The following is a 72,089-nucleotide window of genomic DNA, read 5'->3' on the forward strand; positions in this document are numbered from 1 at the left end:
TCCTATTGACGGCATCGCCTCAACAGACGGAAGACCCACACATGAGATACCTTTGTAAAACATGCATAGAACATGTAATTACTCCAGCATCATATAAGCATTCACCCTAGATCGGCGGTGTATCCGATCATGCTCTCACAACTCACACTTACCGAGGCATAGAGGCAATTGATCCATACACTACCACTCAAACAAGTGCCACTCATACAATAGCATGCTGTATGAGCGATGAAAGAGAAATATGATGCAAGAACCCCAAGTCAGTACTTAATTAAGCCACCTAAAGTCCTTAACTGGGCATAAAGGATATGACCACTGGCACACTTTATAGTTTGGAAATCACGTTTTTCAAATGCCTTTTTGTTTTAAATACACTTGTGAATAGTAACATGCTAAACCATGCTCTGATGCCAGCTGTAACAGAACCGACCAATTATACGAAATTAAGTAAAAAAATCATCCACTAGAGCAGACGATTTAGCAAACTTAAGCCCGTATAACCCGGTAGTCCGTGAAATCACGAAGGATTTCAAACCAACTTCCATTCCAGCCAAGATCGTAATAAGTTTAGCGGTCACCATCACATATTACATAAAAGTTTGCATCTCAGATACATCAGAGTTTAAACATAGTTATTACAAAACAAGTTCAAATAAAAGTAGCGGAAGCCATTTGTTCAAACCACACACACTCACACAGAGTTCAAATACAGTGCCAGCGAATGATCATCTCCAACAAAAGCATCAGACAAGACATAAGGAATGACCATGCCCATGGTCCTAAGCATCACCCATCACAGGATAAAGGCAGTTGATACAGTAGCAGTAATATATCTGCCCATCTGCAACAAGTGGGAATAAAACCCTGAGTACGAGAAGGTACTCAGCTAGACTTACCTGACATAACCAAAAATAAGTGACACCAAGGATTATGAAGACTTTATAGTAGGGTAGCTGACTCATTTGCAAAAAGAAGCATTTTTAGCATTTCAAGACCCTTTTTGAAAGCGTTATTGTCAAGTTAATTGTCATTAACCTGTCGACTAGATTTGCACCTATACTAGAGCAAACATGTGATTAAGCAGATAATGATAACCAATGATCATTAAACAACTTCCATAATGTCATATTCATTATAACTGTCCAAGTGTTCCATCAACATTACTACGATGAAGTAACTCAAGTCAAGTGCTCACTATCTAGGAGCGATGGCGATTCGAATCGATTCCTAACCAGCTGGTGATTTATTCCTTACACAAACCTCACTCACCTGCTAAAGTGAGATATTGATCACCGAGTCAACTATCCAGGAATCTCGAGTTTGCCAGGAACCACATGTACCCGAGGGCCGACCGACTGCACTTTGGGCTTATCATCTCGCCCCCGTGTCCTACCACTCCTGCTCCGGCATAGTGTGCTGCGAGCAATCTACTCGGCCCGAATAATCTCCCAGCTTCGCGGTCGGAAGGTACTTTATCCGGCCAGCTAAATGTAAGGCATGCGTTCAACATGACTCGAGGCCCAACAACGGTCGGTCCTTAATTGACACAGATGGAAAGCACTACAGTCCAAAACTCTATAAGTCTCCATCCGGTCTCAACTTCATTTAACACTTAGTTATACCATGACTTCACAGTCATCTAAGCAGATCCAGGTAACCACCTATAGCTCGCAGGTGACAGGAAATCACCCGACTTCTACCGGTCTAAGCCAGCTAAGCATTGACTCGACTGCGGATACCAGGGTAACAAGGATATAGTATAACAAAGGTAGACAAGGTATAATGCAGCAAGGGTTGTAAACAACTCCTGAACATAATGCATCAATTAAAGTAAAACATTTAATTAATAATTGCAAATCGAGAGAAAATGCTCTGGGGCTTGCCTCTCTCGAAGGAGCTCGAGCGGTGATCGGGGCACTCTAGAAGTTCCTCAACGTCCTCCTTGTCGGCTTCAGGCACTTCCTGCGGCTACACCTCGAGCTGCTCCTCGGGCTCCTCGGGTATGACGACTGGGTTCTCGGTTTGCGATCCTGTATGATGCAATGTGCGTAAGTGCTTATGCAATCGGTGCATCGAATGAGATGAATACAAGGGATATGCTTGAATGCAAGGTAGTCAACATCATCCAAGAACATATACTACAAGCACATGTCATCTACTGCATTCTCTTCTACTACTAATATGTTAAGTCAACACATCTTATTAAATGCTTCAAAGATACACCAAAACTTCACTAATTTCTTAATCACACATAAAGCAACACTTGATTAAACCCTAATTAATAATAGGTTTGAATAGCAACATCTATTTTTATTGCTTAGAAAAAATCTTAGAAAATTACCATAGCACAGTACTACCCTAAGTAGTCTACCATCAGATTTTCATGGTATTTGAATGAGTGGATTAGCCTACACAAAAATAACAAGCTATGGCATGATTATGAACATGAAAATACTTTGTACTGTGAAAAGTGTCAAACAACAGAGTTAGCATTTTCCTATGATCTTCATAGCATACAATCACTGTATAAAAATTATCACATGCATGTTTTATACAAACTTTGTTCTCTAGCAAAAATAACAAAAATCAGCCATTAATGGCACTTGAACTACACCTCAAAATTTTTCTTCAGCACATGCATGACACATATTTTTCCTAGGAAGTACATTATATAAGAAGATTAACAAACTTGGAAATCATATTTTTCTGAAGCTTATAGGTTTTTCTACACATTTTTCAAGTTATCAGCAATATCCATGATTAAATAAAGTTCTACAGAAAAGTATCTCAAAAATGACATGCAATAATTTTCCCAAGTAGATCTGGTGATAAGGAACCTAGCAAAATTTATTTCAACAGATTTGGAGCAATTTTGAGTATCCAAACATTTTCCAAATCATTTCTCTTTTTAAATAATAAAGAAAAACTGAAAATAAAACATCCTATTGCTACTGGGCCGGCCCATGGGAACCAGCTAGCCCACGGCCACACTTGGCCTGCGCGGTCCGAGCGAAGGGAAAGAGCGGCGGCCTGGCAGGGGCTTCGGCCCATGGCCACATGGCCCAGCTCGGCCGAGGCGAAGGCCATGCCGGCGCCGAGACGTCGCGGCGGCGCGGCTCAGCCAGCGGGGCCGGCGGCCATTGCCGACCGGGTCAGGGCAAGCAGGCGAGCGCCTGAGGTTCGCGAGGAGTTGGCGAATGCGGGCAGGCAGCTAGGCAGGGTGGAGAAGGGGAGGAAGGGGGAGTTCCACGGCGGTCGAGCACGGTGGCGCCATGGCCGACGTCGGTGAATCGCGAGAATGCGCTACCTGGGCTCAAAAGATGGCACAATCACGAGCACCAAGTGCCAAAGAGCGAGGCGGAGCTGCTGGTGCTTGATTGCTAGCCGTGGTAGAGGAGGGGGGGTGAATTCGCCCGGCGGGCTGCGGTGGCGCTCGGTGGCGAGCTAGCTGCGCGTGGGAGGAGGGGCGAGCACGGGAGAGCAAGAGAGCGGGCGGGATGGAGTGGAGAGGAGCGCAGCGTGGTTGGTAGGTGTAGGCGGGCGCGTGGGAGCGGACGTAGGCCGGCTGCGACACGCGGCGGCGTCGACGGCGCATGGCCGCCACGCGGCGGGCGTGCTCTGCCGTGGTCGGGACGCGGCGCGAGCGAACGTCGCGACGCAGCGCGGTCAGCAGGCCAGACACGCGCGGGGCTAGGCTGGGCCAAGGCGAGGCGCGCGGCGCTGCAGGAGGCTCGCTGGGCCGGCTTCGGCCGTGGGCCGAGAAGCGAGGCGGCGGCCCGCGAAATAAGAAAAGCCTTTTTCAAATTATGTTTTCAAGAGATTTTTAAATACCAGTTTTCAAATATCATTTTGAGCAAGAAAATGACATCTTTTGAAAATGTACCAAAAATGAAAGTTGATTAGAATTTAATTCTCTACAACTTTGCTTTTATAACCAAAGTCCAATTCTATCTAGATTTTGAATTATAAAATCAAAGTCAATTTTAACTCAAAACCCTAATTTTTGGGGAATTATTTTTAAGGCAAAATTTTTGCAATAATTTGAATACAAACTTTGCTCCAAAAATTATGCTAAATAATTCTAGACGATTTACAATCATTGCCAAACAAGTTCTACTAACCTAGCAAGCATAATCAGGGCAAAACAACTCTAACAAGTGTATGCATCATTTACGTTTCACAAGCATGTTTCGTATGTTTCGAAGCAGTGTTTCAGTTATTATTTACATGATTAGGCATGTATGATTAGGATGCTTGATGATGCATGGTATGCATGATTTGCAGTGCCTAAATGCTGGCATAACACCGGGGTGTTACAGGGGGGGGAAGGGGAAGCAGGGGAGTATCAACTATCGAGCGCTATTGGCGGCCATGGTTGCGGCTCTAAAGATCGAGAGCAGTTCGGTACAGACAAGGAGAGGAAGGGGCACGGCTTGGAAAAGGTGGAGGAGAGTCTATGGATGCTCACTGTCGAAGGAATCAGACAGCGCGGTGGTTAGGCGTCATGGATCGATGGGTGCGAACTCCTTCTGTGCTCGACAACAGAGGAGAAAGAAATCGGAGATGATGGACAGCAAGCAGCAGCTCGAGATGGCACGACGAGCTTAGTGTGGTGAAGGAGAGGGGAGAGGGGCAGCTCCATAGGCTGTGGGCCATGGCCGTGAACTGCAGTGCAGGCCGAACTGAACGCGAGCAGTGGCGTTGTCGACTGCTGATGGCCGTGGATTTGGTCATGGCAGCCTTCCTGTGAGTCCTGCGTTCTTTTTTCTTACGAGCAAGTTGAGCAAATCAACGGCAAGTTAACAGAAAATGGTTGAAATCAACAATGGAGCAACCTTTCAATGCTATTTCTCTAAAGTTGAATCTTTTGATGGTATTTCTCCAAAGTCAGGATCTTTTAATAGTATGCATCCAATTTTCCCCAAAATGATTGATGATTCATTTGAAACCCCTGGTACAAGAAATCTACTCAAGAATACTACTTGATCTACCTTTCCTTTGCACCACCAAATAAATATTTCGTGAAGGTGGTTCAAAAAACTGTCATGAAAATATATTTTTGGGACATTATATTCCATAAATAAACCTTCATAAAATTTATTAATTTTCGTGTATAGGTGTTGATGCTAAAAAATGATATCGTAGACATATTTGGGCTTAACAATTTTGTTTGGCTAAATACATGGAGTTGCAGCGGCTATAGAGCTTTTTTTTAGTTATTGTGAAGTATAACTGGGGCTGAGGGGCTGCGCGGGTGTTTGCCCGACGAGCAAGGCAGTGGCAGCTCTTTGCATGCGCACGCAGGGAGATGGCGAGGCGGTTGTGGGGCCTGGGACGACACAGGTGCGTGCGTGGCGCCGAAGGTGGGGCGGGGAGTAGGGGGGAGGGGCAGGACTAGGGCACCGGGGTGGCTGCGTGGGGGCCCGCCCACGTACGAGGGCGGCGGCACCTGCATCTCCCATCAGAGGAAGAAGGGGAGGGGACGGAGTTGTGGCTGACAGGCAGGTCGTGTAAGCGAGAGGGAGGGAAAGAGGTTTTTTTTGGAGGAGGGAGCTGGGCTGCGAATAAGAGAAAGAAAAAGATGGATGGTGGAGGAGGCTGGATTTTTGGCCCAACCAAAGTTTACAAAGTTCCAAACATTTTTCAAATTGATTATAGGTCACTTCCAGTGTTGGTAAATTCAATTCACATTTTGATTATGGTATAGAACTGAAGGTGAGGTCCTCATTTTCCCTTGAACAACACCCTACAATTTGTTGCTATGAAATATTATGGCCATGAGTAGAACCAATGACTGTTGTGTAGACAGATTACCACCAAAACATATCTGTAAATATTATTCCTACAGGATCAAAATTTCATTCGCTAAAATTTGAATGTTTCTGAAGAATTTTATGTCCTATGTATACATGTTGAACGAATGCTGAGTCCTGTGGAAACAAAACTTGATAACAATACCGATGTCCAACATATGATCCCCTTTGTAAGTTGGCTCAATAAAAACATCTAAATCTTGCATCACTTGTGCCTCAAACCGTATTTGTGTATTCGCTGATCCTGCTTCCCATGACATTATTTCAGTGCTTGCCAATTCAACTGTAGAGATCATGACACGGTTCGATGAATTTGGGGTGCTTGCGGCTCTTTATACAACCTAAGATGCAACTATTGCAGCGGAGCATTCCATGGCTTTGATGGAACAAATGTCTTCAGCACCACCGCCATGGCCGCATCTCTCGCGTAATTACGAATTTATGATAGCAGAAGGTGCTTCCGTGGTCACCTAGATCTAGGGAAATTGGTTGAGGAATCAATTAATCTTGTTATGGTGATATGAACTTTTATGTGCGTATGCACAAATGCACAATACTATAAATGCATACCTTGATGATTGCAAACCGTCAATGAGAATTTTAGCCATGCACAAAATTCAATTTGTAATATTGATATTCCAAACATTACGCTCGCATTATCATTTTTTTGTAACAATACAAAACATTCATGCTCAAATTATCAGGGCATTATTTGTTCCCGTTACAATGCACGGAAAGGTCTATACAGTAGAGTTGGTGAGCCTGCGACTCCACGCTTTCCGTGATTATGTTAATTTAACGAACTTTATTTTTTGATTAAATGTTACTTTCATGTTGGTATTTAATTTTGTAGTATTGTTATCTTATCGTGCGATTCGTGTGTTTTTAGTACAAAAGTTTAGTTATTCCGTAGCAACGCACGGGCACGCTACCTAGTCAATTAGAGGAATGAGTTGACACCACATTTGGAAATGTACAACCATGAACAGATTGTAGCTTAATCGCATATAAATAATAATAGAGACAGTAATATCAAACAAAGGAAATAAGAAAGGGACGCTCAAGGGATTACACTTGTAGTCTTGCAGGCAGCCACGAATCCCTCCTGTTGGGCACACACTATCGCATTGCCGAGCTGGTAGGCCAGCATTGTTGGCTTAGGCTCCAAACATCACCAGGCTTTATAATTAGGTTGACTATTTAGTCAAATTTGTCCACTAAACCATGGAAAAGCTACATTTTCTTTCTAAAGTAGGTACCAAATGGATTGGTTTTTAGCTGAAATCCTAATTTCTAACAATTTATTAAATTATATCACTTCATGGAACAATTTTCAGGTCATGGAGATGGCAGCAGCCCTCGTACTCCATTTTGTTTGGCTAGCTTTTCTCCATCTGTATGGAGGGCACTATTTATTATTCACAAACACTATTGGCATTGACTCACTTATATTGTCATAAATACCCCAGCAAAGTACAGTGCAGTGCTTGGGTTTTCTATGGTGACACCTAATGCATCCATGTAGACATTTTATTGAACACCTTGAGGGCCGTTCACTAAACATACGACTTGCAGATCAATGCATATCAGTTGGAATGAAATGCATTTAGCGCAGGAGGGGTGAATCACAGATGAAGAATCAATATTGTAATGAGTGGAAATACGCGCAAATAAGTGTACAAAATAATATTAAGGATCAATGGTGCAATTCTACTGTAATTGACATATTCAGCATATGAAACAGAGATCAAAGGGCGTATCCAGTGCAGAGAGCTCCCGCTCTGTGCGGGGTCTAGAGAAGGGTGTCAGTGGCAAGCCTTATCCTCGCCTGTGCAATGCGAGGAGACCGCGACTCGAACCCAGGACCTTCCGCAGCCTGTTCGTTTGGCTGTGGCTTATCGTAAACGATCGTAAATTTTCAGCCGGAACAATATTTTTCTCTCACACAAACCAGCCAGCAGTACTTCTTCACGAACCAGCCAACCGAATAGGTTGCCGGTCACAGACGGTAAGACTCTACCGCTTGCATCAGGCCCGCCCTTCGTATGAAACAGAGATCAACTCAGAAATTATCTAGCTGCATCTCTAATGAGCCAAATCCACCTTGTGAATCTGGAATACTTATCAAACCTTCTTATCCACCCATGATAGACGCAATAAGGGACTCCACATAAGAGATAGAATCTCTGCCAATTTTGTTAACCTACATTTGAAACAAGAAAAGATTCACTAATTAATATGCCAAACACGGAAGAGAAATACAACCCTATAGAGGAAGAATCTGAGTAACAAACTGAGGACATATTGTTATGTCATAATTAGAGTTGGACTGTGGGAGCATATAGGATTATTATGTCAGTGGCAGTTCAGAGGCTTCACATCCCAAGTCATAGGCAGCTGGCTTCTTGCTCGACAGATCAAGCATAGCAAATGTCCATCTTGCCAAGCATAAATTAATAGTATATGTGTCGCCTTATAATATTTTACTAATCCTCGTGTTGTAAAGAACTTCTTGAGGATGTTGTAAGCATCAAAATAATGCTGAAACTGAAATCATATAGTGAATTCAAATATACACTTGTTTAGGAATAATTGCATAGGCACATTCTGGAAAACTGGAAGCAACTCCAAGTGAAGTACAACAATGTTGTGGACAACCTTCCAGGCCGAACATTGTATTTCTGAAGATCTGTGGGTCTCAGGAAAAAAATGACTTATTATCAGCGTAAAAGTCTAGGTACTTAGAAAAGTTTTAAAGGACTATGAGAATCACAAAGCAGTATAAACTTACTGTGGTAAGATGCTGATGATAAAAGTAGAGTTTTTTTAAGGCTTCCATGTTTGGAGAGTTGGCTCTTAAGTTCACCCACACATCTGCAGAACATGTTAACTCTAGTCAGATTGAAATGATTCTTAAAAGAATTTTGATTCAAATTCAAGTATTTGAGTTCTTGCCAAAAGCACAATAACAGAGAACAAGAGCTATGCAGATGGATGCACGATAAACAACTACTTTAGTTACTCTACTTTACCAACTGTATTTGTAGCAGTGTAAAATATAGGGATAAGGGACATGCAACTAATGGCACGAAGATGGTATGAAACAAGGTGTAGTTTTAGGAGCATCAAATAGGATTATTTATTTATGTTGGACCAATTATGCTATTAACATTTATATCTTCAAATATATTTATCACAAAATTAGATTCAATGATATGTTTAATGATATTAATTATGTACTGTAGATATTAATATTTTTTTGTATATATTTAATTAAAGTTAAAATTATTTTATTCATCGGGAATCGGGAACGACACTTATTTTGAGATCGAGCGAGTATAATCTATAGCTATAGGCTACAGGAGCGTAGGAGACTAGGACACACAGAGCATTCACAGCTGCCACCCAGCAATCTCCGATTAGCCTATCATCACCAATAAATTAGCATGTTCGCTTGTTGGTTTCAGCCAACAGTGTTTTTCTCTCCGATTAGCCTATCATCACCAACAGTGTTTTCCTCTCACAACAAACCAGCACCAGCTAGACTTATCAGTCCAGAAAACAAACAACGAACATGCCGAATGAAAGAGAATCCTCTGCCCAAGATTTCAACATCCCTACATGGCTACAAAAACCCATCCAAAGTTTGCAGGCAAAGCGGCAGCACACCAACCTGGCACTAGCAGTAGCAGCAGTGCAGTGCAGCACACGCACCCTCCCAACAAGCAACGATGGCGGCGAGGCTTGTCTCCGTCTCCGTTCCCCTCCTCCTGCTGCTCTTCGTTGTCCTGGCCGGCTCCCGCGCGGCGCTGGCCTCCAAGACCGTGGAGCAGACCTGCGCCAAGGCCACGTCGGGCGCGCGGCGCAAGGAGCAGCTGGCGCCCTTCTGCGTGTCGTCGCTCCAGGCGGCGCCCGGCAGCGAGGGCGCCGACGCGCGCGGCCTGGCCGCCATCGCCACCAACCTGACGCTGGTCAACTACACGGCCGCCGTGGCCACCATCAAGGCGCTGGAGCGGCGCGGGGGCTGGTCCGAGCTGTCGCGGCGCGCGCTGGCCACGTGCCGTCAGCGGTACATCGAGGCGCTCAACGTCGTGCACAGCGCCGTCCACGCGCTGGCCACGGGGAAGCTCCGGGACTACGTGTCCGACATGGGGGTCGTCCGGAAGGCGGCGACCGACTGCGAGGACGCGTTTGGCGGCGCCGGCGGGAACGGCAAGTCGCCGCTGCGGAAGGTGGACGCGGACGCCGACAACCTCACCGTGGTGGCGATGCTCATCGTCAGATCCCTCCAGTAATCAAGGGCGGAGGCCATTGGTGACGGTGTCCTTGCAATTGTAGGCAAATAATCAAAGTGTGCTCTTGAGTTCTTGTGTGACGTGCCAATCAAATGCGAATATGGACGAGATAATACTTCACTGACACTAGTACTTGTCTGATGTTCGTCACGCCTGATTGGATATTTCGTCCATTTTTCTTGAAAGAATATTTCGTCCATTTTTAGCTGCTTGCTTTCGAGGCTGACATGAAATACGGTGTCGCGTACGAGAATAGAAATTCTGATGGCAAACAAATTCCATGAGAGATGCACATGCACATCTATCTGCATTGGACATGGAACGCAAGCGCACGCAAGTAGGAGTAGGCAACACAAGCGCTTCTGTTCATCGAGACGTATCCAATGCTGAACTTGACGTTTGTTGTTTTCCGCCTGCAAATCTGCCCGTGACTCGCTCGAGATAGACTGACGTACCCGGTGCTGAATTACACGGTCCCTTGTCGTTTTCGAGAGAGATGCAGCCTGGATGCAGAGATGCTTCTTCTAGCTCAAACAGGCCAGTTTACGTTTCGAAAAAAAAAAAAAACAGGCCAGTTTACAGGGTGGGCTAAGTTTAGGCATCGAGACGAAGCCCAATTTTGATGCCCAACCACCTTCTCCAGGAGGCAGAGGCGACTAGGCGAGGAAGTCGAGCAGAACTGCGCGAGCCATCCCCATTCGAAATTTTGGGATGGATGGCGTTGCCGTTCCCTCCATCCGTTATGAGCAGGTCTGAGTGGGCCCAAACACCGTCACAATAGGAGCCGTCCCATTCCCATCCCATCCCCGTTCATCGCGGAAACCAAACACACGGTTCCTGAGCTCGCATCTCTCTTCACCGGCACCGGGCGCGCAGGCGGGAGAGGTGGGGACTAGGGGCTAGGGTTCCCGTCGGTGCCGGCGCAGGCCAGTCTGATGGCGGCGGGCGCGGGCGAGAGCCAGGAGGTGGAAAGACTCCTCTCCTACGCCGACGATCTCCTGGGCGTCTTCCGCGTCAGCACCGACCGCGACGGCAACGCGCAGGTCGGCGCCGGAGCGCGGAGGCTGGTGTCCGCCTGCCGATCCGAGTATGACGACCTCGAGCTGCAGATCAAAGGTCCGCTTGTCCCCTGTCCTACTGGGATTCATTTCGCTCTGTTTCGACGTTTTCGGTGTTTCTCCTCGGTTGATATAGGCGTCTTTCTGGTTTAGATTTGGTGGATTTCAGCCAATCTCACTACTAATTTCAGTAATTTATTTAGGTTGAATTACTTGAATCTTACATGAAAGGGCATTAGCTCTGCAAAGGAAACAAGGCATACCATCAGTTTCATCATTCAAATCATCGATGAATTTCATCACTGATTCTGCTCCAAAAAAAAAAAACAATTTCATCATTGACCCACTGGTGAAATCCTTTCATTTGCATATGTGGTTTTCGCGAGTAAAAACAAGTTAGAAACTAGAACCCTGTCCAAACCTGCAAATGTAACTAAAGATTCAGCTCCAGGTATACCTTTCTCAGTGATTATTCACTTGGGAAGTTTACTTAGGGGGTGTTTGGTTCCATGGACTAAATTTTAGTCCATGTCACATCGGACGTTTGGATGTTATTTAGGAGAACTAAATATGAGTTAATTATAAAACTAATTACATAGATGGAGACTAATTTACGAGACGAATTTATTAAGCCTAATTAATCCGCTATTAGCACATATTTACTGTAGCACCACATTGTCAAATCATGGACTAATTAGGCTTAAAAAATTCGTCTCGCAAATTAGCCACAATCTGTGCAATTAGTTATTTTTTTCGTCTATATTTAATACTTCATGCATGTGTCCAAACATCCGATGGGACAGGGACTAAAATTTTCCTGCAGAAACCAAACACCCCCTTAGCTGGCTATTGGAAAAGGAACACACTACAGTGCTTGGTATGGGAGAAGAAAATCTTCGACACTACAGATATAAGGGGGTGTTTGGTTTCTACAGGAAAATTTTAGTCCCTGTCCCATCGGATGTTTGGACACATGCATGAAGTATTAAATATAGACGAAAAAAATAACTAATTGCACAGATTGTGGCTAATTTGCGAGACGAATTTTTTAAGACTAATTAGTCTATGATTTGACAATGTGGTGCTACAGTAAATATATGTTAATGGCGGATTAATTAGGCTTAATAAATTCGTCTCGTAAATTAGTCTCCATCTATGTAATTAGTTTTATAATTAACTCATATTTAGTTCTCCTAAATAGTATCCGAACGTCCGATGTGACATGGACTAAAATTTAGTCCATGGAACCAAACACCTCCTAACCTGCTCTGGATGTTTCCAAACTGTTAGAAATCCAGCTCTAGATTTGTCAGTCTTGGTGATCAATTACTTGGGAAGCTTACAATTGACAGAGGGTAGTCTGTCAAGAATTTATCGAAGATGTTCTACTTCCAGTCCACAGCACCTGTAGCAGTTTCCCTTCTTCAACAACCCGCAACCATCTTTTGAACATTGCCAAGCTTAATGTGTGCATTGTTCTCTAAATTCGATGCATTCGTGAATATACTAGCATAAAAATTCATGGTAGTGTATCCTATTTTGTTTGTGGTGATAGAGGGGCACACATTTATTCAAATCTTTGCTGCGTATATCTTTATCGAAACAGAATTAGGGCCTCAGATTACAAAACCAATAGGGAGAGAATTAACAAGAAACTGTTTGGTGGAACCTGAAACCTGCTGTGGGACAATGAACTCAAGAGATAGGACCTTATTGCCATCTTAATGCCTTGTTCCTTTTGCATAACAGAGTATCAGGAAAAAATAGACTCCTGCAAAGAAAAGATTGGCAGAGCAAAAGTTGAAACCATTGCTGACGATGAACTTAATGCACTGCAAAGCAAGATGGAAGAAAAACTGCAGGAAGAGAAGCAGCTTCGCGAAGAGTTAAGATAAGTTCTTGCTTCAGAATTTGTATTCTTCTGAAAATTGCATCTTTTAAGAATTTGATGTTCTTATGTGCATTATCCTATCAACACAGTGGTACATGATGAGCTTGATGACCTAGACCACCAAAGAGTTTCTATAAAAGAAAGAACGGACGCTGTCAAGAAGAAAAAGAAAGACACGCAGAAAGCAAAGTAAGTTGAGAATTTCTCACAATGTTACTGATGAAACATCAGGCATTTAGCTTTCATACGTGTAGTCTGTTTGATAACTCTCTGGATGCTGAAATTATTTGAAAAATCCATCCTAGAAGAGCTAGATACAATAAACAATACTAAATACTAGGTTCTCTGCTGCTTGAATTTTCGAAAAGTCCACTTGCTGAACTGCGGTACTAAAAAGAACTCGACCTAAAGGGGTTAAGACCGCCCCCACAGCATTCCAAATAAGAAGTGAACTGCGCTACTATCCTGCCCTGCCTCATCTTTCCTCCCCTTTGTACATTGTGATTGCACTAGCTTTCCTTGATTTTAGTGATTCCGGTAACAATGTTGCAAACATTGATAAAAAACACTGGGACAGTATTTGTTCAAACAAATTTAAACCGGGCCTGCTAATTCAGTATGAAGTGAGTTTTATGCCTTAGCAGTATTGTCTCTATTGCTTACTCTATTTCTGAGTTGAAAGAAGCGACTGACTATACTTCTCGTGCAGACGTATGCTTTCCATGTGCATGTCAGTTACAAATATCGTCCCAAATTTGGAAGACCAGGATAAGGTTTCAGGAAGTATCCTTTCAATCTGTTACCGTTTCCCCTATTTATAGAAAAAAAAAATCTGTAAACTTTCAAAAATAAGTACATATTCTGTACTGCTTAGTGGTTGTGTTTGCACTCAATATCATCTTTTCATACAAAGCTATGGCTGTATGGAAGTCCTTAGCTATGATCAGAAATTATTGACCAGAACAGGAGGAAGATAGAGAATTTCGAGTTTGAGAACACGACGCCACCAGTTGAGATATGCGACGAGCTCTGGAAGAAGATTTAGCGTGTGCAGATCATTCTTGTTGTAAGGTGGCGGAAACTGTGCTGGTGTATTGTCGCGGGTTGGTGGTCCTCCCATCAAGAAGGATGCAGTTCGCCATGTTGTTTGTATCGTTAATTCGAGACGTTGTACTGTTTTCGGTTAAGGGCCTCTTTGGAACAGAAAAAAAAATCTTGAGTTTCAAAGGCGGCCTAACTGGTCAGATTAGCTCCTAGTTTGTGTTCCATGCACACTATTTGATCTTTTCCAGACGTTTGCTGGAGCCTGTAGATGCCCAGCCATGTTTGAACAAGTTCTACCGACCGTCGGTGTCCTGGCTTGCAACCTGTTCGGTTGGCTGGTTCGTATCGTTGTTGGTTCATGAAGAAGTACTGCTGGCTGATTTGTGTGAGAGAAAAATACTGTTCCGGTTAGAAATTTACGATCGTTTACGACAAGCCACGGCCAAACGAACAGGTTGTTGCTAGCCATATTTCGAAGTCGTTTGACTCGACATCTAGCCATATTTCGAAGTCGTTTGACTCGACATCCATTCACTAGTATCAAGCCATCGGAACTTGCAAATCTGGAACCTCAGGATTTCTGAATTAATTCGAAGCAAAAATCATATATGCTCTCAGAGTCAAACTCAGCACTAGATGTAATCGGATCTCGTTAGATCGATGAAATGTGCAATTGACATCCAAAAGGCTATTCGATTTTCTCTACACACAAGCATATGCCAAGGCTTCACGATCTGATCTTCAGCAAATGCTATCAGCTTCTATCGTTAGCCAACAACAGTCCAGCGAAGGCCATGAGCTTTTCTATCTTTAGCCATAGCTCGGGGGCGTTTTCGTTCTGGAATGAAAGGCTTTCGAATTTACCTCCCGAGGCTCTCGCAAAGCTGAGCATCGCACAATTGGTTTTCACATGTTGGACTCCTATGCAACACTGAACACCCAAATTATCTACTTTGCCAATAAGCAAAGTCAGCAGATAAGCAGCTCACGCCCTGTGCTTGCATTTTTAAACTATAACCCCGTTCGCTTGTTTTATGAGCCGTACTATTTCAGTGAACGAACATTATTTTTTTCCTCATAACAAATCAATGAACAGTACTTTCATAACTTTTCAGCAAATCCTACTTGGTTCAAGTACAATGGGTGCATGCCACACCTGCATGCTTTGCTTTAAATGCTCTTGTAATCCGAACAAGTACCATGCTCCTAATCACAAGTTTATACTATACTCCCTCTGTCCTAAAATATCTGTCGCTTTCGCTTCTCGAGAAACAATTTTAACAAAATATATATTAAAAAATATTAATATTTATGATACATAATTAGTATCATCGAAAAGATCTTTGAATCTAGTTTTTTAATAAATTTATTTCGAGATACAAATGTTGCTAGTATTTTCTACAAATCGAGTCAAACTTATGACACGAAAACCGAAAACGACAAATAAATCGGGACAGAGGGAGTACGTGGCAAATGTCTCTGCTATACTCTCAGAATTAAAAAAAATAGACTAAGTACCATGCTATCACAAGTTTACATGTGGCAAATACGACGAAGTGGTTGATTTAGATAAAATAAAATAAAAAATAGAAAAAGTGGAAAAATGGTAAAGAAAACACGAAGCAAATGTTTTGGCTGCTACTTTACGAAAGCAAAGATTTGGGATGGTAATTGTCTCCTCCGCGGACGCCCTCACGCCCCGAATCGCCGCTGGGGAAGGAGCAGAAGCTGAGGCGGCCGGTGGTGCGGAGCTGGACCCGGGCGGCCACCATTGGGCTCGTCCCTAATCCAGCAGTATTCGGCTACCCCCGTCCCCGCGCCGCCGCCGCCGCCCGCCGCCGCGCGCTCGGACGCAAATACTCCGCCCTGTTTTACGTTTTCTCCGACACCCTAACGTCGCCACCTCTCCTGCCCCAATGGCCTAGTGAAGGTAACTAAATATTACATTTCCATAGTTGCGCGCGCGCGCGCGCGCACACACACAGAGGTAACTAGTGAAGTGAAGGTAGCAGTCAAGTCTAGTCTACTCTACAGTTCTAGGAACTTGATAGGAAGTTGCTCTGCAGTTGCAAGGAAATTGCACTGCAGTAGCAAGGAAATTGGTCTGCAGTTGCAGACTTCTGTGCAAGACCAGCGGCAAATTATTCAACACAATGATGGCCCAGACCATTTTTTTATTAGGAAAGCAGAGTTTCCACTAACCAGTGGCTCTAGGGAGATCCCCAGAGACCAGATTAGTTACAAATTCGGGGACTTGGTTCATGAAGACCTCTGAACCCGAGCGTACAACGCTCGCCCCATGAGCTGCAAGGCTATCAGTCACTTTGTTGCATGATCGCGGACATGCTTGGACCACGCACTGGACAAAGGGTTGATTCATGACCTCCCTGATTTGGCGAAAGATACCACCCTCAGTGCTCATGTCCAACTCATCATAATTCAGTGCTTTCTCCAAATTTGTCGCGTCAGTGTCAAGAACAATTCTGGTCATTCCCAATTGTGCTACCCTCTGAAGACTTTTTAGAGCAGCAAGCGCTTCAGCCTGTATTGGACTTGTAACATGCTCCAGGTGGCCACAACCCCCTCTAGAAAATCCCCAGTGCTGTCTCTAGCTACAAAACCCCATCCACCTGCTCCTGTTTTCACCCAGTATGAAGCATCAATATTGATCTTGTAAAATCCAGGCTGTGGTGGTTCCCATTTCAGCGCCCTCCTTGGCATTTTTGTTCCCTGTTTTTTCTTCAGTTTCTCGAACTCATTAATATAAAAGGTTATGAGTGAGCAAATTTCTGGAGCCGACAATCTTTTTTCACTCTCATTCAATTTATTCCTGGCTGACCACCATCTCCATAGCAGCACTCAAACTTTCTGTTGTATAGTCTCATCCAGCTTCCAAATCTCCTTGATTGTTTCCTTGCCCGATTTACATTCTCCTAGTGTCTTCCTGAGCTGCTCCAAATCTAGCAATCGCCATACTTCCTTAGCCCCATGGCACTTAAAAAATAGATGCCCACAATCCTCATTCATCCTCAAGCACATGGGGCAAATTGTTTCATTTTTCACCCCTCTTCTAGCAATATTTCTTCGGACCGCCAAGCTGTTATGTGCAAACACCAGATAAACATCCTAACTTTATTTGGTAGTGGTAGCTTCCAGATTCTTCCCCAATCAAACTTTTCCTGCCCTTGGCCATCTGCATAGCATGTTTACTAAATGCATGTATTTGGTCCATACCATATTAGTTGTACCAATGCATGTTTGCTAAATGGCTGCATAGCATTCTACAACGACATTTACGGTCTGATTGGTTAGTCGCATTAGTATTGCATTGCATTAGGGGTTATGCAGCGTACCCTTAACCTGGACAAGGCAATGCAATTTGATGTTGTTTGGTTTGCCTGGATAGGAAATTGTACAATGTTATGCATGTGATTGATTTCCTGTGCAAGTGGCTAGACTGTGTCTTGGGCTGCAGTGCGGGTGCAGGAGCAAGGGTTCATAGCTGGATACGCAGGATCTGGCCGAATAGTGGGATGCAGACTGGGCTTGCTTTGAGGACAGTGCTAGCCTGCATATAGCCCTATGCAGATAACCAAACAGGGACGAACTGCACTGCGGGGGCCTGGATAAGGGGTTATGCACCCAACCAAGCAGGCCCTTAGTAATGCAAATTAAAAAACCATACCTATCTCAACATTGATCATGCTTTGATCGTTGCACTGATGCAGGGCATCAATTTTTCTTGTTTAGCTGTAGGCTTGTAACAGCTCAAAACAAATACCCACCTCCAGACCCCAATACAACATAGGCATTGCATACCAATTTGGGAACTAACATGCAGCAAAACTGCAAAACACAGATCAAGCCTCAATTGATCAACCGGGAGTTCACTAGTTCTGAACTAAATAACTCCAAATGATGGCTGAACGTTGGTTCAGAGCAGTGCATAGCAAAAGGAGAAGTGGTGATCAATGGTAAAAGAAGAAAAAATGTAGTGGGTCACCTCTTCAACTCAGTTTTTGTGATCTCCTGCTCTCCTTTTTCCTTGTTTCTCCTGTCCTTTCAAAAACTTCGCACTACAATATGAAGCAAGTTAAATTCAGTGGGCAATTTGTTACTTCAGCTAAGAGCATATCCCCATTTTGTTATTTTCAGAACAACTGTGCTATTAAATGAGGTATGGCAAAGAGAGCTCCCGCTCTGTGCGGGGTCTGGAGAAGGGTGTCAGTGACAAGCCTTACCCTCGCCTGTGCAATGCAAGGAGACTGCGACTCGAACCCGGGACCTTCCGGTCGCAGGCGGTAAGACTCTACCATTTGCACCAGACCCGCCCTTCAAATGAGGTATGTCAAGGACAAAAAAAATCTCTTTAAGATCACATGCCAATCACACAGTGTACCTTTAGCTACATGGAAGTAGTGATTAATCAGTGAGAAAGACATACACTATACCTATTTTGTTTCCCATGGGTAGTTGGTAGGGTTGCAAATGGTATGGATATGACCAATCGACCAAAGGGCTACCGATGTTAATTCGATATTCTTTTGAATATCTAAATAATTTTATATTTTTTGAATATCTGAATAATTTTTTGGGACACGGATACATTGATCGGATATTGGATACTAATATATAATATCTTCAATATCCAGCAGATATCAAATATCTGCCATTTAAACCAGATATATCCAAACATCCACTAACCGGATATCTGAATGCCAGTATTATCCTAGTGTTAATATTTATATTTGTATTATTTAGATAGCAATTCATTAATACATTTGATCTAAAATTCCAAATATTATTTGGATATATCTAAAGCCTTCGACTCTGTTTCATGGCCTCTATTGGAGATCTTACAAAGAAGGGGTTTTGGTCCTAGATGCCGAGACTTAATCAGCGGAATCCTTGGCTCTTCATCTACTCGGATACTTCTTAAGGGTATCCCAGGAGAGATCTTGTTCCATCAGAGAGGGTTTGAAGGGTCGAGATGGCGACTAGAGGGGGGGTGAATAGTCTTTTCTAAAACTTAATCGCGTCGGCTAACCGATACAAATGCGGAATTAAACCTATCGGTCTAGCCAAGACTATACCCCACTATATATGTTCACTAGCACCTTGCAAAGATAACAATTATGCAACAAAGGTGCCGGGCTAGCTAGAGCTCTCCTAAACAATTCTAGGAAGGTTACACAAACCTATGCCACTAGTACTTTAAGCGACAAGGGAGCTCCTACACATGCTAGTAAGCAAAAGCACAAAGCTAACTAAGCTCACTAGCAATGCTCAATAACAAGGCAACCAATGCCTAATTAGAGAGCGCAAATACTTAGTTACACAAACTAAGCAATGTGACTAACAAGGTTACTAAAACCAAATTAGCCACGCAAGGGAGCTACTTCTATGCTACACAAGCAAGAAGGTAATTATCAAGCTACACAAGCTATCTAATTACAAGAGCAACTACACAAGCTTAATATGTATAAAAGTAATTGCAAGCTTGTGTAATGGGGATACAAACCAACGGGAAGAACAAGGTTGACACGATGATTTTTCTCCCGAGGTTCACGTGTTTGCCAACACGCTAGTCCCCGTTATGTCGACCGCTCACTTGATGGTTCGGCGGCTAATTAGCATCACCCGCTAAGCCCGCACGTCGGGCGCCGCAAGAACCTACCCCTTGAGTGAGGGTAGCTCAATGACACGCTTTACTAGAGTTGCTCTTCGTGGCTCCCGCGGGGCGAGCACAATGCCCCTCACAAGCACTTCTCCGGAGCGCCGCACAAGCTTCTTGCGCGCTTCGACGGAGACCACCACCAAGCCGTCTAGGAGGTGGCAACCTCCAAGAGTAACAAGCACCACCGGCTTGCAACTCGATCACCTAGTGCCACTCGATGCAACCTCACGATGCAATCGCACTAGAATCGCTCACTCACACAATCGAATGATCACTATCAAGTATATGTGTGATGCAGGGCTCCTAAGCACTCTCAAGCATGGACACAAAGCCCCCCAAGGTGCTCAGCACCAGTCATGGCCGAAGGCCACTTCTATTTATAGTCCCAAGGGCTAAACTAGTCGTTACCCCTTCACTGGGCAACGGTCGGGACGACCGGACGCTCCGGTCGAGTTGACCGGACACTGGACCTCAGCGTCCGGTCGCTCGCAGACGACCACGTGTCCTGATTCCAACGGTCACTTGACCTGACCGGACGCTCCAGCTTCAATTGACCGGACGCTGAACCCCCAGCGTCCGGTCGTTTCCAGTAAGCTCTCGAGCATGACCGGACGCGTCCGATCGAACGCGATCGGACGCAGCCAGCGTCCGGTCACACTCCAGCTACTGCGTCACCGTACGTCAGCCTGACCGGACGCAGCCTTCCAGCGTCCGGTGCATTCAGATCCAGCGTCCAATCAGTTGACCGACGCCAGCATCTTCGCGACCAACTCGTTTTCACTTCTAACTTCTTCACCCTTGCTCCAATGAGCTAACCACCAAGAATTTGCATCCGCGCAATAGAAAATAGGCATTCCATTTTTCCGAAAGCGTCGAATCCCGCCGAGCAAGCTCGACGGGAGGGAGAGAGGGACCCAAACCCATCTCACCTCTACAAACACCACCTCCTTTGTAAATGTGCCAACACCACCAAGTGTATGTGTGTTAGCATTTTCACAATCATTTCTCAAAGGATGTTAGCCACTCAACTTGCCACGCCACTCGATCCTAGCGACAATGCAAAGTTAGATCACTCGAGTGGCACTAGATGACCAATATGCAAACAAGTTTGCCCCTCTTGATAGTACGGCCATCTATCCTAAACCCGGTCATAAACTTCTCTACACACCTATGACCGGCAAAATGAAATGCCCTAGGTTATACCTTTGCCTTGCGCATTCCATTCCATCTCCTTCAATGTCGATGCAACACATGCACCAACACGATCAACAATGATATGATCCACTTCATATCATCACGTGATCATATTGGTTCATCGATCTTGACTTTACTTGCTCTTCACCGTTGCCATCGTCCATCGGCGCCAAGTCTTGCTCAAGCTTCACCGCCACGCGGTCCATCACTCCAAAGCCTTCGACTTGCCCTTCACGCTTGCAACGGGTCCATCAAGCCAAGTCTTGTCTTGATCTTCTCCACCTTGATCACATGACTCAATGTCATGTCTCATGTGCAATAAGTTCCTTCATCATCACATGTGTGAGCTTTGCAACATTTCCAAGCCATTTTCACCTTCATGGCATATGTTGCTCACACACATGTACCTGTGGACTAATCACCTGTGTATCTCACATAAACACAATTAGTCCACCTAGGTTGTCACTCAATTACCAAAACCAAACAAGGACCTTTCAGGGTTGAGACAAGGTGACCCGTTATCTCCCATGTTGTTTATTCTGGTAATGGACGTGCTAAACTGTCTGATAGAGAAGGCCAGTAATGAGGGGCTGTTACAACCACTTGCTGCACGGAACATCCATCACCGTGTTTCTTTGTACACGGATGATATGGTCTTGTTCCTCCACTCGGTTGCCACAGACCTGCAAATGGCTGAAGACCTGCTGCAGCTCTTTGGTTCAACTACCGGCCTCAAGACAAATATACAGAAAAGCAGTGTCTTGCCCATTCATTGCTCAGAGGAAGATATGACAATAGTGCAAGCTCATTTACCTTGTGAAGTTAAGGAATTCCCTTGCAAATATCTTGGGCTCCCTCTCTCTCTCTGATAGGACTTGATGCCCTACCGGCGTTACTGCGTAGGTTATAAGGGTGGAAGAGGGGAGGACGTGGTCTGTACTCTCGACGCCGGTGAGAGTGCGGCGGCTGCTGCTGCAGCCCTAGAACGCCCAGCGCTGCTGGCGAGTCCCCTTTGTGGCGCTTGAGCAAGCCCACGTGGAAGACATCATGTAAACGAGCACCCTCCGGCAGCTGCAGACGGTACGCCACCCGGCCGATGCGTTCCAGGACGCGGAAGGGCCCTGCGTAGCGGGGACCGAGCTTGCCTTTGGCGCCCGGCTCAAGGGACTGCGCCGTGCGGTACAGCAACCGCAGCCAGACCCAATCACCCACTTGGAACTCCACATCGCGATGCCCTGCATCATAATACCTCTTGGACAGCTGCTGGGCCTGCAAAAGACGTTGGCGAACCTCTGCCAGGACCTCATCCCGGGATCGTAGAAGAGCATCAGCAGCTTCCGTACGCGCCGTCCCTGGCGTGTAGGGCAACATTGGCGGAGGAGGCCGACCGTAGACGACCTCGAAGGGAGTGGCGCGCAGGGCGGTGTGGAAGGAGGTATTATAGCAATACTCCGCCCACGAGAGCCAGTCCACCCATGCACGCGGGCGATCGCCCGTCACACAACGCAAGTACATGGCGATGACCTTGTTGACCACCTTAGATTGGCCATCCGTCTGCGGGTGGAACGCCGTACTCATGCAGAGTTTAACGCGGGCCATCCGGAAGAGATCCCGCCACACGTGCCCGGTAAACACGGGGTCCCGGTCACTGACAATGGACAGCGGGAACCCATGAAGGCGGACAATGCCGTCGAAGAAGGCCCGGGCGACGGTCGTGGCGGTGTAGGGGTGGCCGAGCGCAATGAAGTGTGCGTACTTGGAGAAGCGATCCACCACGGTGAGAATGACAGACTTGCCACCGACCGTGGGCAGCCCCTCGATGAAGTCCATCGAGATGTCGGCCCACACTTGGGACGGCACCTCGAGGGCTGCAGCAGCCCCGCCGGTTGCAACGTCTCCGTCTTGTTCTTCTGGCAGGTGGTGCAAGAACGCACCCAATCTTGAACCAACACGCGATCCCATGGAATGTAGAAATCAGCGCGGAGGCGATGGAGGGTCTTCTGGACTCCCTCGTCGCCAGCCGAGTGCGCTAGAAGGAGCACCTGGTGGCGCAGGTCCCCATGGTCCGATACAAAGATGCGGGACCCATGGAGAAGGAGCCCGTCGTCGAGGTGCCACGGCTCCGAGAACTCGCCGGCCCGGAGCTGCTGGCCATCGGGCGCGGTCGCTGTTGCCCGCCTGATGTCATCCAGGAGGGCCAAGGTCGGCCCAGACAGGGCATGAACAGCCACAGTCGCCCCCTCCTCTGCATCTCGGCGAGACAGAGCGTCCGCCACGGTGTTCAGACGCCCCGGGCGGTACTCCACAGAGAAGTCGAAGCCGAAGGGCTTGCTGATCCATTGGTGCTGCGGAACGGTGGATAGGCGCTGATCAAGCAAAAATTTGAGACTGTAGTGGTCAGTACGAACCATAAAATGACGCCCCCACAAGTATGGACGCCAATGGCGCACTGCCTGCACCAGGCCGATCAGCTCCCGCTCATACGCTGCAAGCTTCAAGTGCTAGGCAGCAAAGGGCCTGCTGAAGTAGGCGAGGGGTCCCGCGCCCTGATGTAGGACAGCGCCGAACCCCGCACCCGACGCGTCGCAGTCGACGACAAAGGTCATGGCGAAGTCCGGCATCTGGAGAACGGCCTGTGGTCAAGGCGCTCTTGGGTGCCTCGAATGCTGCTGCTGCGTCGTCGTCCCATGCAAACGCGTCTCGCCGTAAGAGACGCGTGAGCGGTGCTGCGATGAGGCCGAAGTCCCGGATGAACTTCCGGTATAGCCCACGAGGCCCAAGAAGCCGCGGAGGCCCCGGGCGGAGCATGGTGTCGGCCATGCAGCAATGGCCGTGACCTTGTCGGCGTCCATGGCGACGCCGCCCTCGGAGATCACATGGCCTAGATAGGCCACCGACATCGCCCCAAATGAGCACTTGGAGCGCTTCAGGTGAAGATGATGTGCCCGCAGCGCATTGAGGACGATGTTGACGTGCTGCAGGTGCTCAGCCCACGAAGAGCTGTAGATCAAAATATCGTTGAAAAATACCAGCACGAACCTCCGTAGGTAGGGTTGGAGCACATCGTTCATCAAGGCCTGGAAAGTTGCTGGGGCGTTGGAGAGCCCAAACGGCATCACCAGGAACTCATAGTGGCCGTGATGCGTGCGGAAGGCAGTCTTGTCGATGTCGTCGGGATGCATCCGCACCTGATGATACCCGGAGCGCAGATCGAGCTTGGTGAAGAAGCGAGCGCCATGGAGCTCGTCAAGCAGCTCATCCACCACTGGAATCGGGAACTTGTCCTTGGAAGTCTTGGCGTTGAGGGTGCGTTAGTCGATGCAGAAGCGCCAAGACTTGTCCGCCTTCCGTACCAGCAAGACGGGTGCGGAGAACGGAGAGGTGCTCGGCCGGATGATGCCCTGGGCGAGCATGGCCGCACACTGTCGCTCCAGCTCGTCCTTCTGCAGCTGGGGATAGCGGTAGGGGCGCACCGCGACCGAGGCGGTGCCGACCAGCAGGTGGATGCGGTGGTCGTATGGGCGCACCAGTGGGAGCCCTGTGGGCTCGTCGAAGATGGCGCTCTGCTGCTGCAGCAGCAAGTCCATCAGCGGCTGCTGGGCGTCGGCGAAGAGTGCAGCGAGGTGCTGCTGTGGGACCGCCGCGTCGTGGCTGCGCATGCCCTGCCAAAGGACTCGTTTGCCCTCGCGCCAGAAGGACAGTGTCATGGCCTCGAAATCCCACAACATGGGACCCAAGGTCCGTAGGTAGTCGACGCCGAGGATGAAGTCGAAGCAGCCCAAGTCCAATCCGACGCACGTGATGGAAAAAGGCTCCGAGCCGATGCGGATGGGCACGTGGCGAGCAATGCCCTCGCAAGGCAGCCGGTCGCCATTGGCCACGATGACACGGAGCTGCTCACCGCCCGTCGGGGCGAGCCCTAGGCGGCGCATCGTCGCGCCATGGAGGAAGTTGTGCATGGAGCCGGTGTCGAGTAGCGCCAACAGCCGCTCCCCTTTAACCATCACCGGGAGTAGCATCGTATTGTCCGTGCGGATCCCTGCAAGTGCGTGTAGAGAGACCACGAGAGCATTAGCGGCCGCAGGCTCCTCGACGTCCGGAGCCTCAGGGTTGGCGACGTTATCCATCGCCGCGGCATCCCCCAGCCCGTCGTCGATGTAGTCGTCCGACTCGAGGTAGAAGAAACGTGGGCACACGTGGCCGCGGACGTAGGGCTCATCACAGTTGAAGCAAAGCCCTTGTCGACGCCGCTCCAGTTGCTCGGCCGGTGTGAGGCGGTGGAACTGGCGCACTGGGGGCGCCCCGTTTGCCGCTGCTGGTCCGCCCACTGGGGGGGGCAGGGGGTCTAGGTGGAGGAGCACCCACTCCTGGCACGCGCGGGGGAAAAGCAGGCCGCCGAGGAGGTCGGGCGCCCCGCTGGAGAGGTGCTGGAGGCATGGCCGCCGCGCGACGCTCGAATGCCCGGGCCAAATACATGGCGGTCTGAAGGTCGGGTGGATCCCGCATCTCCACATCCACCCGAATGTGCTTCGGTAGGCCGCCAACGTAGAGTTCGGCCTTCTGCTTTGTGGAGATGTCGCGCGCATGGCACAACACCGCCTGGAAGCGGTCAGAGAACTCCTGGACGGTGGAGTGGAAAGGTAGCCGCCCCAGCTCGGCCAATCTGGTACCGCGGACAGGCGGCCCGAAGCAGAGACGGCACAACTCCACGAAGCGATCCCAAGGAGGCATGCCCTCGTCTTGCTCGAGGGCATAGTACCATGTCTGTGCCGTCCCCTTGAGATGGTAGGAAGCCAGCCAGGTGCGGTCGGAGGCCGGTGTGCGCTAGCCCCTGAAAAACTGCTCACAGTGATTGAGCCAGTTCAGGGGGTCCTCGGAGCCATCGTACGTCGAGAACTCCAGCTTGTAGAACTTCGGGGGGTGGCGCCCATGATCACCCCCTGGTCGCCGCCTTGATTAGCACCCGCAGGGAAGCTGTCGATGGTTGGTGAGGCGATGGAGTGCGGCAGGAGGCTGCTGCCATGGAGGAGCGTGCCATCGACACCTCCATAGAGGGTGCCTGCTGCGAACGGCCCACCATGAGCGACGACAGCGCCCGTCGTCAGCGCCGGCGGTATGGACGCCCGCGGTGTCGTCGTGGAGTAGATTGGCTCTGTCATGGAACTGAGCGCCCATGCTAGAATCTGCGACGGCGACGGTGGAAAACGAATCTGTTGGATCGGAACATGTGTCGACGGCAGCGATACGGAGGTCGGTGGCGAGGGCAGTGCCGCGCTGGGCATCCCGTAGGGGTACGAGATGGCCGGGTAGGATGCGGCTGATGACGGCGGCGGAGGGGGTGGTGGTGGCTGTGTGGGCAGCGGCGGCGTGATGGTCAGCTGTCCCTGGAGGAGCGCCCGCAGCGTTTCCTGGACCTCCCGCATGCAGTGGCTGAGGTCCACGATGGCCGCCGTCATCTGTTCCGGCGAGAATACCGGGGCCGGCGCAGCCACCGATCCCAGCGGCAGCGACGGGGTCACCAACACGCCTGAAGTTGCGGGAGGCGCTGTGGTGGAGAGCGGCGCGGTGGAAATCGCCGGCGAAGGCGCAGCCGTGGAGGCAGCGGGGGAGGCCATGATCGGCAAGGTCTCTGGTACCAAGTTGATAGGACTTGATGCCCTACCAGCGTTACTGCGTAGGTTATAAGGGTGGAAGAGGGAAGGACGTGGTCTGTACTCTCGACGCCGGCGAGGGGCCGTGGCGGCGAGAGTGCGGCAGCTGCTGCTGCAGCCCTAGAACTCTCGTGGTGCTACAGTAGCGGCGGGACTGTTCATGCGACAACAACAGGAGGCGGCTAGGGTTAGGAAATCCCGGCTCCCTTCAGGAAGCCGGAAACAACTCTGTTTCTGCTTAATCCAATCTCAAAGTCTTTACAAGTATTTATACTTCTCTCTAATAATAATAGGAATAAATAAAATAACTATGGGCTTTTAGGCCCGTAGGCCCCCCCCCCCCCCCCTGGCCGGCAGCCCCTAGCCAGTAATGGGCCTACGCCTTGTATAATAGGTGCCGGTCATAACACTCTCAGAAAGCTAACTCAAGTGCAGCTTCAACAGCTCATTGACAAAATTGCAGACCAACTTCCCGGATGGAAAGCGGATCTGATGAATAGAGCAGGAAGAGCCATACAAGTTCAACACGTTCTTACTGCTATGATGATCTATGTGGCTACTGCCTTAGACTTTCCCCACTGGTTCTTAAAGGCAGTTGACAAGATCTGTAGGAGTTTCTTATGGCGAGGTAGGAAAGAAGCCAATGGAAGGCATTGTCTGATAGCATGGCCAAAGGTTAGTAGACCTAAGGAACTTGGAGGCCTTGGAATATTGGACCTGCAGCAATTTAGCTGGGCTCTCAGAGTAAGATGGTTGTCGCTGGGAAAAACAGAACCTGTGAGGCCATGGACGGCTTTCCCAGTCCCTGTTCATACCTGTGCCCAGTCTCTTTTTGCTACCGCTATAATTTCGGTTGTTGGTAATGGAGAAAACACAAAATTCTGGACAGACAGATGGTTGAATGGATGTTCCATTGAGGTGTTGGCCCCTCACCTATTTGCTTGTGTCCCCAAGAGGAGAGCCAACAAGAGAACTGTTCAGGAAGCCCTGACAAACAACAGATGGCTTGAAGACATCCAAAGCCACTATTCGGTGGCAGTTCTATCTGAGTTCCTTGACATTTGGGACCTGGTACAGGAGGTGGTGTTACAGCCAGATACTGAGGATGTTCATAAATGGCGCTTTGAGGTCTCGGGTAAGTTCTCCACCATATCAGCTTATGAGGCCTTCTTCAATGGGTCCACTTATTTTGCACCAAGTAACCTGATTTGGGAAACCTGGGCTCCAAGGAAATGCAAATTTTTCCTATGGCTAGTGGCCCACAACCGTTGCTGGACAGTGGACAGGCTGGCACGCTGTGGCCTTTCCCATCCGGATCACTGCCACTTTGTGACGAGGAAGATGAGACGATTAACCATCTACTCTCGGCATGTGTCTTCGCTCGGCAGCTTTGGCATCAACTATGGAGATTTTTTGGGATTCTGGACGTCACACCCCAAACGGACAGTAACAATTTCTTTTTACGGTAGCAGCAAGCGAATGATCGAATGTGCAATGGTGTGTGGGATGGTTTCAACTCCTTGGTCGTTTTAGGGGCATGGACCCTTTGGAAAGAGAGGAATAATAATGTGATGTTCAATGGGATCACCCCTAGAGTGGACAGAACCTTCCTACTGGCGTGGGAGGAATCTGAACTCTGGGTGCTTGCAGGTGCGAAAGGACTTGGTGCCGTGGTTACCACTAGGCCCCCTGTCCAGTAATTGGGAGTTGGTCCAGCTGGTCAACATATCTGTCTTTGGCGCAAATGTAAAAGTATAGCCCGGTGATCACGGGAAAGTGGTGTAGGCGTGTGCGCTGCGTATGGCCATTTTGGCCTAACTCTTCTTCTCTTAATATGATATGCCGTCCTGCATATTCGAGAAAAACAATTGCTACTTCACAGGTGTAGTAGTGTAGTAGCACACTGTGGCCTCCCTACCCCTTCAGTCCCCTTTATAGCCAAACTCCACATAAATTCTGCTTGCGTAGACAATCGGGGACTAACTGTCCTGCTTGCTGAGCGTTTGGCCGCTTGCTGCTGCTGCGCTGGTCCTCATGTTGTGGGCTGTATGCTCCTTTCCACGCCTCTGCAGCCCAACAAACTTTGCCAGCCAACCGCGTGACCTGTGGACTGCATGTCCAGCTACCCAAAAGAACCATGCATTTAGTCCAATTTTCTTTCCCCTTTTTGCTTTCTATATATATGTTTTCTTATTTGTAGCTCTCTACTTTTATTTTCTCAAGTATTTTGTGACAATAAAAGAATAATATTCTCTGACAACTAAAATGTGAAATGGAAAGTACTTAGGGGCATAAAGCAACTCACTACTCATCAGGCAGCAACACACAAGCAACAACACAAGCCTTCTGGTAGTTCACATACTAACAACCTATAAAGGACAGGTGTGGAAAGGGCCGACCAAGCCTTGCAATGCCCCTGTTTAACTTTAACATGAGGACTGGGTTGTCACTTTCCAAAATGTATACCACTTACCAAAATATGTTCCACTTACCTAGCAAAATTATGAGTGTTCTTTTACTGCTACTCAAAAATAGACATTGCCTCACTGAGTGATTTCAATTCATCTTGGCAGTTGTCCACCTTAACCCTCTTCAATACTTGTCTAACCTCCCTGCTTGCTGTTGTGCGTGGAACATCTATTGTTACTGCCCTCATGTTTGATATGAAACTGGAATGTGGAAGAGTTGTTTTTTTGCTGCTCTGAGTAATTGCTTGGTTGAAGTTTTGTGTGATGAACTCAAACACAGGAAGCCTTACCTTACCTGTGACAGGGAAAAAAGTATTAAGAAGTGAAGTTCTATTGTCTAGAAGGTTGGTGAACAAAAGAGTATTACCTACTTTGCTGTAGAGGTAGTCTTCCCTTAATCTTTTAATGGTTCCTCCTGACCCTGTAGGTCTGCAAGCATCTCTGTAGCTTCTCATGGCTTTGTAGGCTTTCTGAACTTACACCCCTTCTAGTTGTGTGTCCGCTTGTTGCAATAGCTGCAGTGTAGATTGACTCATCTCTTGTGGATATCTTATTGCCATATTCTTGTAGATGATATTAGGAGTCATCCCATTAGAAGGATAGAGGTTGCTCTCCTCCTTTACTCTTCTGCAGTTATTCTACTTTGTAGATGGAATGGAAAAATTTCCAATAAGGCCATATATACTCATATAGCATATGTACTTTTCAAATGTCAAGTATTTGTTTACCGCATTAATTTAAAGTTATAAACTCACATTTGACTTTACTTTTTGTGAAGCTCGGTTGGAGGCAATGACATTATCGAATCCCCCAAAGTGTATCATTCACAATGGAACTTGTCTGCTACATTGTTCTCGTCGCATGCTGCAAATTTTGTCCTTGGAATTGTCGCAAGTGGATGGTGGTTTAGTAGAGTTGTATGGATACATAGCAGTGCAGGATCAGCTGGATCCATTGCTTAATTATGTTGTCAATTTTAGCAGGGATGATCCCATCGTTGTGGAACAGGTGCACATCCATACTCATCTACAATTATTTCATGGATTATGTCTACCTTACAATCTTTAGTATTAAGGCTTGTCCACTAAGTGCGTGTTTGGTTCGGGGACATAGTAGGATGGGACGGACCAAACCCAGTCCTTTTAAGGATGGAACCGTCCCTGCCTTTCGTTTGTTTGAGGGGATGGGACGGTCCCTGTTTTTTTTGTTTGGTTTAAGGATGCGAAAATTTGGATCACACATCTGACTGTGGGGTCCACCTGTCAGCCTCTATTATTTTTTTCCTTCTTCCTTCTCTCTCCTCATCTAGTTCTCCCTTTAGGCCATGGCCGCCGCCCTCCATGGTTCTTTCTCCCAACACCCTCCAGACCACAGCCGCTGCCTAGCACTCCACGCAACAGCCTTGCCAGCAGCCTCGCTTCTGCGGCTGGTGTCATCAGCCCGTGCCCTCACCTCACGTCCATAAATACACTCGCCCGTCGATGCCCTTGCCTGTGTCTGATTTTGGGCTCGCCCGCGGCTAGCCTCGCCCCTCTGCCTGAGTGTTGCTGCCCAATGCCAACGCCCCCTGCGGCCCTCGCTGCCGCTTTCCGTCTGCCCACGCGCTTGCGCCAACAGCTCATAGGTATCAAGAGGGATGTCATCTGCCGCACCACAAAAACCGGGCTTGCCCCATCCCATTCCCCATGGTTCTCCGAACCATACACACAAAGCTCCCTGGGCAGTATTGGTGGCAGTTTACCCACATGTCCTATTAGGTGGATGCTACAACATGGTCAAAACTGCATAGAAATAGGATTAGTATAACGTTGTTCCATAGATCTATGTTGTTTTATAGCTTCCATGTAATATTTTGTCTTAGCTACATAAAAAATGCTTTCGTGATTAATCTGTTTAAAATGCTAGAATAGTAGTGCAATACTTTCGATTGTATAAGCCGCTACTATCTTCGCCCAAGGTGTATTCTGATTTTGAAAAGTTATCAAGCCGGGTTTAAGCCCCCGTTCGCGTACCCTTAAACCCGACTTGATCCGCTTCTTTTTTCATCCGGAACAGTGTTTTTCTCTCACAAATTCCTCCAGATTCCTCCAAAATTCCTCCAAGCGAACGGGGCCTTAGTATTTTAAATTTTGACAAAAAAAAAATAGTCAAAATATACGCATATTAAGTGTACAAAAGTTGCAAAAAATAGTTAAACTATATGATGTTGATTTTTTAGCAATCGACAATATTTTTAGAGATATCAAAAGGTCCAAGTCTACTTTTGAAGACTTTGTCCTTCTAAGACACCTTACATTGATGGACGAAAGGAGTGCTATATTATGAAGTGATGATTTATTATGAGAACAGATTTAAATTTTGAAACTTTGGGAGCGACATGTATTACAAAAAAAAATCATACCAGAAGTAGTTTTGGACTATTGGCTGCTGCTTAGTACAACACATTGATTTTGTTTTGTTTATAGGCATATGCAGATGCATAACATTAATGATCCCATCACTACATAAGTCTTTTCTTTTCATTTTACACATGCTTGTGTTTATTTGGGATTTGAAACAAAATCAAATGAATAACGTGGTCCAGTTCCCCTCTCCATTGTTAGAGAATGCAACTCCATCTATTCCAAAGCTCCAAAGGGGAAACGTGTAGAAGTACACTGTGAGGTTAGGAACATGTGAAACAATATGAACATGAAAACAAGAGGTAGAGAGGGTGCCACGACTAGCTACGAGAAGAGACATGCCATCAGCGGTCTGAACAATGAGAGGCGGATTGGGAGATCACATTGACAACAAATGACTCAAATCAGGAATCATATGAAAGGACACACCAGAGTCAAGGAACCACTTCTATGAGATACCTGGGTGAGGAGGAAGGGTAGAACCAGAAGCCTGAGCAGTTGTCACATGTGCTAAGAGATGACATCGACAACAAATGACTCAAATCAGAAATCATATGAAAGGACACATCAGAGTCAAGGAACCACTTTTATGAGATACCTGGGTGAGGAGGAAGGGTAGAACCAGAAGCCTAAGTAGTTGTCACGTGTGCTAAGGTCTGCGTTGCGATAGTAAGGTGCGGAATAGGTCAAGGACCTCCTACTTAGTGACAGACACCGAGCGAGGGTCCTGCGAAGTGGTGGAATGACTAGCCTTGAGGAACGCTTACCACGTTGCAACAGTCCTTGTTGTTAGCACAATGTAATTATAGTAGGCTGATGTATTTATGGTAGGCTACCATTGATTGATTGTGCCCATATTTATGGTGGGCTACCCTTGATTGATTGTGCCTGTAATCTTGCCTGTGTGGTTGGCTGCATGCTACACCGGGGCTATATGCACACCTGTACAATGATATGAATGACATTGCATTCTAATCACGTTTACATGGTATCAATCGCGATTACGATCCGCTACTCTTCCTCAACCCTCGCCAGCCGCCGATCCGATCGCTGCCCCCGCCGCTGACATGTTCCTCACCGTCCTTGGCAAATATGCCCTGACTCGCCACGTTCTCAATGACGAGGCCTTCCCCTCGCGCCCGGCATGGGTGCAGGCAGATTGCATCGTCTTGACGTGGATCTATGGCACTGTCTCCAACGATCTGCAACAGTCCCTGATGATGCGGTAGCGACCCGCTCGCGGTGCCTGGTGCTACCTCGAGGACGAGTTCCTCGGCCAGCGGGAGTCCCGCGCGCTCCTCGAAACGCAGTTCCGCAACTTCTGCCAAGACGCCCTGAGCATCACCGACTACTGTCGCCATCTCAAGTCGATGGCCACCTCTCTCGCCGAGTTCGGTGACCCCATCGGCGATCGGCAGCTGGTGCTCACGCTCCTCCGTGGCTTGAGTGGCAAGTTCCGCCATATGGTGTCCATCCTCAAGATGCATCGCCCGTTCCCGATGTTTGCAGAGGCCCGGACACCTCCTGCTGCAGGAGATGGAGATCGACGCCCGGCCACCATCGCCGCCATCCGCTCTCATTGCTGCCACTCCGCGCCCGACGGTGCCCAGGGCACCAGCGCCTCCACGCCCGGGGACATTCCCCCCTGCGCGCCCTCCTGGTGCACCCACTGGTGGCCAGCGCAACGGTCGCCGTCGCGGACGCGGTGGACGCGACAGCCCATCAGCGCCCCCTGGTGGTGCGGCCCCAGGCGTGCACGATGGCATGCACCCGTCCTTCGCGCACCCGTGGGCCGACACCGTATAGATGTGGCCCTACGACCGGTCTGGGCGCCCTCCACCGGCACCTCCGGCGTTCACCGCCATTCGTCAGCATGGTGGTTTCGGTGGCCATATGGTGGTACCTACAGCCCTCCGCCTCCTCAGTACGGCCCGTCCTTCGGGAGCGCCGGCTCGTACTACAGGGGAGCCGCGCCTCCACCACTGGCACTGCCGGCCTTCCAGGCGCCCTCACCGGCCCACCAGGTCACTCCAGCGGCGCCCTGGAATCCTACCCACGGGGGCTCATGGCATCAGGACTCCCTGGCGCACTCCTTCAACACCATGACGCTCCACCCGTCGGCTCCATCACCCGAGTGGTACGCCGATTCAGGGGCTGGTTCCCACATGACCGCGGACGCTGGTAAACTCTCTACCATTTCCCTACCTTTTTCATCTACTCCTTCATCTATCGTTGTGGGAAATGGTGCACTACTTCCTGTCACTGCCACTGGATCACACACTTTTTCTTTCCCGGGTCACAATCTTGCTCTTAACGATGTTTTGGTGTCTCCCAACATTATTAAGAATCTGATTTCTATCCATCGTTTTACCACCGATAATAACTGTTCCATCGAATTTGATCCTTTTGGTCTTTCTGTGAAGGACTTGCACACCAGGAACGTGATTGCCAGGTGCAATAGCTCTAGCGACCTCTACCTGTTCTACCCCACCTCCACCAGCGCCACCGCGTTCCTCGCCACTCCCACTTCCCTTTGGCATCGTCGTCTCGGGCATCTTGGGCGTGAAGCTCTGTCCAAACTTATCAGTTCCGGTGTTATTTCTTGTAATAAGGATGATCTAGACCACATATGTCATGCGTGCCAACTTGGTCGTCATGTGCGTCTTCCTTTCAGTTCCTCCAGCTCTCGGGCTGTTCATAATTTTGATTTAATACACTGTGATCTTTGGACATCTCCTATTGTTAGTGTGTCAGGCTATAAGTATTACCTTGTTATTCTTGATGACTGCTCACACTATATGTGGACCTTTCCTCTTCGCCTCAAACCCGAGACTTTTTCTGTTCTTACTATTTTTTTTTTGCTCATATTCGCATGCAGTTCGGCACCACCATCAAGAGCATCCAGTGCGACAATGGCCGAGAATTCGACAATTCTCAAGCTCGCCCATTCTTCCTCTCCCACGGTGTTGCACTCCGCATGTCGTGTCCATATACATCCCAACAAAACGGAAAAGCGGAACGTTCTATTCGCACCATAAATAACATTATGCGTTCCCTTTTGTTTCAGGCGAGCCTCCCTCTGGTTTACTGGGTTGTGGCCCTTCACACTGCGACATATCTTGTGAACCGGCTCCCCACTAAAACCCTCGCTTTTTTGACCCCTCACACCTCTCTTTATTCCACTCAGCCCTCTTACGCCCATCTTCGGGTTTTCGACTGTGCCTGCTATCCCAACACGTCATCCACGGCACCTCACAAACTCGCCCCCCCCCCCCCCCCGGAACACAAGGGCTATCGGTGTCTTGAACTCCAATCCAATCGCATTCTCATCTCTCGACATGTCATTTTTGATGAATCTTTTTTCCTTTCTCTGCCATGTCCACCATGCCCATGGCATCCTCCGCCCTGGATTTTTTAGTTGATGAACATGATTTTACCACTCCCTTCCCTGGAGCCCGTGCTGTGCTTGCAGGTCTTCCACCGTCAGCTGCCGCCGTGCCGCATGCTGTGCATGGCCCTGTGCACGTGCGTGGCCCTGTAGCCGCACCTGCAGGTTCATCACCATCGGTGCATGGCCCTGTGCACGTGCATGGTCCTGTAGCCGCTCCGGAGCATGCCCCTGTGCCGCAGTCACTTGGGCCACTACTACCTAGTTCTACTGTGCTGCCCCAGCCGACCAGCGCTGCTGCCCCTGTGCATCCCGCACAGGCTATTGCCAGCCGCGCTGGCACCTCGTCCTCCACGGCGCCTCCGAGTGCTGCCGGTTCTGCTGCCCCTGACGCTCGTGCGCAGGTTGTTGCCAGCGGCACCGGCTGCACTGCTGCCACCAGGCCGATCTCCATCACCCTAGTCACCAATGTGCATTCCATGTGCACACGTGGCAAGTCTGGCATTGCGCATCCCGTGGATCTTCTAAACCTCCACGTTGTGCCCATGTCGCCATTGCCGCGCTCTGTTCGGGATGCTTTGTTAGATCCCAATTGGCGTGCTGCTATGCAAGCTGAGTATGATGCACTTCTCGCCAATGACACCTGGAGTCTTGTTCCTCAGCCCCCTGGCGTCAATCTGGTAACCGGCAAGTGGATTTATCGTCATAAGCTGCTCGCCGATGGTTCTCTTGATCGCTACAAGGCTCGCTGGGTTCTACGGGGTTCACACAGCGCCCCAATATTGATTATGACGAAACTTTCAGTCCAGTGGTCAAGCCAGCGACAGTTCGGGTGGTTCTGTCCTTGGCCATCTCTCAGCATTGGCCCATTCATCAGCTTGATGACAAGAATGCGTTTTTACATGGCACTCTGACATAGACAGTCTACTGTGTCCAACCTTCCGGTTTCGTTGACTCGTCCTGTCCGGATTTTGTCTGTCGACTCAACAAATCTCTTTATGGTCTGAAGCAGGCTCCTCGTGCTTGGCATACCAGGTTTGCCACACACCTCCTGTCCCTTAGGTTTGTTGAGGCCAAGTCAGATACTTCGTTGTTTACATATCATCGGGGCTCCGACACCGCCTATCTGCTATTATATGTTGATGACATTGTTCTCACTGCCTCCTCAGTTGGGTTTCTTCAACATATCATTGCCGCCTTACAACGTGAGTTTGCTATGACAGACATGGGCCAGCTTCATCATTTTCTTGGTGTTTCCGTCGCACACTGTGACGATGGTTTATTCCTCCCTCAGCGGCAGTACACTCTAGATATTTTGGAGCGCGCTGGGATGAGTGCTTGCAAGCCTTGCAGCACCCCCGTCGACCTGCACTCCAAATTGTCCGCAGATGGTCCTCCAGTTGCTGACTCCACACACTACCGTAGTTTAGCTGGTGCTCTCTAGTATCTGACATTCACTCGTCCCGACATTGCCTATGCCGTCCAGCAGATCTGTCTCTATATGCATGATCCTCGAGAGCCACATCTTGCTGCTCTCAAACGGATCTTACGCTACTTACAGGGCACTCTGTCACTTGGCTTGACTCTGCGCCCCTCGTCACCTACTGAGCTTGTTGTCTATACTGATGCTGACTGGACCGGCTGCCCCGACACTCGCCGATCGACCTCTGGCTATGCAGTGTTCCTCGGGGATAATCTGGTGTCCTGGTCCTCCAAGCGTCAACACGGTCTCCCGGTCGAGTGTAGAGGCCGAGTATCGCGCTGTGGCAAATGGTGTCGCTGAAGCTTCTTGACTGCGTCAGTTACTCATGGAGCTTCGCCACCCACCTCGCCGAGCCACGTTGGTCTATTGTGATAACATTAGTGTTGTCTACCTCCACCAACCCAGTCCAACATCAGCGCACGAAGCATGTTGAGATTGATCTCCATTTTGTTCGGGAGCGAGTCGCCCTTGGCCAAGTTCGGGTTCTTCATGTCCCAACGACATCTCAGTACACCGACGTCTTCACCAAGGGTCTCCCAACCTCTGTGTTTCAGGAGTTTCGATCCAGCCTGAACGTTCGTTGTGCTCCCGTTCCGACTGCGGGAGAGTGTTAGCACAATGTAATTATAGTAGGCTAATGTATTTATGGTAGGCTACCCTTGATTGATTGTGCCTGTATTTATAGTAGGCTACCCTTGATTGATTGTGCCTGTAATCTTGCCTGTGTGGTTGGCTGCATGCTACCCCGGCTATATGTACACCTGTACAATGATATGAATGACAATGTATTCTAATCACGTTTACACTTATCATGGCCAAGTTTGTCAGTTGTCACAATAACCACAACGACAGGAGAGGAGGCCACCACCACCACCACCATGAAGGACTAGGAAGACCGTGGAGACGAGGACACCGTACCAATGTAACACCCCACATCCAAATATGCTTATGATCGAACTCCTTATGTGGAACGGGCCTACATATCGTATTACTTCTACATTTTCGATCTCACTTTGTGTAAAAGGATTAACCTGGAGATGCTAAGCTTGTAGCGACGTCACCCTCATATAACTTCCAGGGTGGTAGTAGACCCACCAACTACAACGCCACCTAGGCCAACTACAACACCACCTGGGCCAACTACTAGCTTATTATAACTGGGGCATTGCAACCGTGGGAGGTGTGGTAGCCATAATGAAGGTGCATCTCAACCGCAGCTCAGGCAATGCCTCGTTAAGTGATGGCTGTGGACGACGACGAGTCAACGACTCTACAACTCCTCCCATGATGAAGTTGAGAGAAACTCGTGAAGACAAAGAGTCCCTTTTGTTTTGGTGATGGTCACAACATCTGCAAGTGCTAACACCTCATAACTCGGCACCCAACTTTTCCAAACAATGCCAGACAACCGAAATCTGGCAGTGACTGCGATGCTGAGCCTCCCCAATAACAAGGTACACTGCCTTGTTACGAATCTCGTAACTATGAAGAAGGTGATCCCACATCAAGTGTTAAGTGGTGAGATCTCTGAGGGACATCGAGAGCTGAACGTCAATGTTCGCAACAAGATGGCCTTCACACAGGCCTCCTCACACAACCAGATCTTGTAGACAGCACGATCGGACTGGGAGGCATCTATCTCAGCCTCAAAACAGCTCAAGCAAGCCACTCTGGATGTCATCGGTTACATCTAGTGAGTACGTGGGCGGTATGGGAAGAGTAGGATTTGGCGGACATGTTTGCTCACCGGTGAGGTAGCCCCATAGCTATTGCTCGCCCATGTGAACCCTTCATGTGGAAGAAAACTCCCTTCAATTAGTTTCGTTGAAAACGATTGGGCACAGAGGAATAGGGATAGCACCTGGTTGGGCGGACAAAGCCATGAAGTCTACTGCCTTTTTTTTCCTTATTTTTTCTTCTCTTCTTTCATGCATAAAAGCAGCAGAACATGGACGTCAGGTAGAACTCACTGGAGCGGAATAGGCAGCAGGGTCGAGCGCGAGCTCAGCTGTCGATGCGGGGCCACGGCCCACGGGTGCACAGTTGCGTGAAGCAGGACCGTGGATGAGCGTCCGCACGGGGCTGTAGAGAGCGTGGCCGTGGCACATCGAGAAGCCGCGAGAATGGGGATGGACGAGAGAGAAGAAAGGTGGAGTTGCACAGCAACCTCTGTTACCATGTTAGAGAATGCAAGCCCATCTATTCCAAAGCCTCAAAGTGTAGAAGTACAAAGTGCAAAGAGCATCCTATAGTCTAGGTAAATACACACCGGTAGAGAACAGAGCTTTACTCCTGGTGGAGAACCCCCTCTAGTCCTGGTTCCCTACCCGGGAGCAAGCATCCGGGACTAAAGGGGGTCCTTTAGTCCCGGGTCAGGAACCGGGATTAAAGGAGAACCTTTAGTCTCGGTTCGTACTACCAACCGGGACTAAAGGTGCCTCCTGACATGCCACGATGGCCGGCACCTTTAGTCCCAGTTGGTAATACGAACCGGGACTAAAGGTTTTTTTTTCTTTTTTCTTTTCTTTTCATTTTTTTGTTTTCTTTTCAAAATAGGTTTTCGAAGTCGTATTGTACGCTGCTAATTATACATTTATACGTGCGTATAGTATGTTTCGGTTCAAGCACAATGAATGTATTAAATCACACAATTCAAGCATAGAAATATAATATATATATATATATATATATATATATATATGCATGCATGCATGCATCATATATATATTTACATGCATGCATGCATATGTGTATTTTACATTATATTATTTTATGTGCATATATTACAAAAAGATTGCATTACAGTTGTTGTGATATAACAAGTTTTCTCTCATCCTCTAGCTTGGTTTCCATGGCAGTGTTGGGTCGGAGTAGAACTCGTCCATGGAATCGATGACCTGCTCATTAAAAAATCCGGCTATAGACTCTTGAATTGCTTTGATTTGGTCTTGCCGTATGACCTTTTCCTCCAACCATCAAGTCTACAGGTTTGAATTAAAGAAAAATAAATTAATATATGTACATATATATATATATATATAAAGACATAGTAACACAATCAAGAATAATAATTAAATGAATATATAGTGTATTTTTAACGTACTTTGAGTCTCTCTGTAGGAGTTCTTTGGGAGACCACCTTGATAAACTTGCAAACATAGTAACCACAGTAATTGTTTCCCTGTTCCTGCCTCAGACACCACTTTACGAGAAAAAGATTTGTCATCCAATCTGGTGATCCGGTGAAAGCTATATGTTTAATTAATAAAGATGATGCGATTTAGGAGACTTACTTTCAAAGGGATTACATTCAGTGGCGCTTTGCATTTTCCCATGTGTTGCTTCTCAATAAAGGTTTTCTAAACACTGCCCAATAAAAAATTTGCCACGTCATCAGATATAGTTAATCATCATGTTTGTGTGTATATATAGTTGCTAGAGATACCGAAATTACCTCTGGATAATATCTATCATATCTTGGTAGTCTTGTTGTGGTTTTCTCATCGAGTCATAGATTATCAAGTGACTTTTCACCAGATCGATGTCTATCAATATCCAGTGATTGCTGCATGTGTTTATAGGATATAACGCATAACACTCATTAATTAACTAGAATCAACATATGAGCCATTAAAGATGATCGACATTATTAACACTCACTTGAAGTTGTAGGGAAAGAGTATATCCTTCTTGTGGCGTTGGTTCACTAAGAAGTTCATGAGGTTACTCTCTGACTCAGACTTCCAATTAGTCTTTAGAGTAACTGGGTCTTTGAATACTATATGGGGATCAACAAAACCAATTTCATTGCAGCATTCCTTTCTGAGCTCTGTCATTGTAAATCTGCATATATATAGTACTTGTTAGGATAATTTATATGCATATACACACATATGATGAGTTTAATAATAGATCGAAAGAATTATTACTTACAGGCAATAGCAGCTAATGATAACTTTATCCAGAGAGGTCAGGTGGCATAGTTGATGAAATTCTGTAAAGTCAACATACATAACATCATCGCCACGGAACCAATGTTCATCTCTAATTCTGACACCAACGCAGAAGTCTCCACCTGTAGACGCCTGCATGTACCACTTGTTTAGCAGGTACATTTGCGTCCCCAGATCAGATAAGGCTTGAGGGTTGTATAGACTCTGGCCTAGTATAAATTTTTTCTTCTAAATATCAACCTCCGCCGCACTCTCAATGTTTCCATCACCAAACATCTGGTAAAGGTCGAGACCAGTCTCATCAATAAATTCACCAAGGTGATCCAAATCGACATCCGGAGGTATGTTTGCCTGATGCATTAATCCTAAATTCGAACCATATTCATTACCAACAACTAGCGGGGGGACTGATTGGTGCGCTTGTTGTCCGAGTTGGGCAACTCCTTTCCCTGCCCGCTTCTTTTTCTATGCCGCCTCAATTGACTTGGTGAGAGTACGGTCATAGTCCGATAATGTTGATTTGGACGACTTACGAGATTCCCGCTGTTGTTGCTGGTAAGAAGCCACCCTTTTTCTTAGAATATCTGGAGCTACGAAGAAGTACGGTTTCTCTGGATTTCTCCTTGCTTCTTGATTCTTTTTAAGTTTGTCATAGAATCTATACATATCTTTTTTATATGCATCAGTTCCTTCTTCCTTCTCTTCAGATATTATTTTGGGAATAGCCCTTGGTTTCACGGTGGCTTTCTTTGCCGGCGGGGACTGGTTCTTCGTTTGCGGGGCTGGCCTCTTGCTAGGCTTCTTGGTAGGTGGGGGCGGGGGAGGCATTGGAGACCTCCTTGGAGGTGTTGGCAGCGGCGTTGGAGACCTCCTTGGAGGTGGCGGCTGCGGCGTTGGAGACCTCCTTGGAGATGGTGTGGATGCAGCCTTGCCTTCCAACACAATGTCATCGTACAGAGCACTATGATGATCTGGCGATTGAACAATTAGATTTAGGTTGGGGGAGGATCTGCTACAAAAAAAAGAATGACATATTATTATGAGCAGATTGTTAATTATTTAAGCCAATATAAATTAATGATGTAGTGTTTTCATCCGCACGTACCTATGATGAGGTAGTTCAGGAGGAGGTGGAGCCGACATCCCGGGAATGATGATGTAGCGCTTGCGCCATAGAATGAATGTCTTCTCTGCTTCTCCTAGAGTCTTCTCGCCATCACCTCCAGGAATGTCAAGAGGCAAATCACTAAAACCTTTTTCAGCTTTATCTACCGAGATAGTAGCATATCCTTCTTGGATTATATTCCCATGAATCCTTGGTGTCTTGGTTCGGTCGATAGGATTAACAAGACTGATAGCCACCTTGATTGTGGAATTCTCCTTCGGAATGTGTAGCTCACACGATGTACAAGGTTCAGTGACGTCATCCACAGGGAAGCGCAGTCCTGTGTCCCCTTGATTTGGTATCTCCGTGGAAGCGCAGCTGCTTTTCAACTAAACAGATTGGCTAATGTTGATTCCTGGCTCTGATGCCTGCTTGCTTGCACTCACTGCTATTTGCACTTGCCTTCTGATTTCCTCCTGCATTCTTGCTTCAAGGTTTTTTTCCCGCTCCTGTGCTTCACACACCGCTTCCTCCAACCTCTGGAGCCACTGTGCCTCTTCTTCCTTCTTTCTCTGGTGGCTTCTGTAGGAAGGTCTATCCTGAGGGAATCCATGCTCCCACGAGACACTTTCTTTGCCTCTAGTTCGGCCACCATGTTCAATAGTCCCGATGGCGTATGTCAGCTCATCCTTCTCTCTGTTGGGCCTGAACGCACCACTAGCAGTAGCTCTCTGAGCATAAAACAATCTTTCTGCTGCTTCTTGCAGTCTTGCGCCATAAACGCACTTCCCTGTCTCCTGGTCCAGTGTTCCCTCATGAGCGAAAAACCAATTCTTTGCACATTCTCCCCACTCAAGTGATTCTGGTCTGATACCCTTGGTAAGAAGGTCTGCTTCTATTTTGTTCCACTTCTTAATGGCAGTCGGGTAGCCACCCGATTCCAAGTTATGGTGGTATGTCTTCTGTTGGGCATTACGTTGGTTCTTTATCACCCGACTCACACCCTCTTCCGAAGTCTTGTACTGTATAAACTCATCCCAATAGGGCCTCTGCTTTGAGATCGGGCCTAGGACAGTAAAATCTGGTGCTATGTTCTTCTTGACATACGTCGTGTATAGGTGTTTCTTCCAAGTCTGAAACTGGGTGGCCATCTTCTTCATTGCCCAATCCCTAACTCGCTCCTTCAATTCATCACCATCTATTTGGAGCGTGAAATGTACCAAGACATCTTTCCAAATTAATGTCTTGTCACGATCGGAGACAAAACTGATATGAGGAGCATTGGTCTTCTTCTTCCATTCACGGGTACTGATCGGGAGCCAGTCTCGTACAAGGTAACCACAGTGGTGCACGAATTTCATTTTATTCGGCCCCCCGGTTCTCCTATATCCATATTGAACTCCGAGAAGATGAAGCGGCCCTCCAATGGCTTTTTGGGACCTCGAACATTTTTACTCTTCGTTGTAGTTGTTGATGTCGATCCAGAGGGCTACAAAACATAAACATTATTTTTAATGTCATGAGCACACATAAGACATATGATAATATATATAGCTAATAATAAAAAATATATACTTGGCCAATATGTTGTTGCTCATTTTGTTCAAGAGCTAAGTACTGACTCCCGTCATCTGCATCCTCTTGCACGTTATTTTTAGCACCATCATCGCTGGCAACTTGAGTGCCAGTGTTGATCAAATTCATCATCAACTCCTCCTCATCCATGTTTCTCGGTTCGGCCATCTAGCTTCAAAAAACAAAACCAATATATAGTACGTCAAATCTTTGCTTACATGCGTAAAATCTGCGAACAATATGCATTATTAAATCTTGCCCCTCGGCCACGGACGCAATTCGCCACACTAGGGCGAACTGCGTCGGTACTAGGGCGAATTAGGGCTATACATAAATGGCCGAGGGCGAATTGCGTCGGTGACTAGGGCGAACCACGTCGGTGACATCAACAGCGCGGTTTGCCCTGGTGTGATTGTTTAGCGTTAACGATAATGATAATACGAATGTTGATCGACTAGGCCGCGAGAGAGGGTGGTGTGACAAGAGTGGCGGTGCTCCACTCCGCCGTATATATGTCTGTACACATGGGTGAACGAGGGCGGCGGTGCTCCGCCATATACATAGAAATGCATGGGCGAACGAGGGCGGCGGTGCTCCGCGATGTATATATACATGCATATGAATACAAATGACGTATATATACGTGTCGGCGCGGTGGCCGGTGTGCTGACGACGACGACATGAGACGAGCCAGTGTGCTGACGACGACGACGTGAGGCGGGCCGGGGCAGTGTTGGTGCATGATGTTGTGATCCTATGTACCATGTGAACCATGTAGTCATTCATCATATGAGAAAATTCTATGCTGATAATGTAAGTATAAGTCATTATGAAATGTAAGTATATGTGTCTTATTGCTAATATAACCATTACTATTTCCAAAATGATAAGAATTTATTTTCTTCTTCTACAGGCACAGTACTTCTCTGATGCGATGATATAAAGTTTGAAGATAGTCTTTCCGAAAAAATATGTAATGCTCATATTACTTTAGCAACATTAATATATTATATCTGTATTCAAAGTTCATAAATGAAGAAACGTTGAAGTTTTCCTTCATTTTTATATGATATTTGCGTATATAAAATCTAGGACATTTGTAATTTACTTTAGAACATCTATATTCGGTATCACAGCAAAATATAACATTTTTTGTTTGTGCAGATTTTATTTGCTGTAACGTTTTAACTACTTCGCGCATGCCAAAACTGTCTGGTTTGTTGTCAGAAAAATACTTTGACAGTTTTGCTTATTTCATTCATTCCTTGACAGTTTCGAACCGCTAGGAAAATTCCAGTCCCAATAGTGTTCATCGAAACAACTACGAATAATTGAACCAGAATAAATAAGATTGTTGCCCATATCAACATACGATCATTAGCTAGTGATGTTTCCAAACATAATACTCGATCCACCGTCTGAGAATGTACGTAGCTATAGAGAGACGAACTGATCACCTCGGCGGGCGCGGTGGAGGGGCCACGGGCGCGCGTGGAGGAGGGCCACGGGCGCGCATGGTGGAGGCCGCACGAGGAAGAAGAGGGCGGCGGTGTCACGGAAGACGAACGGATGGCGGCGCGAGGAAGAAGAGGGCGGCGGTGTCACGGATTAAGACGAACAGATGGCGGCGCGAGGAAGAAGAGGGTGGCGGTGTTCGATGAGGAAGAAGAGGAGCAGATCGATCTGCGCCAGGCGCTGGTGGTTATATACCAGGGAGATTTACTCCCGGTGCTAGCCACCAGCCGGGAGTAAAGGTCCTTTACTCTCGGTGCGTATTACCAACCGAGAGTAAAGGTCTCTTTACTCCCGGTGCGTGTTACGAACCGAGAGTAAAGGTATATCTTTACTCCCGGTTGGTAACACGCACCGGAAGTAAAGGATTTTTTTTGGCGGGCCACGAAACTGCAGCCCACCTTTACTCCTGGGTGGGCTTCCCACCCGGGAGTAAAGCTGGCCTGCAGTTTTGTTTCCCGCCTGTTTTAAGCAATAGTCTTGTTAAATACAATAGAAATGCAATAGTTTTTGTTAAATACATAGTAAATTAAATAAAAGGCATAAAATTATTTTGTTAAAAATATGGATTTTCTTTTTCTTTATTGCACATAGGAAAAATCTATAACCTAACTTTTTATTTTTTGTTACAATTATAAAACATAATGTAACTAATATTTATTATTTCGTTAATGCAAAAATATAGTGTTTAATTAAAATTATTAAAACTATTGGTTTTGGACAGGAAATTTGTTTTCACATCATTTTAACATTAATATTTTAATTTTTTATCACTCAATATCCTAATTTACCTTTTTGAGAGAGAAATCCCACCAAATCAAACATTGATTTAATTTGAAACATGACATAATAAACATCTGAATTCACAATTATTACATAATATCTCAAACACACACTACATTAAATCACTATATTATCAAGTGGGCACAACAGTGAACTTCTTCTTTACGTATGTCCCTTGGTTATGATCGCGCCATAACCATGGAGTGTCCTCATCATTTACCAAGATGCTAGGGTCTTTGTTCACTTTGAAGGGCGGAATTCGGTCATCCTTTTCATAATCTTCTGACATGTCTGACTTGTCCTCAATTCCCATGATGACTCCTTTCCCTGAAAGAACTATGTGGCGCTTTGGCTCTTTGGTTGAGTCATTATCGTTTTTCCCTCTTTTTGGTTTGGTAGACATATCATTGACATAGAACACCTGATTCACATCCTTGGCAAGGACAAATGGTTTGTCTTTGTACCCAATATTACTAAGGTCTACTGTTGTCATTCCATACTCGTTGTCTACTGTTACCCCGCCTCCGGTCACCTTGACCCATTGGCACTTGAACAATGGGATCTTCAAATTAGGTGCATATTCTAGTTCCCATATTTCATCTATGCGTCCATAATATGTCTGCTTATTCCCATTTGGGTCTGTGGCATCTATGCGGACACCACTGCTTTGGTTGGTACTCCTTTTATCTTGGGCTACTGTGTAGAATATGTTCCCATTTATCTCGTACCCTTTGTATATGACGATATACCATGATGGTTGCATAGCCAATAAATACAGTTGCTCATGGATGCTCTCATCACCTTGACATTTTTTTCACAACCAACCGCCAAATGTTTCCATGTGCTTACGCGTAATCCAAGCTTCAGTCTTCCCTGGAAACTCGGATCGTAAGAGATCCTTATGTGTCTCAATATACGGATCTACCAAAGAGGAGTTCTATAGAACTGTGTAGTGTGCTTTATTGAAATGATCATCATCCGTACCAATATATGTGTTTCCTCCCTAGTGTCCCCTTTCCGCTTAGTCTCCCCTCATGTCTCGATTCAGGAACACCAATCGAGACAAGGTCAGGAATAAAGTCAACATAGAACTCAATGACCTCTTCTGTTCCATAGCCCTTGGCGATGCTTCCTTCTGGGCGAGCACGGTTGTGAATATATTTCTTCAGGACTCCCATGAATCTCTCTAAGGGGAATATGTTGTGTAGGAACACAGGACCGAGAATGAAAATCTCCTTGACTAGGTGAACTAGGAGGTGTGTCATGATATCAAAGAAGGAAAGAGGGAACACCAACTCAAAGTTGATGAGACATTAAACCACATCATTCTGTAGTTTAGCTAGATCAATTGCCTTCTGAGAAATTGCATTGAGGAATGCACATAGCTTCACGGTGGCTAGACGTACATTTGGAGGTAGAATTCCTCTTAATGCAACTGTAAGTAATTGCGTCATGAGAACGTGACAGTCATGGGACTTTAAGTTACAGAATTTCTTCTCTGGCACATTTATAATACCCTTTATATTCGAGGAGAATCCAGATGGTACCTTGATGTTGTTTAAGCATTCAAACATGATTTTCTTCTCCTCTTTGCTTAGAGTGTAGCTAGCAGGACATAAGTAATGGCGTATATCATCTGTCTTCTCTGGATGCAGGTTGTCTCTTTCTCTCAAACAACGTAGGTCCTGTCGTGCTCCAAATGTGTCCTTAGGCTTTCCATACACACCCATAAAGCCTAGCAGGTTCACACAAAGATTCTTCGTCAGGTGCATCACATTGATCGAGCTGCGAACCTCTAGGACTTGCCAATAGGGTAGGTCCCAAAATATGGACTTCTTCTTCCATATGGGTGCGTGACCGTTAGCGTCGTTCGGAACAGGTTGGCTTCCATGTCCTTTTCCAAAGACGACTTTCACATCATTGACCATATCGGGTACATCCTCTCTGGTTCGGTTGTGAGGCTTGGTCAGGTGGTCTGCCTTCCCTTTAAAATGCTTGCCTTTTTTTCTTACGGGGTGATTTGCAGGAAGAAATCGATGATGGCCAAGGTACACGACCTTTCGACATTTTTTCAAGAATACACCTCTAATATCACCGAAGCAGTGTGTGCATGCATTATATCCCTTGTTTGACTGTCCTGAAAGATTACTTAGAGAAGACTAATCATTGATTGTTACGAACAACAATGCTCGCAGATCAAAGTGTTCCTATTTGTACTCATCCCACACTCGTACTCTTTGCCACGATACAGGATGCAGTCATTAGGACATGCATGTATCTTCTCGATTTCTAGCCCCATAGGACAGACAACTTGTTTTGCTTCATAGGTAGTGGCGGGCAATTCATTGTCCTTCGGAAGCATCTTCTTTTGGATTTTTAGTAACTCTCCAAATCCCTTGTCAGATACACCATTCTTTACCTTCCACTGCAGCAATTCTAGTGTGGTTCCTAACTTTTTCTGCCCTGCATCACAAGTTGGGTACAACAATTTCTTGTGATCTTCTAGCATCCGCTCGAACTTGATCTTCTCCTTTTCACTTTTACATTCTCTTTGTGCATCACGAATGACCTGAGAAAGATCATCAGCTGGCTCATCTTCTGTGGCTATCTCTTCTTTAGCTTCTCCCATTGCAGTATCATTGAAGCACGCACCATCGGGAATAATATCATTGTCGTTCCATTGTTCTTCTTCACCTTCTTCCATTACAACACTGGTTTCTCCGTGCTTCGTCTAACAAATATAGTTTGGCATGAAACCCGACTTGAACAAGTGTGAATGAAGAGTCCTTGAGCAAGGATATTCCACCGTATTCTTACATATGGCACATGGGCAGCACATGAAACCATCGCGTTTGTTTGCCTCGGCCGCATGTAACAAAGAATGCACGCCGTCAATGAACTCTTGGGAGCGGCGATCAGCATTATACATCCAATGTCGGCTCATCTGCATTACATGCCATAAATACCATATTAAAACCTAGATCATAATTAATTATTTATACAACATGTGTGCCACCATAAAAGATACAAATTTATGAAAGCATCGCTACAATGTAGACAATCCCAACTACCACTAAAAGAACTAAAGCTAAAATACATTTCAGGAGCACAAGGATTTCACGATCAATCTCAACTAAAACAGACAGATCCCCCGATTGTGCAATATCTTTGGGCTTCTTCGGCTGGATCACTGCCTCATTAGCCGTCGTATCTGCCTGTTGTGCAAGATATTTTTGCACGAGTTCAACATACTCTTCCTCCCAGTAGAAGCCTGAACATCGTCCACTGCCATCCCACTGAAATTAAAACAAAAAATTAGAACTTTAATCACAACCATCATGAAAATAGGTATAAACTAACCGTAATCATTAAATACGATAAAATAACTCACATTGCGATCCGGACACTTGTAGAAGATACGATCCTTGTTGGGACCCTCCTTCTTCACTCGGTACTCCATCACAATCTTCGTCTCATCACGACACTTGCCGTATGGAATGAGAGGGAGGCCCGGCCTAAGTCGCTTTGAAAACCCATGAGAGGCCGAGGACCCGGAAGTAGTTGCCATTACTCTCTATACTCATTTTTTAATACACTATAAATTTCTCCTTTTATAAACAAATAAAATTAAGAAACTATAAAATTATATATATCTCTATACTCATTTTTTAATACATTATAGCTCAAAAACATGTTTTAATAAATAACCATCCGTATTAGTTGACCTTGCTTACGTGATCATCTCGGCGAGCATTTTTCCACCGAACGGCACCGTACTTGGTCAAGGAAGAGCTCCGATTCTACGAGAAAGGGAACACGGTCTTCCACGACCGTTGTCACTCTCCCTCGTAGAATCAAAGCTCCTCCTTGATATCCGTTATCGCTCGGCAGAGAACATGCTCGCCGAGCTAAACACGGTTCGCAAGTTCAACTAGTACGGATTTTCTATAATTTTCTAACTATTTTCTAAGTTTATATTTATATATACTACGTTTGGGTACGGTGATTGACAGACTACTGCGACGATATCGGGACATGTGAATAAATAACCATCCGTACTAGTTGAATTTGCTTACGTGATCATCTCGGCGAGCATTTCTCCACCGGACGGCACCGTACTTGGTCAAGGAAGAGCTCCGATTCTACGAGGAAGGGAACACGGTCTTCCACGACCGTTGCCGCTCTCCCTCGTAGAATCAAAGCTCCTCCTTGACGTCCGTTACCGCTCGGCAGAGAACATGCTCGCCGAGCTGAACACGGTCCGCAAGTTCAACTAGTACGGATTTTCTATAATTTTCTAACTATTTTCTAAGTTTATATTTATATATACTACGTTTGGGTACGGTGATTGACAGACTACTGCGACGATATCGGGACATGTGAATAAATAACCATCCGTACTAGTTGACCTTGCTTACGTGATCATCTCGGCGAGCATTTCTCCACCGGACGGCACCGTACTTGGTCAAGGAAGAGCTCCGATTCTACGAGGAAGGGAACACGGTCTTTCACGACCGTTGTCGCTCTCTCTCGTAGAATCAAAGCTCCTCCTTGACATCCGTTACCGCTCGGCAGAGAACATGCTCGCCGAGATGAACATGGTCCGCAAGTTCAACTAGTACGGATTTTCTATAATTTTCTAACTATTTTCTAAGTTTATATTTATATATATACACTACGTTTGGGTACGGTGATTGACAGACTACTGCGACGATATCAGGATATGTGAATAAATAATCATCCGTACTAGTTGAACTTGCTTACGTGATCATCTCGGCGAGCATTTCTCCACCGGACGGCACCGTACTTGGCCACGGAAGAGCTCCGATTCTACGAGGAATGGAACACGGTCTTCCACGACCGTTGCCGGTCTCCCTCGTAGAATCAAAGCTCCTCCTTGATGTCCGTTACCGCTCGGCAGAGAACATGCTCGCCAAGCTGAACACGGTCCGCAAGTTCAACTAGTATGGATTTTCTATAATTTTCTAACTATTTTCTAAGTTTATATTTATATATACTTTAACCTTCTTTCATGTAAATATGCAAGCTTGAAGTGATTTTGAGCTCAAATTGCTTACAAATAAAAAAAAACCACAATAAAAAACCATATATATATATATAGTGAACAAAATGACATAAGACAATGGTGAAAAATAAGAGTATGAGATTGGTAACCTTTACAACTGAAGAATCGACGGAGTAATCGAAGAAATCGACGGAGGAATCAAAGAATGGATGGAGGAACAATGGAAGAAGGGAGGAAGCAAGAACACTAGTGCAGTGAGCTTCAAAATGTACTGAGCTCGGGCTCAGAGAGGAAGAAGGAGATGGCCGATATATAAAGGGGGGACATTTAGTCCCGGTTAGTGGCTCCAACCGGGACTAAAGGTAACTTTCCAACCCCGGGCGCAGCCACGGCTCGGGAGTAGACCTTTACTCCCGGTTGGAGCCACCAACCGGGAGTAAAAGTATACCTTTAGTCCTGGTTGGTGGCTTCAACCGGGACTAAAGGTCCCTGCGACCTCTGTCTGGCATAGTAGCCGTTGGGCAGGGACCTTTAGTCCTGGTTGGAACCACCAACCGGGGCTAAAGGTATTTCTAGTCCCGGGCGCAAAAAATTCCGGGACTAGAGCCCATTTTAACCGAGGATCAAATGTTTGTTCTCTACTAGTGACATGCATATACATCTAACATCTATCACCACTATGCACTTTGTAACCATTTTGGTTGATCCGTGATGGAGATCTTGGTTATCAACTATAACTATAATATCCGTTTTCGATGTAAAAAACCATAATATCTGTTTTAAATGTCGCTACACGGGAGCATCTGGCTGTAGATGTTTCTTAATTTTCATGAAGGGCAACTAAATATTTTATTTTGTAGGGTTCTCTCATCAACATGACCGGCCCTAAGCGAGGGATAGACATGTTCGACCTTACTCTAATTGAATATGACATGAGGATCAAGACAGGCGAAGAAGAAAAAAATGACCTACAGCTGATCGATGGTGCATCACTCATAGGTTCTGCAGGCGAATGGGATCAGCTACATACAGTGCGCATACCTGGAAATTATGGTGCAGTTGACATAACTTTTTCACGTTTTAATTCTGCAGTTGAGGCGACTGTAGAGGTTCTGATATCAGAAGTACTATGCAGTTTCAATTTGTTGCTCAGTTGTTTAACTAGTCAGATGAATAAGGAAATCCGGCTCTTTCATGGTGCCATCGCTGGGTCACGAGGCTTGCAGAGGTCTGTGGTTGCCATACCATGGGATTCTTCGATAAATTTGGAGTTCAAAGTAGACGCATTGTCATCCAGTTCCAACCAACATTACTGTTCCTTCATGGCCAAAGTCCATGGGCATGATACTCAAGAAATAAAGACTCTTTTTGCTTTAATCTCAGTGAAGGTGACTTGGTCGATGTTGCCTACTGGACTGGGCTACCTTTACTAGGCTGATAACTTTCTGTTTCTGTTATGTAAAAAGTGGGTCCAATAGATCAACTTTCCTAAACATAGGTGTGGTAAACTTGGACTCTGAATCAATGTAATAAGGTAGTCTTTGTACACTCTCGCAGTTGTTTCACATTTTATTAGGTCCAGCGGCCATGGATGACACTCTGCAGTTGTTTCACATTTTTTTTCTTCTCTCCATTATTTTATCACCAGGGTTGGATTGAAATATGGAGGAATTTCCCAGGCATATAGAGTGGCTTTCCCTGCAACTTTGGTGGATAAGAATTAGTAAACGTGTGGCAACTTCGGTTGATATACATGACCATTTTCTGACTTGAATGTTTATCCCCAGTTTTTGGATCTGATTGAATGTTTATCCCTAGTTTTTTAATCAAATAGACCAGTGGTTCTGCGGTGTTGGTCTCTAGAAACAAATGGTGTTTGAATTATTGATTTTGTTAAGCCTAATACCTTTAGGCCTTGTTCGGTTCACACGAGTTCATCCTGATTTAGCCTACTTTTAGGGCTAATTTAGAAACTCAAATCCCTTTGGGATCCCTAACTTTTTTCATGGTGAAAAATCCATGGAGAAATAATTTGAATAATTATTTAGTTCTTCGTGTTGGGATTTTTCATTCCTGGTTGTGCCTTCCCTTCTTCCAAATTAGCCGTTAGGCCTTGTTCAGTTCACAGGGGTTCCTTCCCCAAGGGGAATTAATCCAGGGCTCGGATATTGATTTTATTAAGCCTAAATACTATTAGGCTAATCTCAGTTGGAGTTTCACGGCTCTGTTTACGAGACTTTCTAGTATTGGAAACCGTGTAAATAAGTTTTATCTCCATAAAACTCATTTTATTTTATGAAACTAGTTTCATCTCTCTTCATTTAAACTATGTCTCATCAGCTTATTTAATGCGCATGAAACTAACACGAAACTTCCACCTGGCCTTATGCCTTGTTTGGTACACAGGCGTCTTGGGCAGATCCTGTGCGGCATCTGGCTGTTTTGGCGGGAGAAAAAGAATGACGGCGCAAGAGAAGACAGGCGCGCCCCGGCATCGGAGCAGATGAACACGGTGGCCAAAGGTACAAAACAGCTGAATGCCGACTGCGGAGTGGAGCAGGACCTACCAGTTTCGAGAGCTATACCTCCGCTTCAACCTCGACGACCACGGGAGCCTCACCGAGCTAGAGGCATCGAGTTGGTTGTGCTGCTCCGCCCCCTCGGCCTCTACCTCGCCGGAGATCCACACGCCGTCGCCGACAACGGCACTGTGGAGTGGAGTTCCACAAGCTCGTCTCCTCCCTGGTGTCGCTGCTCCTAGGCCCTGCCGCCCTGCCGTGGCCACCGACCAAATTACCAAAAGGGTGCAGAGAAAGGAATGGAGTTCGACAAGCTCGTCTCCTCCCTGGTGTGGCTGCTCCTAGGCCCTGCCGCCCTGCCGTGGCCATCGACCAAATTACCAAATATGAACGATTTTTTTTGCGGGGTGTCTGATTTATTCATCTATTTTTATTTTCCCACTAGCGCCATGTTCATTTGGGCTTGTTTGGCTTATAAGCTATGGCTGAAAGTACGGTTGATTGGCGCGGCGAAGCGAACAGGCTGTAGAGGCCTTACAAATTTATAGCGGTCTACATTTTTTATGAGTTAAATTATAATTGTTCTATGCTATTTAGCGGTCCTCCAACCAAGAAGGATGTGGTTCGCCGCGTTGTTTGAATCATTAGTTCCGTAGTTCGTGAAATTGTATTGTTTCCGATTAACTTTTAGATTGGCTTAGTTTGTGTTCCATGTACACTAAGACCTTATTTGGATGCACATGTATTCACCTGAATCTACATGTGTTGAAGTAGATTTGAGTGGAGCTTAAACTAATTTCCACTCCAATCCACCTCAACACATGTGGATTGATTTTTTTTAAAGAGACGGCAAAAGCTTTGCCGCAATTTTTATTAGACGGAGAAAAATAAAAATACAAGTGTTTAGTCTAGTTTTTTTAGTGGAAACTGAGCCCAAAAACCACCAACTGGGAGAGTCGCCACTCATCCCGACCAACTTTGGAACACCATCTGAACAACTAACAACTTTGACCCAGTACTTGCTCAAACCTGAGCCCACTTGATCGAAAACGATCCAAGTAGCAACTCAACTGCACTGGCAACTATCTAACAACTAAAGCAACTAAAAACAACTCTAAACAACTATCTCTACCACCAACACCGAGCATAACAGCTCATCCTAGCTGCCGATGAGTACTTCCATCAAGCCACTGACTGCTCTTGAATATTTCCATATCCCACTTTGGTTATCTTGCCCCTCTTCTTCTTGTTTTTTGTTGCCCCACTTTAATTAGCACCGTGATGGCATCCATGTTCGCCTTGGTGAGTGGATGTTCCAGATGTTGTGCATAAAAATCAAATTGGTCAACTTCATCTTGTGTTGTTGGTGACGATAAGTCTCCTAGCTTTTTGACAAGCAACTCCTCTGCAACTTCGATTGCTCTTTTTCATTATGTGGTTTTGGATTTCTTTGCTAACCTAATGCTTTTACGTTGTGGGGTAAAGATAAAGGGTCTTGGTGGTGGTGGTGTTTGAGGTGGTCCAGATGTGTTTCCTATTTCATGATCATTGGGTTCTTCCTCATGAATTGCTTCTGGTAGTTGTGGGATTATAGGGGTTGTTATAGATTTAGAAATTGAAGCACGAACGCATCAATTGTAATTTCCTTAGCAATCACAGTTGGATCTTGTGGCGAAGTGGAATCGAACTCATTCTCAACAATATTGGAAGAAACTTGAGGGATACACTACTACACGAATTTTAACTGAGGCGGACATTTTAGCTTAACCCAGGCGGGCAAGCCAACCGCCTCGGCACAAAGGTCATGGTTAATCATGGCCTTAACCGAGGCGGTTGGTCGGTTAATAAATTAACCGTAGCGGGCATCATAACCTAACCGCCTCGGTTAATTAACCGAGGTGGTTGTCGTAATGCGCCCGCCTTGCTTAAGATTTTAACCGAGGTAGTTGAATAAAGACGCCCGCCTCGATTAAGATTTTAATTGAGGCGGTCTTTATTACTTGGCCGCCTCGGTTAATGATTTCTAGATTTCAAAAAATGCTTTTTCAAATTAGCATTTAAAATTTCACTAATGAAAACATAGATAAAGCAGAAAATAGATGAAAAACATATATTATATTCATTCTCGTTCCACGAACCGACATTAAGTTATTACATTAGTGAAGTCTTCATAATTGTTTCACAAACACAAATCATTCGTACACCAGCAACTAAGGTCATTCATACATATCATTTTTTACCGAAAAAGAGGACCGACAGAATATAATCCGAGATTCATAACTTGGTGCTCCAGTTTCTGATCCTATCGAACTTCGGATCCCGCGCTAACTCGCTTTCCCGGTTGAAGAATGTATTCCCTTCATGCGCGCTCTCTGTGACAAACTTACATATGTCTGCTACTATTTGTCTGAAGTCTTGGTCGACCTTCTCCCTTTGCCACCATCCTTGTGCTTTCTTGAGCTGCCGCCAGCTGCTACTATATCCGTTGCACGTCCTGATGTACTCGCAAACGTAGAATCCTCATAGAACTGAGCCATAGGGTTGTTTGGCGCACTGCACGATGTATAATACATAATCATTAGAGCATATATAATAAACAATCAGTAGGAGTAGTAGAACTAGTAGTAGTGAGTAGAGTAGAGTAGTAGTACTAGTAAAAGGAGGAGTAGGAGTACTAGAGTAGAGTAGTAGGTGTAGTATTAGGAGAAGAGCAGTAGTAGTAGAGTACTAGTGGTATTGGTACTTACCGAGAAATCACGCCTGAGTTTCAGTTTTATGCCATTCTTGATCTTCTTCTTCTTAGATCTTCGATCATAGCAGTAGAGATATTGCACGTACTTCTTATAAGCGCTATACGAAAAACCACCGGTGTCAATGACATTTTCAACAAATATGTTAACTGCAAATGAATAAGCTCTGTCACTTACTATCTCAAATAGCTTTCAAATTGCTTATACCCTGCTTTGTTTGTATCCCGCAAAGAGTCAAATATACATGCCCTTCCGTCCTGAGGATAGATTATAAATGCAATCCAGTGCCTATGATGCCCTGGCTGCACCATTCACACAATACAGATTAGAAATGTTCAAATATGAGATGTCATGATCCCATATATATAGGGTAAGGCTATTCTGCAGCTAGCCATAGAATAACTTATTCTACACCTTGATTTACGATAATATTTGTACCAATTTATGATAACATGAATATGCATTTACGATACTCGTGTTACTACAACTCACGGTGATATTTACGATAATGTTATAGTAAATCACTTAGTAAGGAGTTACTGTAATCTCGTAAATTAGCATGGTAATTATCGTAACTTAAAGTGGCCACAAAACAAGTTATTCTATGGCCAGCTGCAAAACAGTATATATATATATATATATATATATATATATATATATATATATATATATATATATATATATATATATATATATATATATATATATATATATATATATATGTTCCAAGTATCTTTTGGACTTACCCAAACTGGTGGGCGGCCATGACGCACCCATTTTCCCGGACCTTATTCATGGCCTAATAGATGTACATTCCCGCCTGATACTTATAACTGGCTCCTGCAGTCTAGAAGAGCTGGTATTCTAATCATTGACACCTTCCCAACCATTGTGTCCCAAGTCAACAACAACAAGCTTTGGTTTTCCATTCTCTAGAGGCACGTCTCCCAATCTAGCACCAAGCATTGATGCCTTATATTACCATCAGCAACATCCGCAGCCTCCCTTAAATCGTGCACTGGTTCCACTTCGGAACAAGTTGGGTGCATCACTTCCTCATCTTCATCCACTAGAGTCGTAGTTCTACCTTGTATGATTTTTGTCAACGCCTCTATTGGTGGGTCCCAATCTTTATGAGATGGTATTGCCATCTCCATTAATTGTGGGCTTGCATCAAGGGATGGAGGCAAGGGAGTAGGATGTGGGGTAGCTTCCACAGTTGTGCATAGGCAGAATTTGAACAACATGGGATCACAAATGAAGATAATGTCATTAAAATGAGGGGTAGTACCTGACAGGATGAGATGTGCATCATTAGCCATAGCAGGTGCATGTTCCCCCATGAACTGGGAAATAGGGATCAAGAAGGATACCCTCTTGAGTCTAGGTGCTTGCTTCTTATGATGTCTATTGCTCCTACTACTAAGATGATCCACCATCTCCTCTGAACCAATGTCATAGTGATTCCTATCTAGATCGTCACTACATTTGTAATCGAAACCCCTTTGCATTCCTTTGAACAACCATGAGAACTCTGGACTCTCTTCTCTCTCCCAACATTGAGAGTGAGAGCCACTCTGATGGGATGAATGCATTCTAGCTTGGTGGGTTGCAATGTACTCTAGAGACTGGCGAGGAGGAAGTCTAAGACTTGGGCAAAAACTTGACCTATGTCCCTCTTCCAAACACCGCCAGCAACGAGTGTTCCTCCTACAAGACACAACCATATGCTCGGTGTTGACGATCACTAACACCCATTTTGACCATCAACATTTCACCCAAAAGCATGGTAAAGTGAGATAAATCATCATCACATGTGAAGAATTATGTTTATAATTCACCTAGTTCCACTTGTGCTTGTAGAATTATTTGTATGCAGGAAATATAGCGAAGTTTGGCCAAAACTGTGACAAATATGGACATATGGAGCAAGTGGACGTGGCAGAAGGCCTTGGGCCCACTTGGGCCTGCCGCTCGGCCCCCTAAGGTGCACCTTGCCATGTCACCGATCCGTGGGAGCTCCTCTAGAAGCAATACCAAGCGTTGATTTAAGTTGGTTCTAACCAAGGGCCATGATGGAGAGGCCATGGATCCATGGGCCCATTGTCATAGGCTTGGAGCCTCTCCAACTGACTTACCTACCGAATTTCGACATGTGCTGCTTCTACAACTGCCATTGGGAGCCAATCATCGTCGTTGGATCTTAAGGCGGTGGAATGAAGGGCTGGCCGACACCCTCCCTGCCGTCGCTCGATGCCCAAGTCACCTCAACCAACCTCTGACTGCCTACAAATACCCCTCCCCTCACTATACACTATAAATAGTGGGTGTGGAGCTCGATGGAGAAGTGCCCCATTCATATTCCAACCTCTCCAAGCTTCTCTTATCTTTCTATCTTAGCATTAGCTATAGAGTAGTAGTATAGTAGTAGAGTAGAGCAAGAGCGGAGCTTCTCGGAATCCGAAAGAGTCTTCTGGGTTTGGTATAGCTCCTTTGTAATTCTTTCATTTCTGCATTACTTTATTCAGTATTTATTTTAGTACTTTATTCTAGTATTGCTTGCTTTACTTTAAGTACTTAGTCATTAGTGTTCATCATTAGTGAGCTTAGGTGTTTGTTGTTTGGCATTAGTAGCATAGGTTATCTTATCATTAGTAGTCTTTCATTAGTACCGGTTCCACCGTCTAGTTAGGATGCTTTGATCTCATTTCATCGAAGCTCAGATCGAAGTAGTAAGTTTATAGATTAAGCGTGGTACTTAGGCTATAGATTACATGTGAATATGGCTAGGCCTCCGGATAGATTATGGTAGGTGGCAAGTGGTGATAGCCTTGCCCATCCTCTGTATTTCACCATCATAGGTGAAAGGTCCTAATGGCTAGAGGGGGGTGAATAGCCTATTAAGAATTTCTACAACAACACTTAGCAAACCGGTTAGACAATTATGAGGCAAAGCAAGTGTTGCGCTAGCCTACTAAAATTGCAAGCCACCTACCATAATTCTAGTTTATATAGTTTCTATCCACACAATAGCTATGTCACTACACTAAGTTAGTGCGCTCTCAAATGCTAATTAAAGAGCCACACTAACCAAACTAACAAGCTCTCACAACTAGCTACACTAAAGAGCTTGACAACTAGTTTGCGATGATGTAAAGAGAGTGAGCAAGATGGTTATACCGTTGTGTCGAGGAAGGAGCCAATCAATCAAAAGAATGAATACCAATAAAGACCAATCACCTCAGAATCAAATGATGACACAATGATTTTTTACTGAGGTTCACTTGCTTGCCGGCAAGCTAGTCCTCGTTGTGGCGATTCACTCGAAGGTTCACGCGCTAATTGGCATCACATGCCAAACCCTCAATAGGGTGACGCACAACCAACACAAGATGAGGATCACACAAGCCACGAGTAATCCACTAGAGTACCTTTTGGCTTTCCGTCGAGGAAAGGTCAAGAACCCCTCACAATCACCATGATTGGAGCCGGAGACAATCACCAACCTTCTCTCCATGATCCTCGCTGCTCCAAGCCATCTAAGTGGCGGCAACCACCAAGAGTAACAAGCGAATCACGCAGTGAAACATGAACACCAAGTGCCTCTAGATGCAAACACTCAAGCAATGCATTTGTATTCTCTCCCAATCTCACAAAGATGATGAATCAATGATGGAGATAAGTGGGAGGGCTTTGGCTAAGCTCACAAGGTTGCTATGTCAATGCAAATAGCTAAGAGAGTGAGCTAGAGCCAGCCATGGGGCTTAAATAGAAGCCCCCACAAAATAGAACCGGTGTACCCCTTCACTAGGCACAACTCGGGGTGACCAGATGCTCCGGTCAGGTTGATCGGGCATAGGACCCCAGCGTCCGGTCAACGGATGGCTGCCACGTCATCCCTCTCTTCAAATATTGAGTGCTCGATCCTAATGATCAAGTGATGACCAGACGCAGCACAGTGCCATTGCTTTGTGACAATGAAAGTGCCGTAAAGCTCACCAACAACCCGGTTCAACATTCAAGAACAAAGCATATTGATGTCCGCCATCATTTCATAAGAGATCATCAACAAAAAGGAGACATTTGCATTGAGAGTGTGGGCACCGAAGATCAACTTGCTGATATCTTCACCAAGCCACTTGATGAAAAGAGGTTTTGCAAGCTAAGGAATGAATTGAACATACTTGACTTCTCCAATATGTGTTGATGCACCCCCCCCACTATATGACATACCTCTCATTCAAGCAAAGCAAGGTAAAGTTGATTGACATGTCATCCATCCATTGCTAAGGACTTGTTTAGTGCATCTAGTCATTCCTATCATGTCCTAGGCTCATTCATGAAAATCAAATGAATTTGATGCTTGTATGGTACCACTATTGCTTGTATGCTTGAAATGATCTAGTGGTAGCATATGACATGTTTGTGGGCTTGTAAACCTAGTGTTTGATCTAGAAAATAAGCTATAAGTGTTTAACTCAACATGGTACAAGATAACCCTTATTTAGAGGTGTGAAGAAGCTTGTCCTTGGATCAAACTGAGTTAAATATCTTTTGCAAGTGATCTAGATTGAACTAAATTGGGAAAATGATCCTCATTTCACATGGTTTCACCTTAACCTATCTATAATTTGAGCTCACCTTTTGTGCTAATTGTTGATAAAGGGGGAGAGAAATTCACAACGATAGTAAGATAGGAGGAGCAAACAAATACACAAGTAGGGGGAGCAAGCTCATAAACTTGTATGTTGTATTTGAATGCGCATTTCATATATTTGTTTGCATGGCACAAGTTTTAAATTTCAATATCCATGCTTGTGCGGTGTATGCTAGTTATAGGCTTGAATGATGAAATGAGAAACTAGCATGCATAGGCTAAAGTAACTATACTTATGTTCATCGTATGAAAACTAGACCCTTGCTTGTAATGTTGATCTCATGGGTTATTCTAGTTTTTGTGTATGTCCAGTTACTAATGGTGCTAAGGATGGTATATTGGTGCACTCTGATTGGTATCACGCTTCAAAGGTCCATCTCTTATACCTTAGCATCATTTGGTAGAAATTGTCTCCTATATTTCCTATCTAAGCATTTGTGCAAGCTACAATCCAAACTCTTAGCACATATGTAGGGGGAGCAATTGCTACCATTTAGAGTTCATGAAACTTGTCCATATTCTTTCACACATGGTAAATATGTTTGGGCAAGCAACATGGATTCAATTAAATTTCAATTCATATCTTTGTGTAAGGGTTGTCATCAATTACCAAAAAGGGGGAGATTGAAAGCTCTAGTTTGGTTTTGGTTAATTGATGAAACCCTAAGTGCTAACCTAGTTTATCAAAGTGATTATGAGATAGGTAGCACATTCCAAGTGGTGAAGAAAATGAAGATCATAACATGATGATGGTGATGCCATGATGATGATCAAGCGCTTGGACTTGAAAAGAAGAAAGAGAAAAACAAAAGGCTCAAGGCAAAGGTATAAATGGTAGGAGCTATTTTGTTTTAGTGATCAAGACACTTAGAGAGTGTGATCACATTTAAGTTCGATAGCCATACTATTAAGAGGGGTGAAACTCGTATCGAAATACGGTTATCAAAGTACCACTAGATGCTCTAACTCATTGCATATGCATTTAGGATCTTGTGGAGTGCTAACACCCTTGAAAACATTTGTGAAAATATGCTAACACGTGTGAACAAGGTGATACACTTGGTGGTTGGCACATTTGAGCAAGGGTTAGAAACTTCACCGGTGCCCTAGACAGAAAAGACGGAGGTCACTGTAAGTGACCAGACGCTGGTCTCGGTAGGACCGGCGCGTCCGGTCAAGTGAAGCATGAAGACACTAGCGTTGGTCTATGATCGGACGCTGGGTCACTTAGTGACTGGACACTGGAAGGTTGCGTTCGGTCCTGCTGATGTGGCAACACACAGGGGAGTTGCCGTGTGACCGAACGCTAGGTGTGTCGGTCGAGCATGACCAGACACGTCTGGTCGTAAAATGTTGTCTCTGGATGCTTACTGGAAACAATCGGACGCTGGGGTTCAGCGTCTGGTCACTTTGAGCTGTTGTGTTTGGTCATCACTTAACCATTGAGATCAGGTGATCAACTTTTGAAGAGAGGGGACACGTGGCACACATCGCATGACCGGACGCTGAGGTCCAGCGTCCGGTTGATTTGACCAGAGCGTCCGGTCACCCCGTGTTGTGCCCAGTGAAGGGGTACAACAACTCTATTTCGTAGGGGCTTCTATTTAAGCCCCATGACCGGCTCAAGCTCACTCTCTTGGTCATTTGCATTGACATAACAACCTTGTGAGCTGAGCAAAAGCCCTCTCACTCATCTCCATCATTGATCCATCATCACTGTGTGATTGGGAGAGAATCCAAGTGCATTGCTTGAGTGATTGTATCTAGAGGCACTTGGTATTTGTGTTTCGCTGTGGGATTCACTTGTTTCTCTTGGTGATTACCACCACCTAGATGGCTTGGAGCAGCGGAGTAGGATTGGCACGAGTTGGTGATTATTCATGGCCATCTCCGGTGATTATGAGGGGATTTATACATTCCTCGGCGGAGTGCCAAAAGATAACTCTAGTGGATTGCTTATGTCGTTGAGTTACCTTACTTGTGGGTAGGTTCTTGTAGTGTCCAATTGTGTGGATGAGGTTCGTGCAACACCTCTTAGCTGCCGAACCACCAAGTGTTGGTCGACACAACGGGGACGTAGCATGTTGGCAAGCACGTGAACCTCGGAAGAAAATTGATTGTCTCTTCCCTTTGATATTCTCCTGGTGATTGATAAAGTATTCATCTTGTGATTGGTTTACTCCTCTACGCGGCGGTATAATCACCTCACTTACTCATTTATATTTAGTGTAGCTAGAATTGAGAGCTTGCTTTGTGGATTAAGTTCATCTAGTGGAGCTCTTTAGTGTAGCAATTGTGAGAGCTCTTAGTGAGTAGTGACCTTGTAAATTGTGTGCCTAGTGATCATAACAACTAGAATTGTTGGATAGGTGGCTTGCAACCCTTGTAGAGCTAGAGCAAGTTTGCATTTCACTTTTTGTTATACTAATCAAATTGCTCTAGTCGGTTTGTAGATTTTTAAATAGGCTATTCACCCCCCCTCCCCTCTAGCCATATTAGGACCTTTCAAAGATCCCTACTGCCATGCCAATCAATTTTTATCTTTGATTGCTCGAAGGAGAGGCATGTCATATAAGTGGGAGGTGCATCAACATATATTTGAGAAATCCAATATGTTCAACTCATTCCTTAGCTTGCAAAACCTTTTTTCATCCAATGGCTTGGTGAATATATCGGCAAGTTGATCTTCGGTGCCTACACTCTCAATGCAAATGTTTTCTTTTTGTTGGTGATCTCTTATGAAATGGTGGCGGACATCAATGTGCTTTGTTCTTGCATGTTAAATCGAATTGTTGGTCAACTTGATTGCACTCTCATTGTCACATAGCAATGGCACTTTCTTTAACTTGATTCCAAAGTCACTCAAAGTGACCTTTATCCAAAGTATTTGTGCACAACAACTACCAGCAGATATGTATTCGGCTTCGGCGGTTGATAATGCAACACTATTTTGCTTCTTTGATGACCATGAAATAAGTGATGTTCCCAACAATTGATATGTGCCCATGGTGCTCTTCCTTTCAACCTTGCATCCCACATAGTTTGAGTCAGAGTATCCAACTAGCTCAAACTTTGCTCCTTTGGGATACCACAAACCAACATTTTGTGTATGCTTCAAGTACCTCAATATTCTCTTTGTAGCCTTCAAATGACTTTCTCTTGGTGAGGATTGAAATCTTGCACACATGCATACACTAAACATGACATCTGGCCTTGATGCGGTCACATAGAGTAGGCTTCCAATCATAGACTGATACAATTTTTGATCCACCATATTTCCACTTGCATCACTATCCAAGTTACCATTTGTTTCCATTGGTGTACTAATAGCTTTACTATCACTCATGCCAAACTTTTTGATCATGTCCTTGATATACTTGCCTAGACTCACAAATGTACCATTCTTCAATTGCTTGATTTGAAGACCAAGAAAGTAACTCAACTCTCCAATCATAGACATCTCAAACTCATTATCCATCATCTTTCCAAACTCATCACAAAAGTCTTGATTGGTTGATCCAAATATGATGTCATCAACATAGATTTGCAATACAAATAAATCTTTTCTAATCTTCTTGATAAAAAGAGTGGTGTCAACCTTGTCCATCATGAACCCTTTAGAGAGTAGGAAGTCTCTCAGTCTCTCAATCTCTCATACCATGCTCTAGGTGCTTGCTTCAATCCATACAATGTCTTCTTCAACTTGTACACATGATTGGGCTTCTTGTCATCTTCAAAACTAGGAGGTTGCTCAACATATACTTTTTCATTGATGTAGCCATTGAGAAATTCACTCTTGACATCCATTTGATAGAGCTTGATATTGTGGACACAAGCATAGGCTAGCAAGATTCTAATTGCTTCCAATCTAGCAACTAGGGCATATGTTTCTCCAAAGTCAAGACCTTCAACTTGTGTATAGCCTTGTGCTACTAATCTTGCTTTGTTCCTTACTACTATTCCATCTTGATCTTACTTGTTTCTAAAGACCCATTTGGTTCCAATCACATTGTGTCCCTTTGGTCTCTTTACTAATTTCCATGCTTGATTTCTTGTGAAGTTATTCAATTCTTCATGCATAGCATTCACCCAATCAATATCTTTCAATGCTTCATCTATCTTCTTTGGTTCAATGGATGACATAAATGAGAAATTCTCATAAAATAAAGCCAATCTTGATCTAGTTTGCACACCTCTTGAAATATCACCAATGATAGTGTCCAAAGGATGACCCCTTGCAATATTTGTTGGTTAGAGTATTGGAACTTGATTGCTTCCACTTGCTTGATCATTGGGCTGAGATGATGTACTAGCCACTTGATTTTGTTTGTTATAATGAGAGCCACTTGTACTAGCTTGATTTATATCATCTTGCACATTTGAGTTAGAGAGCACTTGCACTTGATCATCTTCATCATCATTCACTTGCCTAGGCCTCAATTCACCAACATCCATGTTCTTCATGGCATTTAAAAGTTGAATGCCTCTAACATCTTCCAAGTTCTCATTCTCTTCTTGTGAACCCTTGGTTTCATCAAATTTAACATCATAAACTTTCGCAAGAGTACCACTTTCCAAATTCCAAACTCTATATGCTTTGCTAGTGGTTGAGTATCCAAGTAGGAATCCTTCATCATATTTCTTTTCAAACTTACCCAATCTAGTGTCTTTCTTCAAGATACAACATTTGCAACCAAAGACCTGAAAATATGCAATGTTGGGCTTTCTACCATTCAAGAGCTCATATAGGAATGAATCAAGGGTATTTACTTGCATTTCTTTGTCCTACTTGGGCTTTAAGAAGAGAGGATTTATTAGCACGACGAGTGTCTTCTCTTTCAATGGGTGACAATAGAGACGGTTGCTACAATAGCAAGCCGTGTTGATAGCTTCGGCTCAAAAAGATTGACTAACATTATACTCACTAAGCATAGACCTTATCAAATTAATGAGTGTTCTATTCTTCCTCTCAACAAGGCCATTTGATTGTGGAGTGTGCTTGGCCGAGAATTGATGTCTAATTCAAAATTCATCACACAACTCATCAATTCTAGTGTTCTTGAACTCACTACCATTGTCACTTCTAACTCTCTTGATGGTTGTTTCAAACTCATTGTGGATGCCCTTGACAAATGATTTGAATATTGCAAACACATCACTTTTGTCCACAAGAAAGAACACCCAAGTGTATCTAGTATAATCATCCACTATCACAAAGCCATATTTATTACCACCAATGCTAGTGTATTGTGTTGGGCCAAATAAGTCCATGTGCAATAACTCAAATGCTTTACTAGTGCCCAGCATGTTTTTCTTAGGATGTGTGTTTCCAACTTGCTTGCCGGCTTGACAAGAGCTACAAAGCTTATCTTTTTCAAACACAACATCTTTCAAGCCTCTAACCAAGTCATGCTTAACCAATCTATTCAATCGTTTCATTCCAACATGACCAAGCCTTCTATGCCATAACCAACCCATGTTAGACTTAGTGAACAAACATGTAGATAATTTAGCTTCACTAGCATTGAAATCAACCAAGTATAGATTCTCGTATCTAAAGCCTTTGAAGATCATGTTAGAGCCATCTACACTTATGATCTCTACATCATCTACCTCAAATATGCATTTAAATCCAAGATCACACAATTGAGCCATAGATAGCAAAATTTAAGTTCAAGCTCTCTACTAGCAATACATTGGATATGCTCATGTCATTGGATATTGTAATCTTACCAAGCCCTTTGACCTTGTCTTTACTATTGTCACCAAATATGATACTATCATAACCCTTATTGCCATTGGTGTTGATTGAGTTGAACATTCTTGCATCACCTGTCATGTATTGAGTGCACCCACTATCAAGTACCAAATACCTTTCTCTGGCTTTGTAATTTACCTATAAAAGAAGATCAATTCTTTTTAGGTACCCAAACTTGCTTGGGTCCTTGAAGGTTAGTGACCAAGCTCTTTGGCATCCAAATGACTTTCTTTTTTGAGCCCATCCATGGTTTACCAATGAACTTAGCCTTTACACCATTTGCACCCTTGGTAAGCATATAGAAAAAATCAAGCTTAATGGAGGATACATTAGCTTGTGACTTCTTGTTCATGCACTTTTGCTCTACATGACCAACTTGCTTGCAACTAGTGCAAAACCGACCGTTGTTCTTCATAAAACTAGTCTTGTGAGGAGTAAAGGCCACCTTGCCTTTCTTGGGGATATAGCACAATCCCTCTTTGTAGAGATAAGCTCTTTGGCTACCCAAGCACATAAGCAAGTGGTCCTCACCATCATAGGCCTTAGCCAAGGTGTGAGTGAGCTTATTGATCTTCTTCTTGAGGTTCTTATTCTCAACCATTAGTGAGGCATCACAAGTGAAACCATCACTACTAGATGAGGTGGAAGTAGAAGTACTACAAGAAGGGTTAGCGGGAGCAACAATGAAAGGCATAGATAATGATTCATCAATTATATCACAAGTTAAGCCTACATCACAAGTCTCAACATGCTTCTTTTTATTTTACTCATCAAGCAAAGAGGAATGAGCCTTTTCAAGCTTTTTGTGAGCCTTGCCAAGCTTCTCATGGGCTTCCTCTAGCCTCTCATGAGATGCATTGAGCTCATCAAAGGCTTGCTTAAGGGCTTTTAGTTCCTTACACAAGCCTTTGCATTCCCTTCTCTTAATGTTAAAGTGTTCTTTAGCATCTTCTAGAATGTCAAATAGTTCATCCTTGGTAGGTTCATCATCATCACTATCACTATCATTTTTATTTTCATTTTCATGTTCTTCATCACTTCCATCATCACTAATTTGTACCTTAGTGGCCTTAGCCATGAAGCATGATGGAGTGTCAAAGAGAGAAGGCTTCTCATTGATAGCAATGCTTGCAAGTGCCGTCTTCTTGGTGGTCTTGTCATTGTCACTATCATCATCATCACTTGAGGAAGTATCACTATCCCAAGCAACCACATATGAACCACCCTTCTTCTTCTTGAAGATCATCTTGTCCTTCTTCTCTTTTTTCCTTTTTGTCCTTCTTGTTCTTCTTGTCATCATCTTTGTTGGGCATTGAGCAACAAGATGATCTTTGCTTCCACAATTGAAGCACCTTCTTGACTCTTCCTTGTTCTTGGATGAAGATTTCTTTCTTCTAGCACGGTAGCCCTTCTTCACCATGAACTTGCTAAATCTCTTGACAAAGAGAGCCATCTTCTCATCATCATCATCATCATCCCATGAACCATCATCTTCACTTGATGTGTCTTGCTTTGCCTTGCCCTTGGATGATGTGGCCTTGAATGCCACACTCTTCTTCTTCTCATCTTTCTTCTCCTTCTTTTCTTCCTTCTCATCATCATTTCTATATGTGTCATCGGTCATTATATCTCCCAATACTTGATTTGGTGTCATGGTGTCCAAACCACTCCTCACTAGAATAGTGACCAATATGCCAAATCTTGAAGATAAACATCTCAAGAACTTATGGGAGAAGTCCTTGTCCTTCACCTCTTCTCCAAGTGCTTTGATATCATTGACAAGCACTTAAAGCCTATAAAACATCTCCGACACACTCTCATCCTCCTTCATCTTGAAGCTTGCAAACTTCTCTTTGAGAATGTATGCCTTTGCACCCTTCATGGCTTGAGTGCCCTCAAATGATTCCTTCAACTTCTTCCATGCCTCATGAGCTCTCTTAATGTTCTTGATTTACTCAAATGTTCTCTTATACAAAGCATCATGGATGGCACTAAGAGCAATGTCATTGTTTTAGAGTAGCATCTCTTCGGTGGCGGTGGGAGCCTCTTCATCATCAATCTCAATCTTAGTCTCCACCACCTTTCAAAGCTTCATATTGATTGACTTGATATAAGTTGTCATCTTAGTCTTCCAATAGGGATAGTTAGAACCATCAAATTAGGGTTACTTCTTGGTGTTGTTGATTTAAGTCATTTCTACACCGAAGGTTGTTAAGCCTCAAATCGCGGTGGCATCAGCTCTGATACCACTTGAAAGGTCCTAATGGCTAGAGAGGGGGTGAATAGCCTATTAAGAATTTCTACAACAATACTTAGCAAACTGGTTAGACAATTATGAGGCGAAGCAAGTGTTGCGCTAGACTACTAAAATTACAAGCTACCTACCATAATTCTAGTTTATATAGTTTCTATCCACACAATAGCTGTGTCACTACACTAAGTTAGTGCGCTCTCAAATGCTAACTAAAGAGTCACACTAACCAAACTAACAAGCTCTCACAACTAGCAACACTAAAGAGTTTGACAACTAGTTTGCGATGATGTAAAGAGAGTGAGCAAGATGGTTATACCGCTGTGTCGAGGAAGGAGCCAATCAATCAAAAGAATGAATACCAATAAAGACCAATCACCTCGGAATCAAATGATGACACAATGATTTTTTTACCGAGGTTCACTTGCTTACTGACAAGCTAGTCCTCGTTGTGGTGATTCACACACTTGGAGGTTCACACGCTAATTGGCATCACACGCCAAACCCTCAATAGGGTGCCGCACAACCAACACAAGATGAGAATCACATAAGCCATGAGAAATTCACTAGAGTACCTTTTGGTTCTCCGCCAAGAAAAGGTCAAGAACCCCTTATAATTACCACGATCGGAGACAGAGACAATCACCAATCTCCGCTCGACGATCCTCACTGCTCCAAGCCATCTAGGTGGCGGCAACCACCAAGAGTAATAAGCGAATCACGCAGTGAAACACGAACACGATGCAAACACTCAAGCAATGCATTTGGATTCTCTCCCAATCTCACAAAGATGATGAATCAATGATGGAGATGAGTGGGAGGGCTTTGGCTAAGCTCACAAGGTTGCTATGTCAATGCAAATGGCCAAGAGAGTGAGCTAGAGCCGGCCATGGGGCTTAAATAGAAGCCCCCATAAAATAGAACCATTGTACCCCTTCACTGGGCACAACTCAGGTGACCAGATGCTCCAGTCAGGTCGACCGAACACAAGACCCTAGCGTCCGGTCAATGGATGGCTTCCATGTCATCCCTCTCTTCAAATACTGAACGTCCGATCCCAACAGTCAAGTGATGTCCGGACGCAGCACGGTGTCACGACTGGACATAGGACCCCAGCGTCTGATCACTTCTAGTAAGGTTCTAGCTACGACCGGACATGTCAGTTTGATCATGACCGGACGTAGGACCCCAGCGTCCGGTTATTTCTAGTAAGCCTCCACTCATGACCGGATGCACCTCGCCAGCGTCCGGTCATGAAGTGACCCAGCGTCCGGTTGAAGACCGACGCTAGCATCTTCACTACTTCCATTGATCGGACACATTGGTCCAGTTGAGGCCAGCATCCGGTGCACTCTGTGAAACCCTGTCTTTTCGTATAGTGCGCCAGTGGCACCGTCAGACTATCCGCACTCTATGGGCGGACACTCCACGGGTGAAGTTTCTTACCCTTTCTCCCAAGTGCTAAACACAATGTGTATCACCTTTGTGTATGTGTGTTAGCATATTTTCACAAACATTTTCAAGGGTGTTAGCACTCCACTAGATCCTAAATGCATATGCAATGAGTTAGAGCATCTAGTGGCACTTTGATAACTGCATTTCGATACGAGTTCACTCCTCTTAATAATACGGCTATCGAACCTAAATGTGATCACACTCTCTAAGTGTCTCGATCACTAAATCGAAAAAGGCTCCTACCATTTATACCTTTGCCTTGAGCCTTTTGCATTTCTTTCTTCTTTTCCAAGTCCAAGCACTTGATCATCACCATGGCAACACCATTGTCATGTCATGATCTTCATTTGCTTCACCACTTGGAATGTGCTACCTATCTTATGATCACTTGATGAACTAGGTTAGCACTTATGATTTCATCAATTCACCAAAACCAAACAAGAGCTTTCAATAGGTCTAGTTATTAAATCATAGGGCTCGTGGCGGACCTTGTCTATTTAACTCTCCTAGTTGGTAGGCGGGCTGTGCCCCGAAGTACTATCGCATTTCTCCTAGTTATTTGTTTATCCTTAGTTACTAGAAAGATATATCGCTCGCTCTCCCACCTAGCTGTCTCTGGTTAGCTTGTTAGTAGTAGTTAGTTTAGGTAGTTCATACTCATCCTTCACTATCGTTCACCTATCTAGGATCAACTCAAGCCTTCCTCTAGCAAATCCTAGTCCTCTTATAAATTCTAGCCTTTCGCTTTCCTATGAGATAAATTATAAATTCGACACTCGATACTCACCGAGAGAAGTGCTACGTGATAGTTTTGTGCGCTTGCGGAATCCTCCAATAGTCGTTAAGAAATATCAACAAGCATTTTTGATGCCATTGCCGGGGATACAATCCTGGTAGTGACGCTAAGAAACGCCAATACTCGGTAGAGAGGCAATTGAAGCAACGCCCCTCGTATGATGTAGGAATTTTTGTCTCCTCATTACATGTTCAGCTCGGTGTGGTTGTTGGCCTGCTATGGGGAATGCTGATTGCTCATTGGGTTCGTGCCACCCACACTTGCCTTTGTGTCTGACTCAGTGAGCAGATGGTGAGGATCCGCATGACAGCACCATATGCTTCTTGCTCTAAAATGTTGAATTTTCACTCTCTTTTCTCCACTCGAGCTTTGTGTGAACTAGAGACCAGCCATGTTCCGCTTCAGCTGAGGCCAAAAACTGATGTAGCAGCTGTGTTCTAGCGTGCTCCCCATCAGCCCAGCCATCAGTTGTCTTCAGTTTCTGGTGCAGACGCGTGCCTTGTTCTCTAGCAAACTTACAGTTCGAGATTGCCTGATTTTGTTCATGGCAGGCTGTCTCCTTGCCATTATGAACAAATTGATTGATGGTCTGAGTTTTGCATTGCTTGTTGGTTGCAATCACAATTGAATCATCATTGTTCACCTATTTCTCTTTCTTTTCATATGGAATCTTTTTTGAATCCGGTCCTTTTCGCTCCTCGCAAACACCTCTATAACAGCGAATCTAATCTTCTAGAGGCCTTCGTCAAAATAATCTTCTTCTCAAGCATATCTTCAAGCAAAAAATCATGGTGCTGCTGACGGCTTTTCACTTGCGTAGTCACCATCAGTTCTGGCTAGCGCTGGAGCAGCCCCTGCAACTCCTGAGCCAGCTCTGGTAGGAAATCTTGCACGCGTGCCTGTAGAGCCGGATCAATCTCCAGAGGACTTATTGCTCCATCCTGATCTTGTTTTGAGTGCTATGAAACCAGCTCTTGGGTCTCTAAGTCTTCGTTGTTGGCTGCCTCTTGAGATGTCTTTGTGGCCTCCAACCCTGCTTTTCTATTGAGTTGAGTCCATCCTCGTGTAGATCAGTAAGAGCAGGCATCGGATCTGCAGCGGGTGTGCACGGATTCACCATGGCTTCGCTGAATCCGAAGGGTGGCGTCGATTGATAGCTTCTGCTTGTGGTGTCAACTTGACCGAAGTTGCTCTCTCCCATGGATTGGGGCTTTGTCTGTAGGGGCGGTGCTTTCTCGGCCTGCACTGCCATCTCCACTGGCGCTGGATCTATTGTTGGCTCATGTTGATGGGGCTTCTGGCTTTCGGTTCCATGGTTGTGGGCGGTGGCGGCTGCGGGGGGAGGGGGGGCTGTGGGCAGCGAAGGCTCGGGGGTCAGGGTCGTCCATTCCCATCAGTTCCCCTTCACTGTCATCCTCCCGGATTCATCCCACCCCAAAATCCATCTCTCTCCACACCAAAGCTGATGGCACGGGGCTGCGGTAGCGAGGAGCTAGCGCCGGTGCAGCGGCTGCGGCGTGGATCTATGGCGGCGCGGAGCAGGGCTGCGGTGGCGGTCCTGGGGGTTGGGGCGTCCCGCGTCCGT

General features: G+C 45.5%; 4 protein-coding genes and 1 long non-coding RNA gene across 5 annotated transcripts in view; 4 read left to right on the forward strand and 1 right to left on the reverse strand.

Annotated features, from left to right (window-relative positions):
• The window catches only part of LOC136495269 (uncharacterized), a 16,618-nt gene extending 10,175 nt beyond the window's left edge, over positions 1-6,443 (forward strand). Inside the window, exon 3 of the long non-coding RNA XR_010768952.1 lies at positions 6,082-6,443. This is a non-coding gene — a long non-coding RNA (uncharacterized lncRNA). The remainder of the gene's footprint in view (positions 1-6,081) is intronic.
• Positions 6,444-9,486: 3,043 nt separating this feature from the next.
• On the forward strand, positions 9,487-10,307 carry LOC136498546 (putative invertase inhibitor). The gene has a single exon (XM_066494452.1). The coding sequence runs from the start codon at positions 9,545-9,547 to the stop codon at positions 10,106-10,108; it is 564 nt and encodes a 187-aa protein (XP_066350549.1). The 5' UTR covers positions 9,487-9,544; the 3' UTR covers positions 10,109-10,307.
• A 585-nt stretch (positions 10,308-10,892) lies between these two features.
• On the forward strand, positions 10,893-14,438 carry LOC136497560 (kinetochore protein SPC24 homolog). Its single transcript, XM_066493397.1, has 5 exons — positions 10,893-11,224; positions 12,916-13,057; positions 13,145-13,246; positions 13,767-13,840; positions 14,005-14,438. Exons 1-5 carry the CDS (start codon positions 11,044-11,046, stop codon positions 14,100-14,102), a joined length of 597 nt encoding a protein of 198 aa, XP_066349494.1. The 5' UTR covers positions 10,893-11,043; the 3' UTR covers positions 14,103-14,438.
• Positions 14,439-15,510: 1,072 nt separating this feature from the next.
• LOC136495826 (uncharacterized) lies at positions 15,511-51,751 on the forward strand. The gene is made up of 4 exons (XM_066491643.1): positions 15,511-16,031; positions 18,257-18,444; positions 29,870-30,099; positions 51,179-51,751. Exons 3-4 carry the CDS (start codon positions 29,884-29,886, stop codon positions 51,749-51,751), a joined length of 789 nt encoding a protein of 262 aa, XP_066347740.1. The 5' UTR covers positions 15,511-16,031; positions 18,257-18,444; positions 29,870-29,883.
• LOC136495824 (uncharacterized) lies at positions 24,284-25,486 on the reverse strand. Its single transcript, XM_066491642.1, has one exon. The coding sequence runs from the start codon at positions 25,484-25,486 to the stop codon at positions 24,284-24,286; it is 1,203 nt and encodes a 400-aa protein (XP_066347739.1).
• Positions 51,752-72,089: the final 20,338 nt, after the last annotated feature.

This window comes from Miscanthus floridulus, chromosome 12 (assembly GCF_019320115.1).
Source record: "Miscanthus floridulus cultivar M001 chromosome 12, ASM1932011v1, whole genome shotgun sequence".
Lineage (NCBI taxonomy): Eukaryota > Viridiplantae > Streptophyta > Magnoliopsida > Poales > Poaceae > Miscanthus > Miscanthus floridulus.

Excerpts from the sequence above, each read along its gene's own strand:
- LOC136498546 (XM_066494452.1), top strand. The coding sequence starts at position 9,545 with ATGGCGGCGAGGCTTGTCTCCGTCTCCGTTCCCCTCCTCCTGCTGCTC.
- LOC136497560 (XM_066493397.1), top strand. The coding sequence starts at position 11,044 with ATGGCGGCGGGCGCGGGCGAGAGCCAGGAGGTGGAAAGACTCCTCTCC. Across the intron at positions 11,225-12,915 it reads CCTCGAGCTGCAGATCAAAG|AGTATCAGGAAAAAATAGAC; the intron begins GTCCGCTTGTCC and ends TTTGCATAACAG. Across the intron at positions 13,247-13,766 it reads AAAGACACGCAGAAAGCAAA|ACGTATGCTTTCCATGTGCA; the intron begins GTAAGTTGAGAA and ends CTTCTCGTGCAG.
- LOC136495824 (XM_066491642.1), bottom strand. The coding sequence starts at position 25,486 with ATGTGGAGATGCGGGATCCACCCGACCTTCAGACCGCCATGTATTTGG.
- LOC136495826 (XM_066491643.1), top strand. The coding sequence starts at position 29,884 with ATGACATTATCGAATCCCCCAAAGTGTATCATTCACAATGGAACTTGT. Across the intron at positions 30,100-51,178 it reads ATCCCATCGTTGTGGAACAG|GGTTCTCTCATCAACATGAC; the intron begins GTGCACATCCAT and ends TTTATTTTGTAG.